Source organism: Pollachius pollachius (genome assembly GCF_949987615.1).
Source record: "Pollachius pollachius genome assembly, chromosome: 2".
NCBI classification, from domain to species: Eukaryota; Metazoa; Chordata; class Actinopteri; order Gadiformes; family Gadidae; genus Pollachius; species Pollachius pollachius.
The window spans coordinates 46,946,940-47,019,028 of record NC_136935.1 but is presented as its reverse complement, the minus strand read 5'-3'; the positions used below and the strand labels follow the sequence as shown (position 1 = coordinate 47,019,028).

At 44.7% G+C, this 72,089-nt stretch overlaps 2 protein-coding genes across 3 annotated transcripts; both read left to right on the top strand.

Moving 5' to 3' along the window:
* Positions 1-42,934: 42,934 nt before the first annotated feature.
* cusr (Copper-only SOD repeat protein) lies at positions 42,935-51,723 on the top strand. Its single transcript, XM_079728968.1, has 10 exons — positions 42,935-43,213; positions 43,700-45,791; positions 46,219-46,318; positions 47,107-47,184; positions 47,493-47,603; positions 48,147-48,279; positions 48,590-48,704; positions 49,735-49,859; positions 50,757-50,837; positions 51,130-51,723. The coding sequence occupies exons 1-10, from the start codon at positions 43,174-43,176 to the stop codon at positions 51,219-51,221; spliced, it is 2,967 nt and encodes a 988-aa protein (XP_079585094.1). The 5' UTR covers positions 42,935-43,173; the 3' UTR covers positions 51,222-51,723.
* Positions 51,724-51,806: 83 nt separating this feature from the next.
* On the top strand, positions 51,807-68,323 carry xpnpep1 (X-prolyl aminopeptidase (aminopeptidase P) 1, soluble). 2 transcript variants are annotated; one of them, XM_079728970.1, is made up of 20 exons: positions 51,807-51,896; positions 52,971-53,095; positions 53,303-53,366; positions 53,885-53,989; positions 54,609-54,701; positions 55,061-55,204; positions 57,238-57,333; positions 58,967-59,048; positions 59,317-59,527; positions 60,325-60,414; positions 60,573-60,623; positions 60,738-60,796; positions 62,678-62,755; positions 62,850-62,921; positions 63,187-63,247; positions 63,414-63,483; positions 64,486-64,659; positions 66,735-66,811; positions 67,141-67,239; positions 68,021-68,323. In XM_079728970.1, exons 2-20 carry the CDS (start codon positions 52,979-52,981, stop codon positions 68,138-68,140), a joined length of 1,863 nt encoding a protein of 620 aa, XP_079585096.1. In that variant the 5' UTR covers positions 51,807-51,896; positions 52,971-52,978; the 3' UTR covers positions 68,141-68,323. The 2 variants fall into 2 exon arrangements, with proteins under 2 accessions (XP_079585096.1, XP_079585095.1); XM_079728969.1 differs by lacking the exon at positions 51,807-51,896 and adding an exon at positions 52,349-52,589.
* Positions 68,324-72,089: the final 3,766 nt, after the last annotated feature.

Sequence of the window (72,089 nt, the reverse complement as noted above, 5' to 3'; positions counted from 1 at the left end):
TGCGGTGGAATATATTTCACAAAAGGGTCCTTCCAATAAAACGATCATCTATTTATGTTTCCCGTTGGGACCACCAGGATCATAGGATAAACAAGACTGGGGGATAATGTTGTCTTAGGAAGAGCCTTGGTGGAACATCGTTCTGACCACCAGTAATGCCACATTGAAAAACGGAGCACACAGTGTGTGTGTGTGTGTGTGCGTGCGCGCGCGTGTGCGTGTGTGTGTGCGTGCGTGCGTGCGTGTGAAAGCAAGAGGACAAGCTTCCTGTCAGGATGTGGGGTCCTACGGGGGGACACAGGCACACAGCCAGATGTCAAGATTTCTGCTGAGGATGGTGTGAGTGTGAGTTAGTTTGTGAGTGTGAGAGAGAGAGAGAGAGACAGAGAGAGAGAGAGAGAGAGACAGACAGACAGACAGACAGACAGACAGACAGACAGACAGACAGACAGACAGAGAGAGAGAGAGAGAGACACAGACAGACAGACAGACAGACAGACAGACAGACAGACAGACAGACAGACAGACAGACAGACAGACAGACAGACAGACAGACAGACAGACAGACAGACAGACAGACAGACAGACAGACAGAGAGAGCGCGTGCATATGCGCGTGTGTGCAGCTTGCATGTGTTTATTTGCACTTTAGTAATCTTCCGAAACTTATATTTGCATGCAAGTTGGTAACTTTGATCTCTAGTAACCAAGTGAACATTATCCATTGATTTAAAGTTACGGACAACAGGATCAGAAACATACAATAACCATAACATATCACAGAGGGATGTATCGACTTTCCACCTACAAAATATCTTGTCAGGAAAAGGTCAAAAAGTGTATTCATATTAAGCTCAATCTTTGGGAGACTCATAGGGGCGTGATCCGATGTCGTTTGCACTCCCTAAAAGCCAGAGACACCAGAGCTTCATTCAGCTGCGAAAGCACCGTAATTTGATAGAGCGATAACTGGTCAGTGCCTCGGCCACGTGAGTGGACAGTAACGGGCCTCTCGCCTGGCAAAGCAAGGCTGGACCTCATAGGAAGTGACAGAAGGGGAGGACCGGGAATGACTGACAAAGTCTGACATGTGCCAGGAGGGGAGATAGACTCCATCCATTAAGTCCGCCTGAAGTCAAAGAAGGAAATCAATAGACTGGAATAACATGAGATTTAATAAGATGAGATAAAAGAAGATAGCACTTTAGCTAACCCACAGCGGGGGAATGTGCAATGTTACAGCAGCAAAACAGGAGAGCACCGGAAAAACACAATTTCCTGATGCACGACTTGAAAACCTCTTATCATGGCAAGGCAAGAGAAGACATTTGTTACAATACTGAGCCCTTCCTGATGAGGGTCAAGCTCCACCTTCATGACCGCAGTATTAGGGCTTGGCAGAACCACACATAAAACCCAACTATTTGCTTCCTCCTTATCCTTCCTGTTCCTAATATCTCATCTGAGGGAGTTAGGAATGAAACGTCATTCATAAGGTGTGTGTGTGTGTGTGTGTGTGTGTGTGTGTGTGTGTGTGTGTGTGTGTGTGTGTGTGTGTGTGTGTGTGTGTGTGTGTGTGTAACAATAGGTACCACACACACACACCATCCATTCCGATCAGGAAGAGCTTAGGAGGATGTCCAAAGGGCAGGAGAGAATCGCCCTGGCAACTCATTGTTCCTGAAGACCAATGTGTCATGTGACTCATTGAGTCACTTAGGGCATGACTGAGCACTTTAGTAAACAAACCCATGGCTGTGGTGACACTACTCTGGGAGGAGACTTCTAGGTTTTTGGGCAAATCATGTAGTACTGAAGACTTCTAGAGCTGTTTCTCGTGTGTTTAAACTTCAACATGTTGCTGTATTCTGCAGCTGAATAATAATGTCCTGCATGGTTTACAGCCATAATTTGCTCGGATAGCCTCCAGCAGATGATCTCCAATGGGAAGAAGACAAAGAAGTTCTAATAGAACATAATACATGAATAGTAAACACAAAAAACAATTGATGTTCCAATATACCCCTATAGACCCCTACTTGGGCTTACGTCCAGGATAAATGTGTAGGATAAGCCTGTATCTTGTTTCGGCCATTATCTCTCCCAAAATAGCTACAGCCCTCTTTCATCTGTCGGCGGCCTTGTCAAGAAGCTATTCTGATGTTGCATACTTGACTCACAGCATACCTTGTGTCACTGTCACACGTGCATTTGTCACCTCAAGGGTCATGGGAGGCACATAACCCAGGCCTTAAGGCCATGCATACCGTAGAACCAGGTTTAGTCAGGTTGAACCAGAGAGGACAGAACTGACAGGGTTGGATCCCAAAGCACAAAAGGATTATCTTTTTACATGAAAGATTATACACCTGATCTTTTGGTGAAATGTAGCTGCCATAAGGCGCTCCAGGATATGGATATGAGAAACTGAGTGTGTCCCCTTGCAATGGTGTGAAAATCCAGTTTGGTGCATTCTAACCTATATCTGGCATAAGAAATGTATAAATATATATAGTAATTAGAAAAAAAGAACAAGGGTATAACAATTTGTTCAAATGTTTGTGGTTATCGTAAGTATTTCATGTCATTGAAGTATTTAATGTGATTAAACTTGATCTAAATGATTGGGGGAAAAAATCCAATTTAAAAAGGATTCCAACTGTTAATCCAGTCCCTCCATGACCGAGTATAATTCATCCTTTGATGTAAACAGTCGGCTCTTAGAAGTGGGCAAACCAGACGAAAGCTAGAGTCACCCGTGGGTTTCCAAGCGTTGAGGTTGCGGGAGTCAATTCACTTCCAAGCAAATCTCCCACTAATGTATCCACCACATTGGTGCAAATCCAAAACCAGTTAATAATATCGCAACGCTTTTTGCAGACATTTAGCAAAATGGCTGGAATTGGCTGCAGAATGGCTTCATCCAATCCTTGGATCTAGGTCAACATCAGTAGGAAAATCATGATTTGGATGTAGAGGAAATCGAAATCCTCGGGTTACATCTCAGCTCACTATGTGTTGGGGAGGAACAGGTGAACAGCTTTTCAGCAATAAGTGCTCAAAATGATCAATCAAACATAGAGAAATGCAGGCATAAAAGTGAAGACAAATATAAGAAGGGTTGACCCCAATAAAGAGGGTAATGGACAAATATCTTTGTCGCTTGTATGTCGGTAGTGTCGAGAGCCTGAAATATCTCCTTAATTGATTTTTCAGCTGTGCAAGTTGATACCTTAACTATTGTGGCAAGCAAATCGAAGACTCTTCTGCATTGTTCCTCTGTGAATCTTTCCATACATTCAGGAAGAGCAGAGAGTGAGAGAGGGAAGATGAGGACTGGGAAGAGAGCTAAAGGTTAAAAGGCCAGCGTATCCCAGAAAACAAATATTACAACCTCTGACAGTTTTAGCATTATAGTGGCGACTGCCTGTGCGTCAAGCTAGAATAGACAGGCACTAGGCAATGCCAAGACAAACACATCGACACACACTATCACACACTCACACACACACGTGTGCTCTCAACTTCTGACTTTTTCATGTCCACTTCTGTTTAACTAATCAACCATAAACGCCCACTATCACGGCATGGATGTCTGGGAACCGGTGTCTTCGAGAGGAGAATGAGGAGATATTTCCACATTTAACTGATTATGAGGACATTGTTTAAGCATTCAGTGGGCGATATAAAGTACAGCCTTGAACGGAGGTGCTCAATCCATCAGAGAAAGTGAGACTCTGTGAGAGAGGATTTCAATAAAAATCCCTCAACCCCTGTATGGCTTTAACAGATGAGACAGGTTCTGAGTGACCAATCCAGGAGCAAGATTGCGACATGGACAAGATCACAGCTGCAGAAGCACCTCCTTCTTCAGGGAATCATGCATCAAAACTGCAGGCCATGTTCTGATTTGTACAAAAGCCTGACACATTTAGATCCCTCATGACCCAATCAAGGTCACTGTGAACCCAGTCTCGCACCGTTTTATCTTCCTGCTTTCCTCTGTCATTTTTTCCCTGACACTCTCATCCTTCTCCCCCTTTGCTCCCCATCAACGTGTTCCTCTGTTCATCGCCCTGCCCCTCCGGCTGGCCCTGGGCCTGTGGGTGTGAACCCAGGCGCCCCTAATCCTGGTGCTGTACGCCTGGCTGCAACCCCAACGCTCATTTGTCCGCCCTCTCGGTGACTCTCGGAGGGTGGCCTGGGATTACCGGCTGTTTTTTGTCGAGAGGTTCCTCTCTCCATGCATGTTTTTCTCTTCCAGGTTAATGGCCTCTTTAACCTTTCCTCTTTATCCACTTTCTCTCTAGTTGTTGTTTAATTTTCTCCAAACTTTCTCCATCACTCCTTATCCATTCCCTCCCCATCCTATCTCAATCTGTCTCTCTCTCTTTATTTGATCCTCTCTCCGTCGGCCCAACGTGGACTCTGCTTTTTCTATTTACTCTGTTGATGCTTTCAGAACTTACTTGACAATCCTTTTCTCTACAATGATGGGGGAACAGCATCATTTCTGGGGAGGTGCCCTTTCCTGTCAAATGTTAGTTCTGTTGTTTCTGCTATCTTGCAGAAACAAGATAGAAATCCCCAGATGTTTGTTGTCTGGCAACTCTCTAACGCCTGGTATCGCTAGAGTAGTCAAGGTTTGGCTTTCACTGTGGAGCAGCGCAACTCTCAAAAGCAGAAGTAGACATGTACATTGTTTCTCGGAAAGAGGTGTAAACCTCAACGCCCACAGAAATCTGGTCGGTGTGAGGTTCATTAGATAATGAAGCAAAGTGTTTAGCCAAATAAAAGGTCAATAGATAGACATGCTGTTTAGTGGACGTAGTACTTCACAAACACCTCTGTTTCATCATGATCATGCGGGGATAGAGAGTCATCATTGTGAGCGCTAGGTTTCTGATGATCCGGCTCCTGATGTACTCGTAGCCTTGTAGTCATGTTGTACAAGCAGGGAAGCCCTCACAAAGTTGACGAGAGAGCCTCTTCAAGCCCTCACCACCACAGGGCCTGCCCATGTGTCCTTCTTGAGGGGATCCATAGGGTTGAGGGAGGTAGTGATTGAATGGAGATATTTTGCAGCCTGCTGGCTCCACCCCCAAGCCTTATATGGACTTCCTCCTTAAACGGGGTAAGCCTCAGGCGCGTTAAGCAGGCAGGGCTTGGGGTTAAAAGGTAGAGCAGGCCACTCCATGGGGGGGCTAGCAACTACAGACAGCATCTGGGTGATCTTCTTGGAGTACTGTACCGCGGGCTAGAGAGAGACCGAATAGCATTGATTACCCGTTGTGCCCTGAACCATCTGATAACCCCCACCACGTACCGACCCGCTTTGGATGAGAACTCTTCCTGCGAGGACCCCCGGATACTGGACTGACGGACTGATTAAGGCTTGTGCTTTGGATGAGGTAGTTGACTTCCCCCCCCCCCCCCCCTGCCTGGATGTAAACACCCCTAATAAATTACCATTGAATTTGAACAGAACTCTGTGTATATGTATATCTGGTTGTTATTCGACTTTTTGGCATGGTAACTCCACGCCCACGAGCTGGCTACAGTACATTTGCATTTTATATCAAACTTAACTTAACTGGACAAAGTAGGAAAAATAGACCCACAAAAAGTGAAGATAAAAGTTTCGGAAGAAAATAAAAGACATGAACATCTGCTCTTGTGCGTCGTGCGCTTGCTGCCCTAGCCTGGCCTTTTTATTTGACTGTCATGCGCCGGGACAGTATAACAATGAGACACTGCGGTGGTATGTGCTGCATTATACAGATGTTCTCAATGGTGGGGAACACCCAGGCCTCTGGCGAAAACGCTGTATAGGTCTCTAAACTCCTTGAACTATACGGTTCATTCCCTCAGAGTTCTCAACCAGCTGCGGAGGAAATTATAAAATACAACAGAAATGAACCACTTTCTCCACAGCATGCCTGCTTCCCCCCCTTGATCCATCTCAAACTGGGCGTTTGTCGTTTACCCTCCTAGTCTCTTACTCTATCTCACTGTCTTTCCGGTGCTCAGTGTCATTTCCTGGCTTATGTTTCCAATTTGACTCGTCCCCGTTTTGTTGACAGGGTCACGACCCTTGACCCTTGACATATCAATAGGCAGCTCACGTGTCACACACACAAGACACAGTTCCACTTTTTCCTCTCTATTTTCCGATAAAGAGCCCCTTATCTCATGCCGATGGAATCCAGTGTTTTCAGAGTCCAAAATGAGAGGCAGACATTGGGGTGTGGGGTTTGTGGAAGTCCCCCAAAATCCCTTCTACACGATGCTTTGATGCTAACGCAGAGAAGGCTCCACCCCATGAAGTGGCACAAAAGCACGAGCACAGCCTGGCTCCGGTCCCGCTCCTTGTCTTGGTCCATTTTTTCTGTTTGTCTTGGTAAATTGTGGCCAAATAATAATAATAATCTAGCAACACTTTGACCTTATCCAAGTTTTTAATTGTCATAATGGTCTAACCCAAGTTGAACTTGTTTTGGTTCATGATGACTACTTCATCGTCATCTCTCTCTGAACCCGACATGATCCAATAGAAAATACTAGAAAATATAACAAGCCATCAGCTGATCCATAAAGTGTTGTCATGTATGTATTTTCAATCCCTGCAATTACAGATTCTGACAGTAGGGCCTACACTTAAGAAACAATACATATTGTTCTGGATAATATTTTTAATATCAATACGAACACCTGGTCTCATATGACATGGTTTAGCTTAATTGCTTGGGTAGAGTATCATGGCCGCACCTCCTTTTCGCTGAATACCATGAAAAGCGAATAACTTCTTACCCATAACCAACCTACCCACCAAATTATCTGGTGGGCAGGTTGAGCTCAACTTCACATGAAAGGTTAATTACTACCTCCTTTGCCAATTACCAAGCTACACAACAAATCTGCTGCAAATCCACAATCAACCTTTGAATATATCCCGCGTATAGACGGTCAGACGGACAGATAGACAGACACTTGTTGAGAACATAACCTCCCTGGGCAGTTGTAGCAAAAAGCTAAGAAATAAAAAGGCATTTCTGCTTCCATGACACAGGGAATTCGGTCATAAAAGAAACCATTTTAGGTTTCCATGGGCTGCATATGATCTCATTGTTAGTGTCATGTACACATACAGGTTCAAGGATGAGAGAGCGAATTTATTTTTGTTCTCCCACTCGTAATACCTTCACTTGCCAACATTTTCCGGGAAAACAAGAATCTGTTTCGCTCAACTTATTCAGGTGTTGGCATATGTGCCGGTTTGGTAAGTCCTTTAACAGTGCAACTCCATTATTGTGAAAAGTCTTGATCAAAAAGCAAAATGGATCACAACAGACTGTCTGGTTAGGCAAGAGACAAAACCTCTGTTCTATAATTACCACAGTATAACAGCAGGCGCATAAATAGCTATTGTTCCTTCACATTTCATCCTTAGGCTTAGGTTTACTAGTTAATCAACTTTTGCGAACGTCAAAGAGAGTCACTTTTCTGTAGACTGTTACAAACAAGTAAAACCAACTCCAGTCCAGTCTAATCTCATTCTACCCGTGTAACCAAACATTCTTACGGAAACAAACTATGACCATCAACAAGACAATAAACAAGGAGCTTAAACAAACGAGATCGGCCAACCTTCATTAATTGCCCAAAGTTATCCATCAAAAGCTTCCATAATCTCCATTTGTGCTGTGCCAGTTAGGGTATCATCCAACCAAAGTAACCTTCATTTCCAGTGCTGAGAGATTTCGTTCCACTTGATCTACATCCTCCTTCCCCAGAGAGCCATTGTTAACACCCACACTTGGAGCAAATGAACATGAACGAACCAATTACAACCGGCTCTTAGCAAGTCAGGAAGGAATAAAGCGAGTGTAGAGGATAGTTAACCTAATCAACCCGACAACTTTAACATTCATCCTCCATCTACCTTCCTGTACATTTAGTATGATAAGATTATATAAGCTGGTGTTATATACGCTACTACAGAAAGACAGCTGAGCATGAAAGCATGTAAACTGATATAGCCACTCGGAGCAGACAGCTTCATTAAATATTTTCCCATGAACTTTGACCTGGCCAGGAGGATCTATAAAAAGGGATGAGGCAGGTGTAAACCTGTGATCCGTTCACAGCACAACAAACCTTGTCACTGCAGTACGGGGAGTTTCTGGTGTCACAACTAAGAGTCAAAGGCCAGGAGGAGGTCGACAGCCTGGGTCGGACCACAACCTGGGCAACCCAGAAACCGACATCTCTGTGCTGAAATGATACACTCTGGTCCCCAGGGGGTGGCAACAATCTGGCATGTTTGAGCAAATACTGAAACCCTATCTGTTATTCCACTGCACCAAGAGCTGACTAAAATCATCTCACTCAGGAGCATGTTCCTCTTCTGCTCCCAACGACGAAGATTCAGGAGTTCCAAGTCTCACGGCACCACAACCTGTTAGGGCAAGACTACCGTCTCCGCCCGGCCACGTAAACGCGGTACTAGATTTCAATCCAAGGCACAAGGAAATTGAGGATTAGTTCCTGTGGCCACTCCGTGGGAATAGCAAACTTTAGAGCGATTCAGCGTTAACCGAAAAGGAAGGAAAAAGCCAACGCTGTACGGTAGGAGAGGTGTTCGACACGTCCGGTGGGTGAGGTGATGAAGAGGCATGTCCTCGTTTCACTTTCCGAGCGCTGCGTTGCTATTCTCCCCCAGATTAAGTGTCAGGTATCCGGCCTGGCTGCTAATCCAGGCCAGCACCTGCACTACAGCTGTGCAGGGTTCAGGCCCATTGTCCTAGCTCACTCTTAAGCTCTTGTTTGGACCCCAGCCCGAACGCATTCAAGACAGCTTAACGTGGAGTGCCCTATTCTATTAGAGAGGACAAAGCATGCAAATCTCGGGTTTACCTGAGATTGGCAGAATTCTGGAGATTTTTTTTATTTATTTAGGATTGCTTCCTCCTTGAGCATTCAAGTCCAAAGATTTCCCTGAAATGTCTTCATTTCATTATCAACAACACGCATAGAGCACCATGTTTAGGGCTCACTTTCCGGGGAGGACTTAATGAAGTGCAGCTGTACAGACAGCTGGAAACCACAGTATATGACATAATCACAAGCAGACTAGCCAAACCAATCAACACACACACACACACTCACCAACAACCCTATTACGTAAGCCCTTGATTTACGCCACAAGCCAGCAAAACAGAGTAACACCCCTCTCTTGGACGGTAAGCCATCACCTTTTCCCTTCCCAAGCTTTCAAAACCATCACAGAGACGCACAGCCCGGTCTCTTGTGGGGTTACTGGCTAAATGAAAAGCAGAAGGCCTGGGACATGGGGAACCATTGGGTCATCGGTGTTGAGGAGCGGTTCAGCAGGATCCGGATCCAGCCTTTTGTTTCACCAGGCAGACTTAAAGAACCCTGCTTTGGGCGGAATGTTATTCAGCCCGGTGCCTTAGAGGGACGATATTGCGCACGCATTCCAATAAGTCTTTTCTGATTTACCACAAAAGACATTTGACCAACAGGTGACCCACGACAGCAGACCAGCAATGTAATTCAGCTGGACACACTGGGTGTCTCCAATACCAGGAGAGGAAATCTTGTCTGGTAAACCCGGCAATCATCTAGACTTAAGGATCAACGTCTCTGTTAAAGCGCCTTCCTCAAGCTTTGACAGCAACTAGGGATGGGGAACTTAGGAACATCAGATATTGCCAGTGAAAGTTTGTCTTTGGTCAACACCGGCCAGGGTAGAAATGGCTGATAACAACACTGCCACACACAACAACCAGGCCTTCGTCTGTACTCATAGTTACAGCAAATCTTATAGCATTTGTTTACACATCAACATCTAAACACAATTTAGAATTATTATAAGGAGTAGACTATTTTCCACTTTATTTTAGGTCTATTAGGTTGAATTGTGCGAGTTTAAAACTGTCAGGCAGTGTTTGGATACGTGGGGATTTAAAAGGATTTTAAATTCCTTTTGGAATATCACCACCGACACCCTGGAATTCCCACAGAACTCTTTGGCCCCTGAAACACCCTTCCTCTCCGCTCTGTAATCCAATCAACTTCCCATTTCAGCATCAGCTTCTGGGGCAACATGCTGCGTCACAAACCAAGTCAATCACTTGTGATTGGTTTAACGGCTTCTATTGGTCTTTGGTCTCCCCATGTGTTCAATCCTAATCAGCATGAATTCGATTTTGCAGCGGTTATAACATTTTCTTGAAAAACTGTGGTGGAACCCAAAGGCCCCGTCATGAGAAAGTCCTCAAGCGCTAACTGATTAGCAGCCCAAAAAAAAGAAAAAGACAAGATGGCACCAGCCCAACCGCAAATTTCCCCATCATCGGTCAGCGATCCAGCCATGAATGAACGCCATTCAAGGTCCAAAAAAACAACACCCAGAAATAGAAACTCACATCACTCTAACCAACAGACTCGAGACCAAAACAGACTGAAACATTGCTCGGGCAACGGTGAGGAAACGGACACCCTTGAAACGGAGTCCGATCCACTTTACAGTACATCTCCCCCTCCTCCTCCTCCTCCTCCTCCTCCTCCTCCTCCTCCCTGACCCCCCAGGGAGGGCACACAGAGTGGGAACAGAGCAACAGGAAATAAAGGAGCCTTTGGAACGGGTTCTTGGAGGGACTTTTCAGGGGAACAGTGTATTAAATGAAACGCATGTGAAGGGTAGAACGCAGGGAGAACTGGCTGCAACCAATTTGGGCCCCCCCTAAATGCAAAAAGGGAAAATGAAAAAAATGAGGAACACTCGAGAGGACGTCCCATTAGCGCCCCCCCCATCACTAGCAGGCTGACACATGAGAAAGCGGCACCTCTGTTAAGCACACACCACAGAGCCATCGCAGACCCATTCACCGCTCCAAGCCCCATTCTTTCCCCTTTAAAGAAGAGCCCCCCCACTGCGAAAGCAGGGAAAGAACAGGGTGATGGGGGGTGGAGGGGGAGAGGGGGAGAGGGTGGCGATGTCATTTCACATAGCATGCAGCAAGACCCACTGAACTAACCAGAAAAGCTTCTAAACTAAAACACAATGACCGTCCGACAATAGAGACACAGAGAGAGCGTGATCAGAACGGGCGAGAAGATCCAAATGCACATTGCACTTTGATTCCGGTAACCGAACACCCGGGCAGTTATCCCCATTCACAGCGCAGCCAGCGTAGTCAGTTGGAGTCCATCTCAAACCCACGATACGCACACACACACACACACACACACACACACACACACACACACACACTCTGTTGCAACAATCGTCTGCCAGCATGCAGCAGCAGCAGCAGCACAACTAACCTGAGCAGGGTCTGAAGAAGAAGTGCGAAATCCGCCGTAGTCTCCCACACACTGCACACACCACCACAGATTCACCTCCGCTACAGAGATTCCACAGGCTCTCTCTCTAGTTCCCTTTCAGCTCGCTCGCTCCCTCTCTCAACACGCCTCTCCCATTGTGGTGAAGCACGGTGCAGTGTGAAGCCCTCCCTCCCTCCCTCCCTTGCTCGCTCTCTCTCCCTCCCCCTCCAACGCCCCTTCCCCTCCAGTGGGTTCCAGGCTCCTCCTCTCTGCCTCCTCCTATCTTAACAGCTCCCTCTGCGCGACCAGCCTCCCCGCTCAATAACCAGAGGCAGCCCCTGCTTCAGACGGCCCGGCGCAGAGGAGCAGACCGGGGCCCGGCGAGACAGCCCTCCACCTATCTGCAGCGGAGGCTGCGGGGAAGGGACGCCATCCCACCCAGGGGGGTTGGAATACTTACCGCGAGGAGAGGGAGGGGTGTCATTGTGAGTGTTTGTGTGTGTGTGTGTGTGTGAGTATCCAGTGGTAGACTAATCAGTGACTCCCCCCACCAAACACTCTCTCACCAACACACACCCACGCATGTCTTTGTGAATATCAGTCTGAGTGCATGTGTATACTTTCCCATCCATCAGCTTTTAAAGATAGGAATGCAAAATGTGGGACAAACTTTCCTCTCTCAACTTGTTATTCCGACTCTCGTCTCTTTAATATGTTCACTTGCATCTTTCACTGACTCCCCGGGTGTCTTCTAAGACCAATATGTGCCTATTTCCCCTCCATCTATAGCGTTACTGCCCCGTTCAAACAATGGGGGTCGCCACAGAGGGCAAAAAGGCCACAGCTGCTTTGCAGCGGGGTCGGACAATCAAGGCAAGGGGCCAAACCCTGGCCCTCTCTTCCCCGTTCCCCCCTCCCTACCCCACAACATACCAGCCCAATGTCCGGCAGCATCTACAAACTCACCCTGAAGAGAGGTCTCCCTCTGGTAGCACCTGACACAACAGGGATTTGACAAAACTTAGGAATGCGCTGAACATCTGGACAACACAAAAACGAGGAAAAAATCAACACTGATTCAAAATTCATCAATTTCCTTAATCAAATGGCACTGGGTCTTAGATATGGGCTGACTGGAATCAGATGGTGGAGGTTGAGAGTCTGTTGGGGTTTGGAGTGCATGGTTGAGGACGATATGGTCGCTAAGGGTGTTTCAGTGTGGTCACATGGTTGTGGTTAGGTCAATTTGTTGTTACAGAGAGGCCAGTGAAATGACTAAATGAGCATGTGGATGTGCCGTTCACTTAAGTCACACTGGGCGACAGGTAATGCAATCTCATCTGTGAAAGCGACTCTTTCAATAATGTTCCATCATTCTACACTTCCACCCCACATCCTCCCTATTTTACGGGTTGGGTGAAGTCTCTGCAGCTGAACGAGGCGCTGGCTTGAGACGTTGTTTGAAATACTTTATCGAAGTCTGCTTCACTCAAGTGATCTTCTGAGGCTATGCATTAAAGATGTAGATGATTCATTCAATCATTTAAAATAAAGTGATAATGGTTCTGCCTAAAGGGAAATGACGAGTATTCCAATGCTTGCATATGTTTAACAATTCATAACTCCTTGAAACCACTCAAGCATAAACAAACACCAAAACAGTTCCAGCCTGTAGTTCAAGGTCTTCCCCATTGTGGACGTCTGTATCGATGGTGAGAGCTCGACTTTGGCACGGCACGGAAGGCAGGCAGACGATGATTACAGGAAGTAGAAATAAATGCGTCGTCTGCGAGCGTCCAACATTAACCGTTTGCTGGGGGAAGGCAGTCGGACCAGGGTCTCTCAGAGAAACGGGCCTTGGGCGAATCAGAATCAATTATTCAGGATATGTACTTAAAGCGCCGCAGAATGCCTCAGGTCTGGCCCGCTGCTGGGCCGAAACGGCAGGGATTCCCTGCGAGCTGCGGCTTTTTAGGTAGCGTCTGGAAGGAGAGGCTTGATCCCTCTTTGAGGCTGACACAGATCTGCTCTCCTACACCACCGTAAACTATTTACCAACGGTGTCCTCAAGATGACCCGGAGTTACAGTCCCCTCTCCGTCTGACGGCGAATAAGGGGGAGGCAGAGGGAGAGGTATGTAGAGGTAGAGAGACAGAGCAAGAGAGAGAGAGGCAGAGGTAGAGAGACAGAGTGTAACAGAGACAGAGTGAGAGAAAGACAGAGAGAGAGAGCTAGAGAGGGAGAATGTGAGAGGTAGAGAGACAGAGCGAGAGAGAGAGACAGAGGTAAAGAGACAGAGGGTAAGAGAGACAGAGTGTGAGAGAGACAAAGAGAGAGAGAGCTAGAGAGGGAGAGAGACAGAGCGAGAGCGAGAAAGAGAGAGAGGTAAAGGTAGAGAGACAGAGCTAGAGAGAGCGAGAGGTAGAGAGACCGAGAGAGAAGTACAAAGAGAGGTAGAGACAGAGATAGACAGAGATCATGTGCCGCATCACTAAATAATCGCTTTACATGTTCACTAAAACCTGTTAGATTCCATTGGTGATACCGCTTTGATTCGCCTTCTCCCTCATACAAAAGACCCACTTCAAATCTGAACACACAGCGTCTTTTTACCACAAACCCCGTCTTCCAGGAATCAGGGAAGCTAGAGTAACCCATTTCCTCGGACAAATTGACATTGATGTATGTGGCTGACCAATGCAGACTCCTGAAGTGGAACCCAACGCCATACCCTCCCTGCACCTCTCACACGCTCACCGAGGCTGGGTTCCCGCATACCGGGCCCCCAGAATAAACTTCTGTTGAGGCTATGTGTCCCTCCACTGCAAGACCAGGGCCTGTGGGGGCCCCAGTTAACATTAGCACATATTTGTGGAGATGCTCCAGGCTCCTGGCATTCTCGCCCAGCTTAAAAACAGACGCACATGTAGAGAATTATTTACGAGGGCCATTTCTACCCAGGGCAGCGCAGCGTCTGTGTAGCTCCCACCAAGTTAACAAGCGACTAATTCTATTCTGTAATAATAGTTTGGTTTAATCAAAGTAGTATAATCCCACATCTGCATGTGGTGCTGTAAATTCCCACTGTCTGCATGCTTGTAAAATGCTTCAGTCACATAGGTTCAACAATTATTATCCTTTCTATCCCTATAAAGATGTCTCATCAAGCTGCTGTAGCTTTATAGACACAATTTGTTGCTGCTGAACTGCGTATTTGGCTGAGACACTTTTGGTCTGTTCAGCAATGACTTAGCCTCTCATTTATCATTTAGTCAATAACATTTGTGACCACACAGGGAAACCAGCACTATAGCCCTTGAGGCTGCCACATAAATATTGTACATCTTTCAAAAGTAGCACAGGTATGAATGTGGGTGTATGTTTGTGTGCATGTTTTATGACATGTGCAATGCATTAAGCCTGAAAGAGGCATGTGATCGTTTACAGAACTGTGAATGATGCAAAAACCTTGCTTAGCTGTCTCCTAACCAAGCCGTATGGGACATTGGGGTTTCTCTGTGCAATCACTTTGACTAAACCAAAGCAAAGGAAGTTATTGTTATTCCACTCGTCTTTTAGCATTGGGAAGAGGTGGCACAAATGTTCACCGGGAAGAGGCTCTTCTGCAAGTCAGACCTTAAACTGCTGCATACTCTGTTTGGAGCATTATGCAGTTTGATTGTTAATGAAGTTTTAGGTTCCTAACAACTGTCTACCTTTGATGAAGAAATGCCTTTAAAACATGGTTGGTGCACCCTCTCATTGCTAGCCCTACCCAGAACCCCCATCACTGCATCACTATGCAGAGATGTTCCACAGGTCGTGTTTCAATTTTTAGCTCCGTACATTGCAGTGAATCGCTGCTACTTCTCAGGACTCATACCGAGATACCGCACTCAGCAAACAAGCAGAACCTACTTATTTGCTGACGAAGACTCAAGTTCCCTGAGGAGCCCTTTCAGGAAGTGTTAGTTTTCACCTGCAGTGGCTTGCACAATCCTGCTGGCCATCATCCAGTGTTGGAAATATGGGTGTGGAGTAGCCTCTGTGTATTTTTTTTGTGCGTCTCTGTGTTAGTATGCACCATAGAGTACCGATACGTCAAAGGATATAAATAATGCACAATGTGTGAGTGCCAGCACCACTGGAGAGAGAGGAAAGTTGAAGTGTCAGAGTGAGTAATGACATTGGGAGCAGCTGGTCCGAACACACCACTAACGGACATTCTACCTGAGCAGGCCACGTCAAAAAACTAAAAACAGTAAGGAGGGATTTCTCTCTGACAAAGGCTTGAATAAATCATCAATCTTTGCACAAACATGTGTTCAGGTTTCGCGGACAATTGTCGTAAATCTGTAAAACATGTACACACAGAAGATGAACAGCTTACTTGTGATGACACATTTGCGATTATTAAAGTCAAGGCTTCTGGGTAACTCAGTCCCGTCTGCCATCCAGGTTGACTTCTCCTGCCTTTTGATTTAACCCCCCACCGCGACCAGTGGCCTGAGGCTATATCTAACCCCTGAGGGGATGGGATGTCATGGTGGGTGTGAAGACGAGGGCCCCAGGAGCTCAGGCCAAGGCGTCTGCCTCGGTCCACTGAGTGTAACATCATGTGACAGACGGTAAATAGCGTTGGAGCTAATGAGAGCATGTCTGGGACAAGGGGACGGAGAGGTGCTCATTATGGAGACATGCTCCGCAGGGCAGATACATTTGCTTAGCTGGATGCTACAGTGTAATGTCACCGCTGGCATGCAGACGGTATCCCACAATAGTGTTAGTCATATCTGGATCAGGCTAAAGAGACAGCGTCGAGAAAGATAATGTGGTACATTATCTGTAATTAACTTAACGATCCACGGCAACCTTATCAGTGACGACAAAACCCTTATCAATGAGGGCCTTGTCTGCACCCACAGCAGGCCCAGGATAGTTCATGGTGTTACAGCAGAGGTCAAGAGAGAGGCTGTTGAAGACATTCCAATCATGAGGAGATGGATTCGAGGCAGATCCTGAGGGAGGGACTAGGATCATCCCAGTATCCACTGGCACAAACAGTGCAGCACATTTCCACTGACAGCTGCCAGATCCCATAATGATATAAGATCACAACATGAACCGGCGCCGCACCCTACAGTGTAAATAAAGTAGACTTGGAACGAGGTACTTGGGAGGGAAGGCTTCAGTTGGATGAGTTGTTGGATGAGTTGTATGTCATGAAGGCTATTTCAGTCAGGTGGCTCACCCTACCCACAGACTAGAACTGTCTAAATAATATATAGATGCACGCTTATTTATAGAAGAAACTTGGCTTTTCGTCCCCATTCACACAGAAAATAAACAACAAATTGAGAGTTGATAAACTAAATTAAATATAACCAATAAAGTGGGTATAGTGTATTGCACTGTACAAATGAGACTGAGACTTACTTCAGAGAACATGAGCACAACTGCAGCCCTAGGAACACATTTAGAGGAACCTCCATATTAAAAACAGGTTCTATTAGCAGTCACATATCAGGATACATACCGCCAGTATAATGTGTTGATTAGTCTGGTTGGTCAGTTCTGTTACAGGGGATCCAGCAGCAGTTACTTAGGTCAAATGACTCAAAATGATGGGAAGAGGTACTGATATCTATTTTGAAGCCTGAGGCAATTTGATCTACCGTGATACTGTGAGACTTTGCCCTGTGCACAGAGCGGGCCCACAAATGTTTTTCAGAGCGTCAGCATTATACAGTCATGGCTGTGTGCCATTCACTCCAACATCACTCACCTATGCTACACATCTCCCAACTACGACAAACCTAACAAAAACGAAACAAACACTCATATCTAAGCTGTGGGCTTGTATCTCTCATGTCGTTGTGATGTTTTAGCATCATGTTAGCTGTCTCATTGTGCAGCATTGGAAGTCTGATCCCCTTCCCTCTAATCTAGGCCACTCTCTGCTCTGGTGTCATGTGGAGGCCCTGATGAATCAGCCCATTGAGCTGAACAGGACCATGGACTGGCCTGGCACTGCAAAAGTGTCTGTATCTATGTGTGTGTGTGTCACACAGTGTGCATATCAAAATGCGTGTGTGCGTGCATGCGTGTGTGTTTACAAGCACGTGCGTGCTTGTGTGTGCCTCAGTGTGTGTTTGTGTGTGCACGTGCATGCACACACGCGCGCGCGCGCGCGCGCGTGCGTGCGTGCGTGCGTGCGTGCGTGTGTGTGTGTGTGTGTGAACCCTAATTTCCCAGCCTCCCCGGAGACAAAGCAGTCATTTGTGATCATTCAATACAGGCCACCGCCACTGAAGAAGACTGGTGCATTTGCACGTATGTGTGTGCAGATGCAGGCATGTGTGTGTGCATGCATGTGTGTTCGCTGAGTGTTTGTGTGGTATGTGCGTTTGTCAGAGCAGATGTTCTGGGGCACAATCTGAGGATTATGTCACCATATTTACAGGCTTTTTGACCGTCACACATGTTTGAGTGCACTGCCCAAATGTAACTAGCAGCTAACCCATTAGCTGGGCGGGGCTTCACAGCTGCATCAGGCATGACAAGGCCTGAGAGACTCCACCACAAAGCCCTATCAAAGAAAAGCGTCCACACGTGCGTGTGCGTGAATGTTTGTGAGAAGCAAGGTGAAAAAACCGCAACAGAAATTATTTTGGTACAGAATTCAGTGCCTGCAATCTCTCTTCATCCTCACCCTCCTAATATACTTCTCATTCATCCATACTGAAATGATATACAGATATCCACATCTCTAAGGTTTTGGACTTGAACTTCTGACCCAGCTTTTCTGAGAGGATTGGAAGGGCCTTTACAGTGGTGAGTTTTAGCTGAGTTCCTCTGGGCCATTTTAACAATAACAATGTCTGCTGGGGAAGCATCAGCATGAAGCACAAGACTGAAACTCTAGACTCATGCTGATGCCTCTTGACAAATTTTGGCCAAGCAAGTTAAAAGGACAAACCCACATGAAGTCGACTCCGGGCATAGGGAGCATTTGTGAATAAACAGTATTTCCTAGAAACAGCAAACAACACCAAACAAACGAAAATTTTACAAAAACGTCCTTTTTTTTCTTAGACCAAACCACTCTTGATAGTTAACCAGATTTAACAACATCATCGTGCAGGAATATCCCGGCCACATTTCTGAAGCATGTCAACCGATGATCTCTCACACTGCACACAATCATATCAAGATGTATCAAAACCATATTGTTGGCCTGCTTCCCACAGTCTTATTTATTTCCCTGCTTCTTCCCCAACAATAGCGGCGTGTTCTCAGAACATTCCTTACAGATTCAACCTCCTAGGTCCGGTTGAGTCAATCTTCCAGATCAATCTTCCTGATCTACTAGGGAAGTAACCTCGAAGCAGCCTTTCTATCCTGCACGTGTAAAACCTAAATCATCACGATCACGGAGGCACATGCACGGGTCAATCTCCGGTCTGGCGCTGGTGAAATCCTCAACCAGTGCTTGCGGACGTGTTACCGCGGTGACAGGCGGAGACCCGCGGCTGGGGAGCATGCCCAGTGAGGGCCGACAGGGAGATACGAACAGCTGACGGCGATATCATGCCCTCGATTAGATTAACAGACACACACCGGTGGCACAGCCGAGTGTTACTCCAGCAGGGACCCTGGGAACGCGGGAGGCACTTACTGCCGTCGATAGACACGGGGTTAGCCTGAGCCGCTGAAGGGCTGGGATAAACCACAAACGGTTATAGGATAAACCGGGCGAAACAGCCAACAGACACACACAGTGAACGACGAAGGGTTGTCACAGCCAAATGCTCCTGGCATATGGGATGGTTTGGTTTGTAAGTAGGTCTAAATGCCGTGAGGTTCAGTGAAATACCTGTGGTGTTTCGACTGTGAAGGCCCCAGATTGAGTTTTGAGTCGTGCTTCCGCTATCCTGGTCGTCTCCATCCCCCTCTACACATCAGTCACATTAGGCTAGCTCGCTGGAATGAAGTGCAGGACGCCCCGGGGAGGAGGGAAAGAGCGGCGCTAATGACAGGGCCCTGCAGCTAATTTGTATTTAATTTTTTATTTATTTTTATTATATATTGCTTTTGTATATTATTATATATTATAGATTCGATAACTATCTATGCACTTTTAAGGAGCTGCTCATTGCATTTTGGTTGTACTTTGTATAATGACAATAAAGCTTTCTATTTTTCTTCTAAATAGAGGAAGGATTGGATTTAAAACAGAGCCCAATGAAAACGCAGGCCAATGGTGTTTCTGGAAATCCATTGAAAAACAAAGCAAAGGAAAACAGTTTTTCGGATTTTATTTGATTTTGACGATGAAAGCCATTCCAGAATCACATGTTCTCTCCATCAGCACAGTGTGTATCTTATCTAATTCTGCATTACATGACATAAAAGGAAATTATTAACTGGATTAGCCAGATGTTAATCCACTTTCCGTTGTGGTGTAATTCATCAATAGAGTATTAAAAGCTTAGCCTAATTCTCTAATCACCATTAAGTCTCAAGCAAATCCTGTCAGAGATTGACGGATACAAAGTGACATGAAATAACAATCGCTGACCAGGCAATAATCAAGGGGGATACTAGACACACGATTCCAAGTAACGAATCATTCCAACAAATGGCAAACAGCAGTACCTAAAACTAACACACAGTAAGGCTGGAGGTTAGATAGACCGTGACAGAAACCATGACAAACTATTTACCTGAAAAAGACAAGGTGTTTATGAAGTCGGTGGAGCGGGCGACCAAACCAGCATGGTTAATGTTCTCTGAATTCCTGCAATGCAAGATGTCTCAGCAGCACTTCACACTTTCAACATCATGTAGGTAATGTTCCCGGGCAGTGCTCTGTCTACACTGGGTAACATCGGTGTAACGAGGCTGACGTTTTACATCTCAATAACTGCAATGCTGCCATTGTTGTGCCAGTTGTGGCACCACACACCCGGGGAGACATGGGAAAAGACAACCCGTGCCTTGTATACATACGACATAAGAAATGTCTAAATACCCAGGCTACAACCCCACCACACCACAACCCACAGCCCTAAATCACCGACACAAACCCGAGTTTGCCTTTCCATCTCTCAGACGCACGACCACAAGTCTAGCCTCGGAGGGAACGCAGGGGCTCCCCATGACAGGGTGGAGCGGAGCGCCCTGTGCAGCTCTCTACAGTACAGCGGGGACACGTCAGCAGCAGGCATGACCGCATTGTTCCAAGTTCCACTCTCCCCCCAACCACACACACACACACACACACACACACACACACACACACACACACACACCCCACAACCACGACAGCCACCAGCCCCCAGACCCCGACCGGCTGCCAAACTAGGTCTGAGATAACGAGAGAGCCGGAGAGAGTGAGTGAGAGAGAGAGACCAGAAGTAGCAGTGAGAGATAGTGAGGGAGAGAGGTACACACAGAGTGACTGTTATAGATTGAGAGTGTGTGGGGGGGTGGGGGCCAAGCGAGGGGAGAGAGAGTAGAGAGAACAAATAAAGATGAGATATGAGGACGGATAAAAGACACAGAAAGGAAAAAGCAACCTGAATCTGCCCTGTGTTGGCCAGAGCTTGTGACAGGTACCACTGAATCACAGGCTGGATTAACCTCCAGAGATAAAACGCTTTTGTTTTCCTCCACAGAAACACCTAGGCTATGGTGTAAAGTCATAAAGTAGAGTGGATGTCATGGCGGCCACGTTCTGTGGTACCCTGCTGTGACAAAGCCGTTAAATTCCCATGTGTTGGACCACGCGCTGACCTTGAAGGAAGTGGGGGGCTTCCTCATCCCAGTATGTAGCATGTACGACGCTAGGACTTGTGCGGTCTCTCGCCTGCTAAAGCTTGGCGTGGATACATCTGTGAGACCGTTAGACAGTGGTTCGAGAACTCAGGACAAAGGAATAATGAAAGCAATGCAATAGGATGTGACCTTAAGCTAGGATGAAGGACTACAATGTTTACTCAAAAGTACAAGGCTAGGTTGTTTAGTTTTTATAGTGCTGGACACCAATACAATTATATTGTCTTTTCTCCCTCTATAATCTTTTAGGAAAACTAGAGTAAATTGAATTAGAAATAAGGATGTCTGGTTAAATGTAGACTAGGATCCTGCTGAACAAAACTGTCTGGTCTGGTCAACTGAAAATGGTCTAAAACGTAGTGTACAATACAATAGCGGCTTATAACATAATAATACAGCATAAGACCAGGCAGTAAATCCAATCCTAGAAAATAGAGTATACTGACAGATTGTTTTTACTATGCTGTACACTCCTGGACGTCTCCATTCTGGTTCCCTCGCCATGAGGAACGTGGACTGAGAGCCGAGAGAGCCGAGAGAACGATGCAGATGTTTAAATCATCAAAGGACATCTGCATCACATGATTCCAGCATCGGCGTCATACAACTTCACCGTCCGCATGACGCAACAGCTTCATCAAATCTGGTGATTTCTCCCGACCAGAAGACGAGATAAAGAGGAGGAACCGGAGAACGAAGAAATAAAGAGGGAAACACAGAGAAATCTGTACATAAACCACATTTCTATTTGTTTCCTTCTGGAATATCTCCTAGCCCTGTTAGCCGTCTAGCCAGTGCAGTCCTGTTAGCGTTCCAACTGCCGGCAGTCTGAGTCATTTGTGGAGGTTCTTCCAGAGAAGTCGTCACCAAGTCTCTCAAATATTTTTTTATGCCCCTGCAGGAGTAGGTGGGCTGCAGGGAGAGGCGTATGGAAGACACAACTCAAACTTTCCACCCTGGATCCAAAGCTCAGGTCCCATACGACAGGCCCGGTGCTTTTGTCGTTGAAATCGATTGCGTCATGAACGAAATAATATGTGAGTTGAGCAATGTGGCGTGACATTCAACAGGTGGTTTAAGACTTAGGAGACACGTCCAAAAGACCCGACGGATATCGTAGATAGTCTTACCTCAAGAGACTTAAGCCGCTTGCTGGTCGGCAGTTGGCCACGTCTGGAAACAAAAAAGGAGAAAGACAGTAAAAACACGGCAACCAACATTGTAAACAATTTCTGCAACGATGTGCATTGTGGTTACAACCGAGTAGACCTGCAGGTCTGTACTACTGTACAGGTCTGAAACAGGCCTTTGAAATCAGTGACTGATCCAAAAACACAACTATACTAAGAAGAGATGTGATGAGGGAAAGAATAGCCTATTTGTTATCCTGGACAAAAGTGGGATTACACAGATTAATCCAGACCCAACTCGAAAAAAAAGGTTAATACAAATGTTGTATTGTGCTATTGTCTAGGGAAGGTTGACTCCATTGTATTTGTGATATTTAGGTGGATTCATCCCGCGCGATGGATTTAGGCTCTTTATGTTATGTGGGCCAAAGCAAACCTACTGATGATGGTTTCCTCACAAAGGACATTTTAAATGCTGTTCTTTCCCTGCTCATTACACCCCTCATTTCCAGGGTTGGAGACTCTACCGGGACCACAGGAAATGTCCATTTTGTTTTCATATTCCATCCTCAAGCGTATCCCCTTACACCCAAGGTCTCCAGTGTACGGGAACATACCATCTCGGGGTGTGTGAGCGGGTGTACACACATGTGTTGAGTGTGTCTGCACATGTGCACAAATGCCCTAGTCTATTTTGTTATCCCGGAGGTGGAGTGTCACATGTGCATTTTTGGCCCCTCGCCTAGATGTGCTAGTTCAACCTGCGTTCAACCCCCACGCCACAGTTTCCACTCTATGGAGAGGGGGTGAAGGGAGGCTGTACTTGGCTGTGGGGTGTGGCCTGTGCTGGACCAGCGGTCAGAGACTGATTGTCGCTTGAGTCATCTGCACAAACACCTACTGTTTCAACAACAGCAAACACAAAGGTGGGAAGAGAGGAACATGATAACTTTGACTTATATCATCATACCATCACCTGTGGTGTTGCCAAGGGCCCCGTTTCTACATTCCACAAGGAGGATAATCGCTTTTTTGGGGGGATTCAAGCCTTGTTTATAGAACATTCAGTATTTTTCTTTTCCATTAATTGCGAAATAATTAGTAGAGACCAAGGGCGTAGGAACCGGGGGGGACGGAGGGGATGTGTCCCCTCCAATATCGGAGACAGGCGCATTTGTCCCACCTAAAAATTATACCGGATCTGTCAGGTTTCCGATATGTGTCCGCCCCAATGTTAAACTCATTCCTACGCCCCTGGTAGAGACACATAATAGCCGTGATTAACCTTTTCTTGGCCTATGGGGTTCATGTTGTGCCTGCCTGGTTGTTGCGTGTTTGAATGTGGCAATGTAGTAGTGTTCATATGGCCAGCACATGTAAGAGTTGGTACCGGCAAATCACCATAAAGAGAAAAACACAAAGTAATTTGTGTTCCACATAAGCCACAGAGACGTTATGGGGAATATTTTAGTGCTGCCCCCCTTCCCCCCACTTCAAACTACTTTCACACAGTTCCCCTCTGGCTTAAGAAAGATATATTATGAAAGTTGTGGTGCAACATTCTTATGAAACAGAAAATAAAGTTTGTGGAAATTTGAAATGACACACAAAGAACATAGAGATGTAGGGCTACAGACATTCAGCTGAGACAATTGGCTGGGTCTAGAAAAAAATAAAAGATAGAGAAAAACAAAAATTGCAGCGAGAATTTGGCTTGAATGTGGACGGGGACAGCTTCAAAACTAATCCAACACCAACATGTTCCCAGTATTTCCATAAAAGTGGAAAGCATCAAGTCGAAAGCCTCCCTGTTATTAGTGCCACATTCAAGATGACCACATTTCCAGTTCATCCAAGGGCAGTCGGTCATGGAGGAAAAGGCCTCAGCAAACCTCACTGTGGTATGGCCCTTATCTCCAGAAAAAAAAAACAGGGGCAACCACTGAGGCAACAACAACTCGTTGGCACGCTGGCCAGGACAGAGAGAGAACGCCAGTGCACGAGTTCCGGTCTGCAGAACAATCCTCTGCTGATTCTTCCAGATCCTTCCCTCGCTTCAGACAGACAAGAGGAACACAGACATCTAAGTGAGAGCTTACGTAACCACTTGTGAAGTGAGTGTAACCAGGCAGATTGATGGGCACGGAGACACAACATGGCACTTCCTCACGGTTGCCTGCTTACATAACTTACATAACCCCACTAGTAACTTTTGAAGCCCTGGAGGGTATATAGGGGTCATGAAATACACAGTCTAGCAGACCACCCCTGAGTTGAAGGTTTGGCCCGAGGATGCATTTTCTTTCCACGAAAAAGGCCAGAGGACGAAGTTACTGAATATTTTGTTGATCTGACTGTGCCCAGGGGTCATGAGCTCTTGTGTCTAGAGGTAGAAAGTCAAGACACGATTTGTGTTGTGGTTCTTCAAGGCTACATTACATTACGGGCCTGTGAAGTAAAATACAGCGGTAAATACAAAAGACACTGATTTGTTGAGCATAATGGGTCCGCTGAGAAGGTAATAGATGTGTGTGGCGGAGCGCATATGCGAGCGTTAGATGACTGTCAAAATAGAATTTCAATGGAAACCCATAGGAGATTTTTTTTCTGGCTTCAAATACGATATCCAAAGTCAAGCCAGCTGGGTGGGTTTTTTGCATTGGACATCGGTGCCAAGCAGAAATGTATTTAAGAAAAACGTATTAAAGAAAAGATACAGCAACAATCATCCCCAGAACAGATGTCTGGTAAATATGTCAGGACCTGTGGTGAATCAACAGCAAACAGTTGGGTCATCATCATTGAAAAAGGCAGGAAAAAATGTTTCCATCATTTCTCATCCTGTAGTGGCTAGCCAGGCCCAGTGATTGCCTGGACACGAGTGAATAATACAAAGTCCTGTTGTCGTGGTAGCAGAACTGTGTGTTTGAGACTGTGTGATTTTGTCTGTTCTGCCGTGTCTTCCGAAATAACCGTAATCTGACTGAAGTCGAGGTTTTATGTTAAAGATTGATTGGATGCATGTGTGTGCGACATGAAGGCTTTAAGTTCTACTTGAATGAAGGCCCCATCATTCTTGATGAACTGATCCAGTTGTACACTTTTGCACCATGCAGAAATGATAAAGAAGTAATTTGTTAAGTAGACTTCGAATTTAGTCAATCGGCTCCAAGAGAACTAATTTGATAACGACTTAAAACGCGTTTATCATTCTTTGCTCTTCTCTTGTTGAGGAGGACCGCTATCTTCTCAGATCATTCATGGAGAAGTCATCCAGAGCACATGATGAGCATGAAGCACATGACGAGCATGGACTTCATCCCATGATTCACTCCACATAAATGTTTCAAGTAAACTCGACACAAATGTTTCAATTTCTTAAATGTTTCCCTGAAGACAAAGTCCCCTTTCCTCCCTCGTCCAGTTATAGAAATGCAAAGGAATGAAATTCACCGAAGCCAACTGTCGTGCTGGCTTTGTTGACCACCAAAACCCACATCTGGGTAACAGCGAGATAATGAGCCTTTGAGCTAGCATTGGTTTCATTAGAGTTGATTTACGAGTGGGTAGTCCTTGTTGTGTCTGGGAGGCATAATTGTACAACAAAATACATTGGTTCTTATTCAGTGAGTAACTGCTGAATTATAACAAATATAGACAAATAATAATCAATAGAATTAATAGGAATTGCATTCTAAATTATACAAATAGAAAAAATGATGATAATTGGTTCTAATCAGATCCCCATGTTCAAATGTCAAGGGTTAAGATTGCCTGAGCCAATATAGCTGTAATATCCCTCCACAGTGGATTGTGAAATCTCTCCTCTTCCCAAGATGTATAGCACCAATCTGTCAGCTGTCATGTGTAATTGTGTATAGGCTATATCGCTACGTTTGTGCCAATAAAAATAGTGGATAACAATTCAAAACATGGATCGCAAGACACCAGCGACGTTGACTGATTGCTGAAACTAAATGCCGAGGGGATGACTGTCAAAAATGAAACAAGAAATAATGGGTTTCGGTTGAGAGGTGATGTTGTGTCAGACAGACCCATCTTCAACAATCTTTATTGGCAGTTATTATTTATCGTTGATAAGTATGATAAAGAGTAGTCTCAGTACTCAATACCACTTTAGATAACTACCGCAAGTCTGATGGAAGACAAGCTCAAATGTTGTTGAACGTGGCCTTTCACTTTCATATCGTATCGGTTTCGACCAATCATGTCGGGGATCTGGAAGCTCTCATTAGTGAACACATACTCTGCCAGCAGTAGTAAACTGATAAAAAGTTTTCTTATCAGACCGTGGACTGGCTCCTGTAGAAATACAATAATTCAAGCAACCTTCTGAAAGCTTTATCTCATGCAAACATGTTTTCAACAACAAAACAGGAAACAAGGTGTAACTCTGCCCAATCGCAGTCACTGGTATCCGGCACAGGCTCTGTGCTGTCTCCCCCCAATACTTCTTATATACTATATAAAATAACTACTGGACCTGAGGATATACACAGAGTAGCATCTGAGGTCAACAGAGAACCAGTGCATCGCTAGTGGAACCGTGGCACTATTTTCCACGTTAATCGTGAGGCCAACATGTCATCCTTTCCAGGCTATTGTCCCATCCCAGAGGCCAGGTCACAGATATTTCCTGGCCAGAGCGACCTCAGAGGGTCCCTGCATTGTGGACTTTGTCCTTGAGGCCTGGCAGGGCCTCCTGGGGCCGCCAGGGGAATGACACAATCGCACCACATCCACAAAAACAGAAATACACTTGAGCTGCAAGCGGATGACATCACAGACAGATAGGCACTGCACTAGGATAGTGCAGGGCGGCTAAGGCTCTTGGACTGGCACCCCAGCTGTAGTGCTGTGGGGTTGAACCTGCAGTGTTTGTCCATGTATATGGAGGCTATATTATAACCATGTCTAGCTAGAGTCTTCCTTGAGTGAGATAAGAGATGAATCTAAAAACAAACTCATGGAGATTGATTTGGATAATACTAAATTGCATTAAATATATGAAGATATAGATCTAACTATTGCCCATTAGGAGATTATGAGTCATTTGTTTTAAAGCAAACTGTTCATTCTATATCTGGGTTCAGGAGCAGTGTGCATCCTGTAAGACCAAACCAGTGATGTCCTTGCTGGTCGCTTCCATCACTGTGGAAAAAGGAAATGCAGCCCCTTTCTTAACTTCCTGTCATGCGACAGAGGTCTTTCACATGTGACGCAACACCAGAAGCAAGATTTACGGTCAGGATAGTTTTCCACCCAGAAACTAGCCTTCCTTGTCGCTGTGTGTGTGTGTGTGTGTGTGTGTGTGTGTGTGTGTGTGTGTGTGTGTGTGTGTGTGTGTGTGTGTGTGTGTGTGTGTGTGTGTGTGTGTGTGTCTGTGTGTGTGTGTGTCTGTGTGTGTGTGTGTATTGGGGAGAGTAGTTGAGCCAACATGTACTTGACTGTAGAGTGTCTCCTGGTTCTTCTAGCATGGCACTCAGAAGACATGCGACAGCATGCTCAGTAATGACTGCAGTTGCTGCCAGTGACATGAAACAGCCCTAGAACAACAGTGCCTGTGTTTCATTTATGTAACCTTTTCATCTCTCAAAGTATATCTGCTTTAAATTACATAAATACACTTAAATACCCCCTTGTCAGAGGTAGATTTATGACAAGAGGAGGCTTTAGATCATATAGTTCCTCAACACGTCTGTGTTTTATAAACATACAGTTTCATCGTAAAGTATCTCTGCCTTAACAAACAAAACATAGTGCTTTCCTTGAGTTTTAAATGCACACAAACTTACAGACACCATTTTGCCAGCAGGTGGATTTATAGCAACTCCGTGATGAAGCACTTTCTATAAGTGCACCTGCGTGAACTTACAGAAAGGTAAACCATGGCAACAGCAGAGGGCTTGGACAAGGATGTGGCAATACTTCTGGTCTAACATAAAAGGAACATAAGAGTTCCTTTCTTCAAACAAACTGGCATTCAAGGCATTTAGCAGAGCTATTACATGATCTGACTTAGTCACATACGTACTTCTGTACATTATATGTGCACTTTACTAAGCCAACAAGGCAAAATGACCAGAGTTCTGCTATAAAAGAGTAGGACTGCTGGTTCTGAACTTATGCCTGGCACAAATTTTCGAATTGGTGCGGCCCGATCAGGTATAGGGGAATAAAATCAAATGTTAACAACCACAGGATAATCAAGCGGAACAATCAATCACGATGTAGGCTTTGCTTACAAGGGTAAGCGAGTACTGAAATCTTGACAAAATCAGCGTAGCAGCTGTAGTGTGGACCCGGCATTAGATGAACACCCAGGGCCGCTGCTGGCCATTTCGGTGCCCTACGCGAGCGGGGTGGGGGGGTGCCTCTTTTTATATATTAGGTAAAAACATATAATTGCCGAAATTGAGTGATGCATGTTGAGTTATGCAATTAAGAAAAAACAACGGTGGGCCTCTTCATCACTAATTTATATATTTTTTTAATTCAATAATGTAATAATTATTATTTTTTTATTTATTTTTTTACAAACCATAATTTTTGGTGCCCCCCAGGTACTTGGTGTCCTACGCACTCTGCGTACTCTGCGTATAGGGAGCGGCGGGCCTGTGAACACCAATGTCACGTCCTGACAACGCACACTGGGTAAATATGGGATCATTACCTGCATTGATAAGGCTGCTTGACTACCAGGGGAGATTCATATCACAAGACAAACTGCTCCATTACACGAATACAAGCGTCATAGAGCTGCCTTGCTCCATTACACGAATACAAGCGTCATAGAGCTGCCTTTGTCTGGGGACCGGAGACACAGTTGTTACCCTCGAATAAGGATAAGATAAGAGAGAGGGTTGACTTGTCTTGTTGAGCCAAACTATGCCCTTAACAACACCAATGGAAAGTTTAAGAAACCTGTCATGATATTTGGGGAGAAAACGGGCAATTTTTAATGTTTTTTTTGTATCCGTTCAGCTCAATCAAAAGCAGGCGGGCAAAGCGTTAGAACCAATCATAACACAGTAAGGGCCTGATCTGTTCCATCTCCATTCACACCAATGATCAAACCACATCCCTGTTTCCTGTTTGGTCCCATCCTGTTTTAATGGACAGTACGCCACATTATGGAAATAACAGACGTGTTTCATGTCGTCTTTAAATGATTTAACCCGAGTCAATGGGGCAACTCTTACAAACCCCACAAACTCTGCCTCAAAAAAAAAAAAAACACCATGGGGATCATTGGGTCAACGTTCGTTTTCGGCGCTGCAATTAGAAGGATGTGGTCCATTTGTGCCGTCACTATCCATCAGGACTGAGTTTCAGACCTGTGGAAATGGCGGAGGAATCTGATTCGAGGCTAGGCCTCTGAAACAGCATACCTATCATTGCCTTGAACCCGAGCCAAACCCTTCATCTGTACATGTGCAACACATTACCGGCTGCCAGTTACAGTAACTCAACCAACGGCGCTTTCCATACTCTTACTGGTTCAACATACAAGTTTCATTGGAGCAATGTGTCCATTTTAAAAAGAAATACAATGAGGAACACTTCAAAGTCCTCCTTGTGGGATCCCACCTGACGAGGTATGTTATTACCACTGGCCCCGTTGAAGCCAGTTGAATAAATGCAACTTGGGTGGCCAATTTATTTGAAGCTTTAATTTGCGGACCGCCTCTGGTGACTTCATTTGGAGACAATTGTCTTCCAGGACCCTCTTAGGAAAACTGGTGGCCAACAGTCAGTGATTTATTATACATTGCCATGGTAACAAACATCCTGTAAATTTGGTTTGAGGAAGGCGTCCTGCAGAAGGATGTGAGGAGTATTCTTAGGCCAAAAAGTAGGCATATGAATAGCACACACAAGGTTGTCACGCAGAAATATTAAACAACGGAAGGTCTTTATGCATCAATAAGTGTACTAATGCTTTACTGTTATGGGCTGACTTGCAGTACAAGCGGGCATGAAGGTGTTAAGGATTCATGGCGGCCCAAGAGAGCCACAAAACGTCCTTGATTAACAACTTCCTGATGGTTTTTATGACCGTTTCACACCTGTCAAGCCCCCCAGATTCCTCCACCGCAGCCTCGGCACACAGGGAGATAAAAGGCCACAGGTGGACCACAGCCGGCCTTTTACGACGCAGTTTACAACACGATGGTAATCTGCATCATCACCGTCGTGTTATCATAACTGACTGTGAAAAAAAGAAGGTTATATAGTAGACAATCTGTAAAACGCCCTGATGGGTTGCATCATAACAATAGGAATAGTCTGGAACATAAACAATTCTGTAAATATTTTCGACAACTATGACATCTTATCATAATATTTAATAATATTCTCATGCATATTTTCTTAATAAATGTCTTTGTTATAATTGCAGAAGTCATTGGGCTGTATATTCTATTCTTACTTTTTTCTTAGTTACCATAGTTCAGTAGCTTCACTAGTTTTTAATATTTTGGGGTAGCCTACTCTTTGACCCATAATTACCAAACTCCAACCCATCAAACCAAATTATGAAACTCACACAAAACCATAACATACATTTTGATGGTGGAGGTAACTCAGCGGTCACACATGGATTTAGGCAGGCTCTTCCTATTAACGTTGAGTATTATTTTTTCGCACAGCACCAGTCCTCCTCACCAAACATGAATTTCTTGCTTCAATCCTGCTCTGCAATCATAAAGCCCTCCATCAGCCCTCAGCTATACCCATCAGCGCCTGGTTGCCAAGGCTCACTGTGTCAACAGGCCCAAACAATCGACATACAAGAAACCCCAAAGCAAGTCACTCAACTATATCCAACCACACAAACCTCAGAACTGCTCAGGTTAATTTGGTTTCTGTCTGTCCCTTTGGGGGGAAGGTTGCAGTTTGAAGAATTGTCTAACCTACATTGTCCTACCAAGGAAATATTGTCTCAATTTCAAAAATTCTGCCTGAAATCCAGCCTTCACTCAGCCAACTGAAACCACTTTAAAATCTGAATAAGCTCAATTTCGAAGTGCGTCGACCAACACTCAACACTACTAACCCTAATAATAAACGTGATTACAATGCCAGGCCAAAACGACATCAGTGATGCAGGGTTCTGCCTTTCAAATAAGTCGGCCTATTTAACAGACAAAGGGTAAGACACAAAGGAACACACACCATCGGTACGTACCACGGCACACCTCACTCTTTGGCAGCCGTCAGGGACGACTACCGCAGCTGGCAGACCGTCACCGGTGGATGTGATCAATCACGATGCACAAGTTGAAGTTGCAGGGGTTTTGTGTGTGTGTCTGCGCACGCGTGTGTGTGGATGCGTGTGTGTGAGCGAGTGCGTGTCAGCACTAGTGCTGCACAATTAACCGAATCGCAAAATCAGCCTTTGCAATTGTATAACTGCAAAAGGCTGCGTTTACTTTTTCTTTTCAAACGCGAAAAATTTAAATTTGTATTTTCTTATTTATTCCATTTATTTTATTTTGTTGTACTATTGAGAAAACCTAACACATTTCTGGACTGCAGAAATGCCTTTATTATGAAAAAGATATTTTTTAAAGATTTATTTCATTTTGTAAATTATAGTTATTTTGAAAACTAATGTACACATTTTTTAGTTTTTGTATTTTTTCATGCTAGTTTAAGTTTGTATGTTTGAGTTGAGAAATAAACATTCAAAATTATCTGTGTGCATTTTCCGTGATAACCAAGCAAGTAGACTCATGGCACCATTTGTTTATTCTATCGCAATCGCAATATTGTCCACAATAATCGCAATAGGACTTTTTCACCAAATCGTGCAGCACTAGTCAGCACGTGCGTGGGGGTAAAGGGGATAGTAACGGGAACCAAAAGAAGGGTGTGCCGCTTAAAGCAGATGATGTGCTCATTTTTAGTTGTTTGGTAACAAGAGGCAACAGAGCATGTTTCCTGGACCGGTGTGAAGCAACCCCAGAGTTCAGCCAGCGTCCAGGCTGGCTAACACACACACACACACACACACACACACACACACACACACACACACACACACACACACACACACACACACACACACACACACACACACACACACACACACACACACACACACGCGCGCACACGCACACGCACACACACACACACTAATTGCTTTTGCAGGATTATCATTAGATCAGTTCTTATCATTGAATAAATATTGCCAAGGCGGCCAGCAGATTTGCTAAACGGAGTGTGAACAGTACTGAACCCGACCGATGTGCATGATTGAATATGATCATATTGAACAGCTGTTGAGGAATATACGAAGATCAGCCACACCCTGACTGCTTGAAGTATCAGAGCTTATTTTCATCCACCTCATTTGTATTTCTGTGGTATTTCTCCTTATAGAGAAAGGTGCAATTATTTGATGCGCTTGGTAAAAAAGGTTCAAAAGTTGAATTATTAAATACCTACTAATTGCTACTGTCGCACCAAGGAATCCATTTTATACCAAATTCCCTTGGTGTAGACAGTAATTTTGAAGCAAATTGATCTTCAAAAGGCTTTCTCCAAGACCACTCAATAAAACCGACCGCACGACCACACATTAAGCAAACTCAAGAGTTTTATAGTGTTGAAATGTAGCAAGGAAAGTAAATAAATTCAAAAAAAAATGTTCTGGAAAACATGACACGATGCTTTAGTGGTGTTCACCAACCACATTGTTATTTGTGTGAACAACACATCATGTTACAGTATTACAGCCCCATCACTCTGGTGCAATGATATGACTTCTAACCGAGCAGAACATCTTCCTTTGTGTTTCCATCCATAGAAGCACAATGGCTGACAGGGATGTTCATTAAGTGGAAGGTCAGTCAGGGGGCTGATGTATCTCTGCGCTGCGTGTCGCACAAGTGAATATAACGGCATTGGCCTGCAGACATCAGCGTGCTCTCAAAAGGGCGTGAAGACCGGTGCTGTGTCTATTTAAGGAAGAGTTATGTCCCACAGAGAGGGGGGCCTTTATAGCATGAACATAGCGATCATCTCTTCTGCATTAGGTTGAATAGACATCCCCGGTTTCCAGTCCCAGTTTCTGGTGGCCTGTTCCCGGCAGAAGCTGTCCACGGAAATGGCACCGATTAATTTTTTAATATCTTTTTGATTCAACTATTCAAGCGATACATGACACTGGTGCTTCTGCGTGTGTGTGGGGTGATGGCTTGTTTAACCTGTGCACATTGATTGCTCAATGCACAACAGGTGTGCAGCCTCACCCCCCCCCCATGACCATAGATCTGATGCAGCACGGGAAGGTGTGGCTGAGCAGGCCGGGGGCAAACAATCCATATTTTTCTTGATTCATCATTTAGTCCACAGCATAGTCCTCACTAATCCCATGCGGGCCCATTACGGGTGTGAAAAAAAAGTGATAGCTCTTAAATGTGATGGCTTTGCAGAAAGGCGTGTCCCTGGACCCGAGTCATACCTCTCTCCCAGTTCTCACATCCAAAAAGTGCCAGTGTCAGCAGCACCATTCTCCACTCACGTTACAAGCTACAAATACATAACATGTACGTATTCATTATAACTAAATATGTACTATACTTTTTTCAAAAATTATATTTTAATTACAAAATCTTGCAATTCGTCAACATTCAAACAATGCAATCGGACTACTCAAATGATGCGGTGGGTCCAGCAGCTGAAGTGATGCTGGATCCTCGAGAGGATTCACCGTGCATCAGAGGGACGATGCAGACATTCCCATGCAACCCTGGGGAATTTCAGGGTCAGGGTCTTCAGTCTGACCCCCGACATAGATGCTTTAATAAGCCCGGGACCCGACCCTGGACATCAGACGGGCCGCCCGCTGCATCCCCAAGACTTGTTTGGCCCCAAACATGGCACCATGCCCTCTCCCATGGCCAGCGGCCGACCCTCGCCGTCGCTATGGTGACAGAACTCCAATATATATGCAAAGCCGGGGTTTTTTTCCCCCCGGATGGAGGACAGGGTGCCGGCATGCGAGGCTTCCATGCTCTCACACTCTCAGACGATGCGGACAGACGCCGGCTGTGTCCCACTGGACGAGGCTGGCTCCTCTCTGGAGCGAATCCGGCCCCATCACGGAGCTCGTATAATGAGGTTATTCTAACCCCACCCTACTGGGCCCTCCAGGCCTGGCAACCAAACAACACTGGACTTTAAACCCCCCATCCACACACACACACACACACACACATCCAATGACACCCGTCACCGTGGATACAGGGCGCAAGAGAGAGGAGGGCTAGTTCATTGTAGTCTACTTAACCAAGAGAGATAGGGACACTAAATCCTTGAGCGATGTTCGCCCTAAGGGGATCCGTAACGAGAAGGAATTTAAATAGCATTAACTTTGTATGTTATGCTATACATGTACAGCCCAATGGAACAAGGAGACATATTGTACCTTGCACTCTCAAACATACAAAGACATTGAGGAATAGAAGCTCAGCTCACTTTTCCAGACATAGCCCAATAGCTTACCCTTGGCAGAATGTGCAACAAGCAGGCAATATGAATGAGTTAAATAGGACAGGGATTTAGCATATATTCTTTTAATACATTCCTTCCAGCCTGCCGAATACAGGTAAATCATTGGACACAAGTCTAACACTTCATGAAACTCTACAGATCAGTTTTCTACCTTCTTGAGCGTTTTAACATTCTTTGATAAAAAACAATGACGCTGAGCCAAAACATAGATGGGTTCTTAAGCTCACCCTATTACCTTAAAAATACTCTTGCTTTAATTGAGTATATACAAAACAAACCAAAAAAACTGAAACACAAAAACGGCCAGATGGTGAAAGTCCAAATCCCAGAGGCATGAAAAGCCAACAAATAAACGTAAATCAGGCATGCAGACCAATGTGTTGTTACACCAAAGGAAAAGAAACGTTCCCAACCCAAGACCCAATCAATGCGTCAGTGGAAGGGGAGGGGGCCATGTGGTTCTGATAAGTGGAGCCGGGTGAGGTAATTGTGAAGTCATCGCTGTCCTCTGGACAGGTTCAAATGAGCTGCAGCAGCCACCCCGGGTTCCATGGCCTCAAGCACAGAGCCATGTGTGAACATGTGCATAAACATGTGCAATGAAAGCAAGTGTGCATGCTTTGTTGTGCAAGTGCACACAGCAACATGTGCATTGCTTATCGGGGTGATGGCCTGCCCAAGACACGGTCATTGCCGACTCGATGGAGGCTGCAAGAGACGTTCTTATATTATGTTTCAAACTGTTTAAGACCTACACACACCTCCTTCTTAATCAAGACCTACACACTTCTCATGTGATCGATGTATCTTAAGACAAACCCTTAAGGAATTATGGATTTTGTGCGCATATTAACGTCTCCCCCTGCAGAAAAGGCCTCCCTGAAAAGGCTAAACCTCATGAGAAGACAGGACTGGGCGGATTGGAGCCTCCATGACGGCTCCATCCTTCCTTTGTGTTTTCCTACCCCAGGAACTACAGAGCCATCTGCGAGAAGGCCATCTTTCTTTTGCATTAACACAAAGGGGTGGACAGGGAACTTTGCATCTCTGTGCAAGAAAGTGAGGATCCAGGCCAAAGTCAACAGCGCCTTCGGAGTTCATTCAGCAAATTATTAGGAGAGAACAACCCCAAGAGTCTGCTTCAGTTCATTGGCTGCACATGTGAGGAGGACAACAGAACAGAAGATTTACATTTAGGGCATTTAGCAAGATTTGCACTCGCTCCGCTCTGACCTCATGTTATCGTGCAGGCGTTACGAGTGAAAACAATATAATACTATTACATTTAAAATCCAATACAGACTCGTATTTGTATAGGCCAAACATTGATGTATTAATGCATTATTTATGTTTACACTCGATTGAACTTTTATCCAAAGCGACTTATTACTAGTAAGTGCATTCAACCATGAAGATGCACGCAGAAAGTGCCAGACCCAGAAGAATCATTTAGTACATCAAATGTATCAAAATTATGGAAAACAACGTCATTAAAGTTAGTATATACGGTAAATGGGCCTGATTTAATGATATGCTATGGAGCTTTAATAAACTTTGGTATTAATCCAATTTTTATGGTTTAATTAATGTACAGTGTTCTGTTTTGTAAGTCTAGCAGCTGACAATATTGCATAATAGGTTTTCAGTTTGGTTTCAACAGCAGGGTTAAAGGAAACCTTTCCTCCCTTGCTTAGAAACCAAGCCGTACCAACACCAGCAGTGAATAGCCATAATAACAAGTGGACACAAGTCAACGTAACCAAAGTCAGCCCCCAGTAAGTGAATATTCATGAGAATCCTACAAAATCTAGATCAACACAGGAAAAGCAAAGCCTGCATCAAAGAGAAAGGGGGATCATTTGTTTGCATTCTCTCTCCATTGCTTCATCAATTGGAGGCGAAGAACATTCTCCTGCATCCCTCGAGAGGCTGGCTTTGGACCCCATCCGAACAAAGTACTGAGACAGAGAGAGGGAGAGAGAGAGAGAAAAAAAAAACAATTGAGGGTAAAAAAAGAGAGAGACAGATCCAGAGAATGAGTGTGAGAGAGAAAGAGCCAGAGACAAAGAGTGTAAGAGAAAGAGCCAGAAAGAGAAAGAGAGAGAGAGAAAGAGCCAGAGAAAGAAAGAAAGAGCCAGAGAAAAACAGCCAGAGAGAGAGAAAGAGTCAGAGAGAGAGAGAGAGAGAGAGAAAGAGCCAGAGAAAGAAAGAAAGAGTCAGCGAGAGAGAAAGAGAAAGAGAGGGAGAACCAAGAGTGACAGACCCTGGCTTTGGATTTCATTTCCATATTGCGACCACTCCCTTATCCTTAGCGTTGAGGACTTCTTAAAAGCACCCATTGGAAATAAAAGCCAGAAAGTGGCAACAAAGAGTCATTTTTTACCACAAAAAAAGGGGGGAGGGGGAATCAAACGGCTCAGATCACAGGCGTCTCAGAAACAATTATTCCATTTGTCAAGGTTCCCTTACGGTCCAACAGCCAAGTTCTAGTGTGGAAAATTGATACAGGTTGCTCAATGTCCCAGCAGTGAGAGGACTGGAGGCGGCCGGGGGCTAGGGAGAAACATCTGGTACTGGAGGTAGAGGGGAGGGGACACTGACCAGCCCAAGGAGCTGTGATACAGACTTTAGAACCATCACGGCTGGGAGTAGGGTGGTTGAGGCGAGGGCGAGAGGAAGAGAAACCTTGATGTGTCAGAGTCCACAAGAGAGAGTGTGGTGGGGGAAGTGAGGTGGCGGGAAAAGTGAGCGTGGAGAAATGTTTTGGTGTTGTACTTCATGCATGTGTGTCAACCTGGTTATGCGTGTCAGTCACTGTTTACTCTGCTGCTTTTAAAAGCCACACACGATCCAACTATGGTGCGTTTGCTAAATGGACACCCCCTTTGGAATTAAGGACGCAAGAAAATAATGAAAGCCCTTATTTGAACGTAGCCATTTAGACAAGACAATTGCTGCAACCAGCTCTGTTGTTGAGTCTAAAACCTAAACTCTTTTTTTTTTTTTTAGCATTGCGCCACTTTACTGCAAGGTTGCAGAGAGCAGTTGAACTCTTTATCTAGCAATGCATTCTACGAATGAGTAACGAGCATGCACTCTGCTTAGATGATGACAGACGGCACACATAAACGCTTAAACCATCGATCCAGAACCGTATTATCTACAGCAGACGCCCGCACGTATGTATTATTGTTCAAGACAAGAACAATGTGTATTACTTAGCATGCCATCCATCCCTTCAGAATGCATTCATGACATAAGACCTTGATGAAAATAGCAACAAACTGTCCACACAAACACGTGTTCCCACATAAACAGTGACGTTACCATACAAAAATATGTAAATACCTGCTGTTAAGTTGGGGCAGGATTACAGTCGAGGCAGTTTGTCTGAAACTACCGGCACATATCAATCTATCAAACGGGTCAGAACGTTCAGAATCTTGATTCAGGGTTTTTATTCAATGGACTCATTCAAACACGTTGTGCCGGGGCGTAACGTTTCTGCGCTGCTTTGCGACCATGCGGATGGTCTAACGCAACCGTCAACGCACGATGGAACCGAGCGGACACGATTAAAGATCTAGTATTGTGGGTTTGCGGAAATCGTTGCTGACAATATGGCAGGAAGTGACGTCATTTTTCTGGTCAGCGAAAAACATGGACCTGCATTTTAAAATGGTTTATGTATTTAATGTGTTTAGATAAAATACTGTACACAATTGTTAAATAGATGTTTCTCAAAACATTTTTTTTCTTTTTTTTTTCCCAATATCCAAACTAATTGCTAGGGCGGCCGAATGTGCACATTCAATACACATGGTCTTATTGAACACATTCCGGTTAACTAGTGCTTTTATTTGTATTTTCAGTACTATCATTTGACTAAATTCAGTAAACAAAGTGCCATAGGTTTAGTGTATTTGCCTGTATTGGTATCATGGACGCTGATGTTGACAGCATGGAAATAAATATGGCAGGGATAGAGCTGAACTCCGCGCTGCACTGGCTCCATCTAGTGGCTGCTGTTGCACATGACTTTAGAGTGAATCACACTTCTCGAAAAACATGTCTATCCTCCTTACAAGAAAGTCGGTGAATATTACCTGTGATCTGTTGTGAATATAGACAAACCCAATCAAAGTTTAATTGAAGTCACTTCCATTCTATCCCACTCGATAACACACACAGTAAATACTTTGAACATAATTGATTCAACAATTAACCTTGAAGGATTAATAAAATAATAGAAGAAACGACTTAGATGTAAATGATTAAGATATGATTAATAATTGGCCAATGAGCAAACACTCAGCCAAGTCATGATGTGTTGTACTATGAGCAAGGCAGGTTTCCAACCCCTGGTCGAAGGGATGAAACGGTAACTGTATTTACATTTTTATATTATTTTCATTTTGTACCTTGATACGTAGATGTTGATGGTTCCATCTTATTTTGATAGTTGTGTTCTATAATTTAATTAAGTACCTTATTGCTGTTTGTTTAGTTGGTGCTTCAAAAAATGTTTTAATAAAGCATGGGAACGCGGAAGGCACCGTTTAATTTGTTGTGACTTTGAGAGAGCGTTTTGTTTTCGGTTTAATTGACCCTTAAAATATGCGCGCATGAATGTATAAAGTTGACCAACAACTCTACAAAGTGCATACTGGACAATGACATTATTACATTATTACCTTGTGGTGGAGCGTCATGGCAAACTGCCAAACATTTACTCAGAACTCGAAAACAAGTTTTGTGATACCTAAATCAATATGCAAATAAGTCATTTTTTAATGTTCTATAATGTGCAAAAATGACCTTACATTTTACAACAGTTTTTTAAAAGCTAATTAAAAAACGATTATTATTGTCACTGTTTTGTATTTGTTTATATTTTATGTTTCTATTTGTTTAGAGATGATGTTCCGGATAGGCACACACTTCTGCAATCCAGATATGACAAGTTTGAGTGCTGTTGTGACTCAGCTCAATTAAGTCCTTTGCTTCAGTTTGCACATCTAAATTTAGCCCTGCACATCGTCTTTGGTGCTTTTGTGTGGCTTTTGGAGTCATTTTAACCATCTTCTTTTCCAGTACCGACTGAATCATGAGTTAAAATAAACTTGTATTATTGTACTTAGTAACAAAATAGTACATTTTTGCAGAAGAAGGATGCGCAGTAGGTCTGAAAATAATAAGTGTACACCCAGAGAAACTTTGGCTGTCATAGTTACCAGGATGTAGATGGACTTGTTCTTTACAAACTGAAAGGTTTTTCTGTTGCGTTTTTGCTCGTACCCATTAGGAATCAATCACAGCAACACCCTCCCGCGTCAGCAGATTAAACACATGGCGGACACAAAGTAACAAGTCAAACCTGAATGAAGCATGCATTTAATGAAAAGATTCCAATTTTATTGTTGGCTCATAAGAGTGACCGAGGTCACTCTTAGGGAATGGAAAGGGTGCTGGATTGGAGAACGCTCTTTGTCCTTCTGATGAACCTTTAGTATTGAAGGAAGGCCAGTTCCCGAAGACCTGAGGGGCCGAGAAGGACTATATGGTAAGGTCCCTCAGGTAGGAGGGCGCTAATCCATGCAAGGCTTTATAGGTAAGCAGTTTCGCACCTTCAAATCCAATCCGCATTTATTGGGAGCCAGTGTAGAGAAGCGAGAATCTGAGTGATACGCAAAACAATTCTCATTCTAGTCAGTAGCTCTGCACAAGCATTCTGCTTTTCGTAGTGGGGAGGATAAACCAGAGAACAGTGAATCACAGTAATCCAACATGTGGTACATTTTTGTTCGGAATGCGTTTGCTTACGACCTATGGCCATTATTTCATTTTCTGTAACATGCATGCATTTATCCTGTATGTTATACATGAACATGTTATATGAACACAATATTCTGACCCAACCCCGAAATGTTTGATTCTTGGTTCCTGTGCCCCCCCCCCCCCCATCTGTGAGAGGTTATTCTTCATGCTCACTGTGATTGGACTATTTCTGATTAGGACAATAAAAAACAAATTTCTCGATAGAAATGTTATCAAAACCCACTTTAATACCGAAAAATAAATCAAAGTACTGCATTTTCCACTGAGAATAAAATAATTCTGAGCCATCTTGCTGGTTTTTCACAGACAGAAACTTGACAATCACGTGACGTGGATGCAGGCCTAGAAAAGAATAAGCCAAAAAAACATTGACATCTCAATTTGAGATGCCAAACTACTCTGTTTTCCACGCTAGTCCCACACAGCTAAACTACATTTTGGTGTGAGACTGGGTTGCTTCAGGGAGAGTGTCCTCATTGAACCAGGTTGCTGGTCTTTGTGTACCTATAGCTACACAGGGAAGTGAATGGGGTAACTTATCTGCCATAGCTCTGTTGCAGGGGTGATACCACAACAGCTGTAAGTAGCCTGGCGGTCATCACAGGGGCGTGGTACCAGCACCTTGAAAGTGAGCAGAAAGTGGGCAGATAAAGCTGAGGTTTAGGGTTAGACAACACTGCGGGCCAAGACAAGGTCCAGGGTGTTTCCACCACTGTGAGTAGGGTGATGGACGAGCTGTTGGGAGCTAAACGTATCAGTGATAAATGTGAATTTTGAAATCCCAAATAAGCAGACATTTTTCAGAATATGTATGTAACAAGACCAGCAGAAAATTTGGAGAGCTCATCTAAAGAAATTGTATTTGGGCCGGTGGGTGGTACACTTGTGTACCACCCATGTGTTTTGTTTCCTCAATAGTGAATGAGGAAAAGAGAACAAGCACCTCAAACAATATGAAGGAATAGCTTTAAGTTTGAGCTTCGAGTTAAATATTAGATTACAACAGATAATACCATTGTAGTACACACAATGTGTTTGTATATGTGTGTGTGTGTGTTTGTGTGTGTGTGTGTGTCTCTCTCTCTTTGTGTTTGTGTGTGTGTGTGTGTGTGTGGGTGTGTGAAGGTGTATGCGTACGTCTTGTGGGGTGTTTGTGTGTGTGTGTGTGTGGGTGTGCGTGCCTCTATGTGTGTCCATCTTTGCGCGTCTGTGTGCGGGGATGCATGAATGCATGTATACGCGCAGACAGGCAGACAACAGACCACACCCCGATTCCTGCCTCCACTACAATCAGCGCTCCGCGCAGAGCCTCTCAGGCTCTTGGGCTCTCCTCATGCCCTCTACTATGTGAGAATATCAAGCTAAAGCAGGACCTCTCCCCAAGACACACACACAGCTCTCCACAAATCCCCAGGTGACTAGATAAACAGGCTATGCTTTTTCAATCTCTGGTTTCCTCTGTATTCGAAAAAACCATGAAGCCGTGACCATGAAAAGTGATCTGAAACCAGTGGGAAGGATGTAAGACCAAATGGCACTAGTTTCATGGTTTAGGCTAAGGACAACAGGTTTGTTAATTTACACCGCTGCTCTTGAAACAGATCGGTGATAGTGATCAAATATTTGACCTCTTGTGTACGATGTGGTGAAATAAGATAACTTCTGGAACCAACACTGCCACACACACACATCCACATCCACACCTACACACACACACACACACACACACACACACACACACACACACACACACACACACACACACACACATACCCACATACACGCATACACCCACACCCACACATACACATACACACATGCACACATATACACACACATGCACACACACACACACACACAACCACACAGACACCTACACCCACAACCACACACACATCTACACCCACACACACACACACGCACACACACAAACACACACACACACACACACACGCGCACACGCACGCATACACACACACACTACCCGTAAAACAAGAAACCGGTCACACCCACCCATTATCCCGCCCTTCCTCCATCAGCTCCGTCTGATGATCCGTACTGTCCATCCCGTCGACCAATCAGAGTGGCTCACCCACCGCGCTGAGAGAGAGCTGCCTCTGTGGTGGAGTGGACAGGGAGAGGAACAGCAGTTCACAGGGCTTTTTACCTCACTGAGCACACCCCCCCCCCCCCCCCCAACCCTGCCCACAGGCTATAAACAGCCTAAGGGAGCATGCAGAAGCAGCACACTGTCAATGAATGTTGGGCTGTCAGTGACTCGCTTCTTGCAGCCTTTATTCATTGATTTTAGACATCATTGACATCCTGATTGTTGGATTTTCAAACCTTCCATGCAGTGATCATACAGGTGGGATTTAGAGGACTTTGTGGGTTCTTATTCGTCGGCTTCAGACAGCAATCCAAATTGTTTTTGTTTCCCGGGGCTGTTTCTGGTGGTACCATCTGAAGGGATGGGTCTTCTGGGCTGTGTCCTGTTGTGTGCCCTGCTGGGTAAGTGATTGGCAAGAGCTTTTTGTGTTTTTATTTATTACTTTTCCTTCACAATGTTAAAATGTGTAAAAAAAATGTGGAACCCTGGCCTGCTACTGTTGATAGTATATATGTACGTTTATATTTGTGAATACAAAGTTAATTTAGCATGAATACTATAAAAGAACACAAAAATAGAACAAAACTAGGATCAGAATAATCTTGCAGCAATCATAAAGCACCGATTGGTTGGAGAAAACACACACACACTCACACACACACATCAATTTCATCAATTTCTGAATCAGGTTTATGTCTTTGTTTGAAATTAAAAAAAAAAAAAACATACCTTTAAGATACCTACAACACCTATAACAGCAAAGCAAGCATGTTATTAAAAACCTAATAATTACATGTGATTAGCACATCTTACACACCTGGCTGACTCCTGACAACACTTAAATAACAAACAAACCTTTTTGATTTTTGTTCTGTGTCCTTTCTTAGGTACCATTTCCTGTGTTCAGTATAGTGCAGATCTAAACATGGGTGGTGTCAAAGGGAAGGTGTGGTTTGACTCCGACTCACAGATTGTCAATGTGAACGTGACAGGTGCTGGAAACTGCGACAATATAAGCCTATCCCTGAGTGAGTTCCCGGTCATGTATGGCCATTTTGACAAACCTTGTTCGCCGGCTAATATCGGTCCAAAGATCTTCTCCTTCACAGTGCCCTCATCCTTAGATTCAATGGTCAATCTGTCAAGCCTTTTGAGCACTTTTCAGCAAAGGTCAAACCTGGATGACCTCTCACTGACCCTGGAGACCTGTGCAGGGGTTAAAGTGTGTGCTGTTGTGAGCCGGGCTGAAACATATATGACGCGTCAGGCCAGGTTCACAGGCCCAGTGTCGGGAAACGTTTACATCCGCCTGAACACTGGAATCACCAATGTTAGGTTTCTTTCAGACCTGTTTACCATAGGGCAGGTCAACGCCACGCCAACCGTCATGACCCTCTTTGGATCCACCAGCACGGTTGGGAACTGCACCGCTCTCCTTGGGAGCCTAGACGCCTCGACTCTCACCGAGCTCGGGAACCTGACAGTAGGTACCCCACTGCAACCTGCAAAGTCCCGCTTCGACCCTGCCACTTTCCGCAATGACACGTCATATCTTCTGTACAAAATGGGCTCCGGCTACAAGTGTGCTAAAATCTACGTGCTTCAGAAGAAGGCGGTTAGTGCCAGGGTGAACATGAGGGGGATCCGAGGCTATTTCAGCTTCCGCCAGCCATCCCCGTTTGACGTGACTGAGCTGGGCGTGAACCTCAACAACTTGGATGCCAGAGTGGTGCACTACCACGTCCACATGTTCCCCACGCCCCCCTTCGGTTCTCCCCCGCAGAGCGGGTGCTCCAACGACAACGTGGGCGGCCATTTTAATCCCTTTGGCCTGAACACAAGTGCCCCCACGTACCCCCAGGGGCCCGGCTTCACGCACGACAGTTACGAGCTCGGGGACCTGAGCACCAGGCACATGTCCCTGAAGGGCAAAAACACCATCAACATGCTCTTCACAGACTTCAACCTGCCTCTGTTTGGCAGGAACAGCATTGTGGGTCGCTCTATGGTCATCCACCAGCCCGGTGGACCCAGATTTGTGTGCGCACCCATTGGTTACCCGGGAGAGGTGGTGAGGGCCAAGGCTGAGTTTCAGACCCCAGTGGTGGGACAGGTTTACCTCACGCAGCTGAAGGACGAGCCGTTGTCCGACGTGTCCATCTTCGTGGATCTGGCGTACGGGAGGCCCTCCACCGCCGCCACCTATGACCACAACTGGCACGTCCACACGTACCCCATCAGCTCTGAGCGAGACGACGACACACAGCGCTGCACGACAACGGGGGGCCACTGGAACCCCTTCAACGTCAACACCACCGACATCAGCTACGACAAGCACTGCAGTCCCTCCCGTCCGCTGTCCTGCGAAGTGGGAGACCTCTCCTCGAAGCACAACACCCTCAACCTGAGCACCAGGGTGGGAAGCGTGGAGGCGAAACAGTTCTTCACCGATACCACCTCTTGGCTGCAAGGAGATGGCGTGCTCGGGCGCTCCGTGGTCATCCACCGGGCGAACCGAGGCGGCCCCAGGATCGCTTGCGCTAACGTCACGCTGGTGCAGCTCATCCGAGGAAGCACGGGCTCCTGGTTCGGCCCCGGGGCCACGACGGGCGGAGTGCGGTTCTACCAGGCTTCCTCTCGGGGGAAAACGGCGGTGAGCGTCTCTTTGGCGGGCCTCAACGGCCTGGCGGCGGGCTACCACGTCCACATTCTGCCCATCAAGAGCGGCACCGCTAACCCCTGCTCCGACGCCAACATCAGGGGCCACTACAACCCATTCGCCGTCAATGTGTCCACGTCCCCCGACCCCGGGATTGGCACCGTGGACCAGTACGAGATAGGAGACATCAGCGGCAAGTTTGGAACGCTTGCGGATCGCAATGCAATCCAAGCTGTCTACGAGGACAGTAACATGCCACTCTCTGGGCCCCTCAGCATACTGGGGCGGTCCCTGGTCATTCACTATACCAACGGATCCAGGTAAAGAAGGATGTGTGTGTGTGTGTGTGTGTGTGTGTGTGTGTGTGTGTGTGTGTGTGTGTGTGTGTGTGTTGCATATCTCTGTGTGTTATCTGTTACTGTTCTTAGTAAATTAGGTAGGACTAATGACTCAGTATATAACTTTTATGTCCCAATATACCCAAGAAATCCATGTTGACTAAAGGAGCAAAGAACAACAAGCAGTTAGAGGCAGTTACGACGTCTTAGATAAAGAACAATGTCTTCCCAGGGTTATGTGTAACAAAACACCTATTACATGCATGATTCAGCAAAATGTGGAGTTGCACTCAGATTGAATCCCTTGAGAAATATCACCAACTCAAGTGTTTTGTTTGTGTGTGTGTGTGTGTGTGTGTGTGTGCGTGTGTGTGTGTGTGTGTGTGTGTGTGTGTGTGTGTTTTTTTAGAATGCAGTGTGCGGACATCGAAGCTGAGAACACAACAGACCGGCATTGGGTATTTGCCAAGGTGGTATTCAGCTCCAACATATCTGGAACCGTTATGTTGGTAAGACCGAATATATCACTCCTACTACTACAACTACTTATACTACCTATAGTAGGCTATTAATAATAATTATAATTATAATAATAAAAATAACAACAATACATTAAAATACAAATGTACTGCATTGTTATGACAAAAGTGATTCTCGTTGACTCGTTTGTGAAAGATCCAGATTTGCTAAATAAATTGAGAATCTGGGCTGAAAATGTCCCCACTGAAAGTCTTGACCTCTTGTGTACGATGTGGTGAAATACGATAACTTCTGGAACCAACACTGCCACCTCACTCACCCCCTCAAAACCCCAGCTGCCACAAAAATATGCCAGCGTATTTTGGAGCGAGGGGGAGCGTGAATTCATTATCGCTCTGGTGCGTAGGGGGGAACCGTTGGGACGGCACCACGACTAAGCCTAGCATGCTACGGCCAGCTAACCGCGCTCAACTGCCCCAAATGCACCAGGTAGCTCATCAAGGGAACAGCTGTGCTTGTCAGACCCACCCCTCCCCCTCCAGAAGCCCAATAGCGAGCCACGGTGATGAGCTACATCCATGTATTAAAGCAAACATTAGGCTCTCACCAAACGCCTTACAATCAAAGGCAAAATGGTGTGGGGTGAATACGACGTCTTTATCCACTCAACCTGCTGTGCCTCGACAAATGGGTCCAAAGTCTGCCATGAGAACGACATACAGTGACCAACTGATCGTATTCTTCATTGTATTGAGTTTGATATGTGTATTATTCATGTGCGATTCAACTATATTTGAACTGGTTTTTTTTGGCACAGTCTCAACAAACATTTCCTGATGGGACAAACGGAGATCTTATAGTGGAGGCTGATCTCAGATCTGTTTCGACGCGAAACGTGAGCACAGAAATATACACAACAGATACATTGTTATCAATATTTATATTTTATCACACCAAAAAACACCATCTGCACCGTACACAAACAAACACAAATCCACAAACTCAATATAACAAAGCTTAAATAAATGTGTGTGATTTTTCTATTTGCAACATGCAGAATTCAGGATTCATCATGGAAGCCTGAATGGCGTAAACAGACAAATCCCACACACATTTGTTTTGGCTTTGTTATATTGAGTTTGTTGATGTGTACGGTAGTGACCAATTGTTGCGTTTCTGTGTGTGTGTGTTTTGTCCATTTAGAACATGCAGGCTTACTGGTTCATCATGGAACAACGCATCGATGCCAACAACAGAAGGAGGGAGTGTGAGAATCTAGGCAATACCTACAATCCCTTCAACATGACGTCAATGGTGAGACAAGGCTTTGCATGTCACATTGTTTAATTTGTTTCAAAATTTGTGCCAGGCAGCTAAATAATTACCCAACGTACAGGAAATAAAGTTTGCCTTTAAAAGAGCAAAACATATTTGCATGAAGCTCAAGATGTTTGTACTTCTAGCCAAAAGCCGAACCCGATAACTTAACATCTGTTTTAGGAATATTCCACATCAAGGAAGCTATCGATAAATAATAAAAATTCCGTAACAGAAATCCACCTGACCTGTTATTGTACCTATAAGTGAATCTTGAAGGGCAACATAACTTTTCATTGACAGATGATGTGCACCCTGTCTTAAACGTGCATATGTGGCTTTGGAAGTGAAATTGAAACCACCTAACCACCACCTATATTTGTGTGGTGTGTTTGTCTGTGTGTGCGTGTGTATGCCTGCGTGTGTGTGTGTGTGTGTGTGTGTGTGTGTGTGTGTGTGTGTGTGTGTGTGTGTGTGTGTGTGTGTGTGTGTGTGTGTGTGTGTGTGTGCTTGCACGCTTGTGTCTTGCTTCTTTCTCAGAGCTCCAGTTGCTCCAGAGACACTCCTCTGAGCTGCGTGGTGGGTGAAATGAGCGGCAGACATGGCCTGCTCAGTCTGCGAGAAAGACAGGTGTACACCGACACCCTCCTCCAGCTGACCGGAGACACCACAGGTACATGCAGCTAGAGCTAGAGATGGAGAGACTGGGGGTCTAGAGTAATAACCACATGACAAACAGATTGCAGACCCACCTCCTTCTAACCAATGACTGATGGGGTGTACTCTTCAGCAGCTCTGAGGAGGATTATAACGTGGCCAATAGCAGGAGGTTTACTGCCAAACTTATGGATCAAGCTGTTGAACATAGACCCGATAATAAACCAAAAATAAACCGATTCAATGCAACCAGAATGCCTTTCAACGGCCCTCTGCAGCCTTTAGCAAATGATAGCCTGGCGTTTAAGGTGTTCCTGTGGCTTCAGTCGCCTACAGGTCCCTGCTGTTGATGGACGGCCAGAACATATTGGCATGCGCTGACATCCTCCCAGAATCCCCCTCTGCCGAACAAACCTTCCCCAACGTGGATGGCTTCAGCCGGTAAATAACAACCTATTAGGGCACGAGACTTCGTAACATTACCGTAATGTACTGATATGGACCGTGGCAAATGGAAAACCCTTCTGCTTATAAACCTGCCTAAACCTGCTTATAAATCGGTGCTGTTTACCCTTTTTTAAACAAGGTTATCAAACGCATGTCGTGTGACACGGCAAATTTGGCTTTTTTACCTAGTAAGTTAATTGCTACTATGCTATTATTTAGCTATTTATAGAGTATAAAATAAATAAGTAACATAATCGTATATTTCAACCATAATGAACAGTATTTAACCATAATCCTTATGCTGACACATAGTGAAGAGTATTGCTAAAGTCACCATAACAAACACAAATAAACTGCGGCATGTCCTTAATTTCCCTTGACCTCACCTTGTTTCAATACCTATCAGACTTGACCCTATCAAACTATGCACAATGGTTAGGTGTTGTGGAATAGTTACCAAAATAATTATCTAAATAATCAAAATAATTTAGTGTCTGAACCAAAACCACATCACATGGATTTTATTTGTAGGACTGTCAGTCTTCATAGAGGGATTCAAGTCAGTGTGTGTTATGGAAGTAATCTTATACAAAATAGTTAACAGTGGAAGCACATGATCTGCTGAGGAGAGCAACAGGCTTTATTGTAAATGGTGTGTTTGTTGATTTTGTATATGAGAGATGAACAACGAAGGGAAGGGAAATCATAACAAATAGGTGTGAGTCATTGAAAAACTTATTGCCACTGTAAACATATCTACAATTACGCAGGATTATGAATGATGATTGACTATTGTTAACTATTTGGATGAACTAGTTGAACTAGTTAATCCTCCTAAGATATTTTTTATAACTGTGTCATGGGTGTGATTGCAACCGTCTATCATCTTAACTCAAAACAGTACCGAATTATAATGCTATTTCCAAAAAATGATCTGATTATTAATTAAGTAAAACATCTTCTATAAATAAAAATAACATGAACCTTAATGCAATCTATACAATATTTGCGGCCTCCTCTCTAGATATGACTTCCGCAAGAGGGTGTCTGAGGTCCTGGACGTGGCCATGCCGAGAGTCACCATCCTCTCCAAGTCTCCTGCCTCGGCCTCTGAGGGAAGGTGCCAGCAAGTGGACTTCCTAGTATCAGGTTAGTTTCTTTTTAACAAACCCTGGTCAGTTACGTCAGACTAAATTTAATGTGCTGAAATCTGTTTGAGTATAACGTATTTTGGTACCAGTGTATCCTTTTTGTAAAAAACTTAAAGATTTGTGTGTATTTTTGGTTTGACCCTTAAAACAAGTCACACATTAGAATGAACCAAAGAGAAGCAAATGGTGTAAATTGTTTTGGCGGGCTCAGACGATTGGATAGCTTGGGTAATATAGCCAGTATTATAGCCAGGATTGGCATAGCGAGTCCTTTAATCAAAAAACATTGTTTGGCCTGTAAGTCTATACCCCTGGCTTGGATAAATCAAACTATTGCCGAGAAAATGATAGAGCAAACCTGATACTGCCAGTGAGGAGTCTCTATCTCTTCCTCATTGTGTATGTTCCTCTGCCTGGCATGAAAACAAAGGGTTATGTGTGCTGGGATTGTACCACACACAATGCCTTTATCGTCCACCCAAAATCAACAGCGTTGTTGTCATTTCTGAATATTGAGGATTGACGACGAACAATCCCACAATTTGATAGCTACGGTATTTTAGAGATTTGTTATTGTGTTTTTAAATGAGCCATAAGCTGTCAGTAAAACATGTGTGACTCATATATTTTTTTAAAGGTGGAATGAATCATGCAAGTGGATTGTCATTTAAGCCGATGGTTTAATCTCAGAGACACTCTGTGGTGTCACCGGAATAGAAGGAGGGTTTTTCTTGAGGTGGCATTTAATACACATCAAATCAAACAGAGTTTTTCTGTTCATAATGGCCTGAAGTGGCACTTAATAAACATCAAATCAAAAAGGGTTTTTTATTTATGATTATCTTTGGTTGTTTTGTGCTTGTATGTTTGTCTAAGCATTTTGTATTTCTTCTAGGAGACGTTAGTCAGGCGAGTCTGGAAACTGTTAAAAACAGTCCAAGAATGGGTCCATTCAGAGAATCCTCAACATGCATGAGTAAGTACACTCTCATGGTGTCCAAATAAAGAATGTATATTCTAAATGGACTCACTATACACACTAGTTTAAATTTTAAAGCAACTACTAATTAAATATAATGCCTAATATTTACTGCCTAATTTTGCAAAGCCACAGTATGTTAAGCTAAATATTATATAGTAGTTCGGTTTCAGAATACAGAATACACAACTACATAAAACCAAAAATACATTTACATTTGTAAATGCTATTTCTTTATTTGTTTGTCATTAATTCATGTTTTATAACTGATGAAATGTCCCTCATTTAGGTGACCCTACATCTGCAGGCCTGTTGCTGGTCCCAGGAAGCAATGCACTTATCTTGCTGTTTGCTGTGCTCCTTCTACAATCCTGGGTTTAGATTCAAGAATTTCAATCTAAACTAGCTTCTTGCCTATTATGGATTCTCCCAGTACGGTGGACGTTGGATCTGTTTCATTTTCGAGATATGATTTTTTATTATACCTGTGTTTTGCAATTTTGTCATGTAAAAAAATCAATTCTTGTTTTTACAGTTACTATCATGACTCATGTAAAAACCTATAAATCCATGGTAATTTAGAATATTGTGGCTTGAATCAGCAAATAAGTTTCAGTATTTGAGGTGTTGTCTTGGTGGATATTGTTATTTTTATTATGTGGTTCCTCTGTCCTTTATGCACCTAAACTGCAATAGTCTACTCATACTTCCAAGTCAATTGAAGTCCTTTTAGTAAATGTGTGGAAAAATCGTGAATAAAATACCAAATTATATTTTTTTAAATTTCTATAAACAAAAATTATAATAAAGTTGTCGATTTGCGTTTTATATATATAACCTGATTTATGTACAGTATTATGACAAATAAACGATGACGATAATACGAACGTAATATTTTTTTGCCATGAATTAAATGAAAGGAGGCGAGCCGCTGAAAAAATGGGCTGTCACGTGAGCGGCTACGTCATCAATGAAATGGCAGCCTCCTGTTTTGTAAATTGACACAAGGCACAGCTGGTATAAAAAGTCATTTAAACAGAAGAATCAAACCGCACGGTAAATAATTATGTGTGTTTAATTGGATTATCGGCTGCATGCTATGCTGCTTTTTAGTTTTACACAACAGCGATTTAATATGACGTTGATTGGGTATTGAACATGTTAAAAACATGGTAGCGTTTGTCGTTCCCAAGCCTGTTTACACAACGCAGTCTGCATTGTGCCATAACATCGCAGATCACTCGCACTGAGAGGCACGGAATGGGGATTACCCGTGCTAACAGTTAAAAGGCTCGCTACCACTCCCACTAACGCACTTCACAATAAATTAACAAATGCATGCAATTATGCCTGTGGGCCTAGATAAAACATGTACATTTAAAAGATTGGCAATCGACAATAGCATAAGCCAAATGCATATTTCCCCTTGCATATTGTAACTTTTGAGGTTACATGTACTGTGGTTATTAAATATGTACTGTGGTTATTAAATATGTACTGTAACTAATAATATGTAAACAAACATCTCAGGCGCGGTGTAGCCAATAGGAGAGATCGTTGTTGAGGAGATTGAAACCACCGTTTACTGACTGGACCTTTAGACTCTTATAATATTTAACCCGGGATTTTATTCTCCTTGCTTAATCATTATGAGCTAAAAGATTATATATACACAGGTGTTGAGGGTACATTTGAGTTTCTGGAGTCTACTTAAGGCATTTGAAGGTAAAATGAGCTCCCTGGAATCAGGTAATGTTCAATGAGTTTCCTTGCTGGGGCGATTTGGGTTGGTTTTTCAATTAAGGGTTTAATAGGAGGTTAGGAAGCTGGAGAGGGGTTGCACGAACCAGGCAAGGGCAGAAAAATAATTGCAACAGTTGAAAATCAGTCTGATTTAGGCCCGTTTAGAAGCTGGATAACTTCATCGGTGTTGTAATATCTGGGCATGGTGTTATTGCATTTAACACGCATGTGTATTAAATGTGTAATATTTATTTACAAAACAAAATATTGATTATTGGGTTTACCTTTTCTATGGCTTAAGTTCAGAACCAGGAAGTTATTTGTTGTCCTTATTCATTTAAAAGTCTTATTTGTGAGACTAATCTCTCCTTCGTTTTATTTACTCAGACAAGGTCATGTCTCCTAAGCTAACGGTGGAGTTGCTCCGGCAGCTTCGCCTCGCGATGAAGAACTGTAAATACTTTTCCGAGCCCATACAGGCTTACATCATCCCCTCTGGAGACGCACATCAGGTAGGGAAAAGGAACCGGAAATGTTTATTCATACCAACATTTCTTGAGAAACTTGAGCAGTTGGTTATTTCTGTCTTTTATTATTCACATGTTAAGTTAGAGATTTCCATATGTTGACGATCCCTAAAATATATTTTAATTAAATTTAATTCTTTGCTTTATCGTTTTCAAACTGTTCTGTAAATGTGTACCCTGTTCCTCTTCCAGAGTGAATATATCGCACCATGCGACTGCAGACGTGAATTCATCTGTGGATTCAACGGCTCCGCAGGTGTGTTCCTTCTATGTGTGTATCTGTATCTCCAGCCCGTCTGTATCTGTGTCTCCAGCCCGTCTGTATCTGTATCTCCAGCCCGTCTGTATCTGTGTCTCCAGCCCCTCTGTATCTGTGCATCTGTGTCTCTGGCCTATCTGTGTGTATCCCTTTCTCACTGTAGATAGCTATACTGATTGAGATTCAAGAAAAAAGGTGTGTGCATGTGTGTCAGAGATGACCTCAGTCAAATGTTAAAATTGCAATACCTGCAAAAGAATTGCAAGATAGTGTGTGTGTGTGCGGGTGTGTGTGTGAATGAGGGCGAGCGCACTTGATGATGTGGCACTGGCATGGCGCGTTCCTGGCCGAGGCCCAAAGATGTGTATCAAATCAGACTTGAGTAAGGATTGTTTAATTGAAGTTCAACTTGATTCTCAGAAATGTACACATTTCCTGGGAAATTGATAACTTTATAGAATCCCCGATCTAAATCAATTGTGTCTGTGTGCGCTTGTGTCTATGATGATCTTCAGGTACGGCCATAGTGACGGAGCAGCATGCGGCCATGTGGACCGACGGTCGCTACTTCCTGCAGGCCAGCCAGCAAATGGACAACAACTGGACCCTCATGAAGATGGGTGAGCTGTCTGCACACTTAGTCGCTTAAGAGCCGCCTCAGGTGTTTCCATGCGTGTTGGTCTCAAGTCACGCCCGGACGAGCCGTGAGTGGACGAGTCCAAAGGGCAAGTAGAGGCTGGAGCATCCGTACGCATCACTCGACCTCACAACGCTGACCTTGTGACGGAGAGGAGACATTCCCCAGAGTGTGTGTGTGTGTGCGTGTGCGTGTGTGTGTGTGTTCAATGGAGCCCTATAAATCATAATGCATCTTAAAGGTGACTTAGTATACCACCAGGTGTGAGTGTGATTAGCCGTTACAAGTCGTTTTGAAAATGTGCCTCTTCGGACACCACAAGTGGGCGTACCCTCCTAGATGTGTGCTGGATAGATCAGTCTACCAGCCTACCCAGTGGACTGCAGCAAACGTTGATCATCTATCCGCCATACATCTAGGTGGACACGCCCACTTGGGATTTCAGAAGAGGCCGATTTTCAAAAACGGCTTTGTAAAGGCTAATGACACTCACACCTGGTGGTATAATATGTCACCTTTAAATACAACAGATTATAGGTATGCTTTTTAGGCATCGCTTTACAAAAATAACTGATTCGAAAACCAAAGTGTGTGGTGCGCAGGGCTGAAGGAGACCCCCTCACAGGAGGACTGGCTGATCAGCGTTCTGCCAGAGAACTCCAAGGTGGGAGTGGACCCCTGGATCTTCGCTGCAGGTGGGTAGCGGTGTGGAAGCGTCCCCCCCCCCCCTTTAGGAAGCTCTTCTGTACTGACGTAGACCTAGTAATAATAATAGGTTTAGCCAGATGCTATGGTCACATAAACTGAAAGAATAATGCATTATTGAAATTCAGGAATTGTGTTTACAGTGATTGCAATGGATGTACATACTCCGGGTGTGAATTGTGTTATTGAATCGCTTTGTAGTTTATTTGTGCAAAGTAAAAAAAAATCCAAAATGGTCGCTGTAGCCATTGGCACCATCCAGAACCCATAGCTTCTCTCTGGCCTGTATCGGGTTCTAGCTTCTTATCTGACATGTCCTTTGTGTGTCCCGGGGCGACGGCCTCTCCAGACCAGTGGAAGAACATGTCCAAGGCCCTGGCTGGTGCCGGCCACTCCTTGGTGGCTGTGCAGGACAACCTGATAGATGCTGTGTGGCAGGACCGCCCCCCAAGACCCAGCACCCAGCTCATGACCCTGGGCTTGGAGCGCACCGGTGAGTGCCTGGGGGCTCTACGCCTGCCAGATTATAAATGATCTGGTTTTAAACACCTCAAAGCACATGACAGCCAATGTCAACAATGCATGTATGATGGAAAAGTGAAGGGACTAATTGTGCACATAAAAACCCTAATTCTCATACAAACAGGCATAGGAGTGAAAAAAGAGAATAGAGTTTGTCTGTAACCTCTGATTCAAGCTTGCTTTTTCATAGAATCCATGAAAAAAGGTTCGGTAAAGTTAGTATCTGATGTCTGGCTTTCACCCCAAAAACAAGAACACAAACAATAAGTAAGTCTTGCAGGCTGCATTGTAAAATACAGCCTGTATTTATACTCTGGCTGCATGGTGATGTGTGTCCAACACAACAATATCAAACACTTATTTTATTACATTTTATAGCCACGCCTACTGTAAAATGTGATTGATTTAGTTTAAAACACTTTTAATATATTTTGATGTTTCGGACAGACTGCGCACACTTATATCCGAGATGATGAATTCAGTTTGACGTTCAATTTCCTTACCTTTTGCTTCCTAATCTCAATCGCTCATTGAGAGAAAATTTACTTTAGATTGCCTTATTTACACATTTGCAAAGTTCAACATATATTTCCCGCAATGCCAAATTGATTTCCAAACAAATGACAAGGAGGGGGACTCATCTCTGCGCATATGCCTATGTGTGTCCTTCACAAAGACACACAACCTAATTATTTTGATGATATTACAGGCTATTGTCAAATTTGATTGATTCGTTTAAGAGACATAGTGTGTATATATAGATTGATATCTATATCTCTTTCTTGTTTCAGACAGACTGAACCCACACAATTATATCGGGATGATGAATAAATGTGATTCAATATTCCAATTGAGAGACATACTCGTCAGAGACATCTTCCACGTTTGGTTTGAACTACCTAATATACTATCGGCTATGTAATGTAAACAGACCGAACACAGTTATAGTTCACATTGGTGCTATCATCACTGATCTCCTTCCCTTCCACCAAAGCGCTTCTCTCGTCATTAAGAAGAATGAAGCTCGGACTGAGCGACCAAGCCGCAAGCTCACAGGCGCGTTTGGCAGAAACTAAAGCGAGTGCAGGCGCCGTCTTAAAAGACGGGTCACCCGAAGGGGCTTGAGGCAGAGGCTCCAAAGGGTCCCTGGATGACCCACACAGGGAAGATCCCGGCACGGTTCGGTGGCAGTAAGCGGTTAACCGGTATCAAAAGCCTAGGACCTCACCAGGGGGTTGACTGAAAACGGGTTTACCGTCGCAGCCTGCCCGACAAGCCGAAAGTGCTGCCACTTTCACAGTGGAAAAGGCCAAGCCCTTCGGTAGAAGGCACTGTAGGAAGCAAAGCATGCTACGCTTCTCAAAGTGGGTTGGGATGACGTGACAGATGTCCCACCACTTAGGGGAAGTGGTTCACTTGTGTCGAGAGATGGTCTCAAATTTGCAGAAGCCAAAGTGTTAAGAAGACATTGTTGCGTCTGGGGAAAGACCTACTATTCGCGACCACCTGAGAACAGGGAAGTGGAGATCTTTTCTCTCAATGAGTGACAAAGCAAAGAGAGGCAGAGGTTATCCATCGCTACCATGGTGTCTTTTCTCACCGATTCCTCTGAGTGGCTCGAAATCAGTTAATCCTTGAGATAAAATATAATAAATGTTCAGCAATTGTCAGGAAACATCACATAAATAACCAACAAATGTATGCAAAGATGTCCGCATACGTTACATTTTTGGTCTTGATAGGGCTTGATAAAATCATGCAGCATATGTTTTTCAGCTGTATGTATTAGTATGATTATTATTGTCTCATTTGGATCATCATTTCCTATTTGGTTGTCCCCCCCCCCCCTCGCACACAGCCTGAAACGGCTTACTTGTCCTTATAAATCAACCTTGTAATCTCGAGACAAGGTTATGCTAGGTTAAGAAAGTCCCATGTCTGTAGCAAAACAGAAATGTGGCAGGCTAAGCTCTGATGATCAGTAACAATGCTCTCTTCCGTCAGGTATGTCCTGGCAGGACAAAATTACAGCACTGCGCGCCAAGATGCGGGAGAGGAAGATCAACTGGTTTGTTGCCACGGCGCTGGACGAGATTGCATGTAGGTTTTTTTTTTTAATTAAGGCTTATAAAATGATATAAACATAAACATCGGCCTAAAACAGTTAGAAATTGATAGGATTTGTCCCGCGGCGATGTGTAGCGGACCCACGGCCCTATTGGACTGTTCCGTGTGGTATTTCACTTTGCTGTGGATAAACTCATTATCTGTAGACGCTCCTATGCCACACAGAGACATTGCTGCAGTAATTAGGTTTAATAGGGGAGTGTGTCTTCAGACTACCGTAGTAGAAATCAACAGTATCGTATATCAGTTAAATTCCAATATGACAACAACTCAGGGGTTCTGTCTAAGAATCCGTAAATATAAATCGTTTGCAATGTTCCTGTGGCGAGAAATCAGCCATTTAGCAAGGGGACACACATTCTGCCAGGCCAGCAGCCCGTACGTGCCGAACGCACTTTGGCTCTGCAGGCTTTGGGTGTGGCTGATCAACACGCAGCTATGGCATGGCCTCATTGGTAGAATAAACAGCCAGGTAGTCACCCACCAGATTTGATCTGCTATCTAATGAATTGCTGCCCAACTGGTCCGGGCACATGGGCAAGGATTTATTAGATGTCTCTTTATTTGTCTTGGAGGATTAACCTGTTAGCCTCAATGACAGCTGTAAACCGATCGCTATAAGACTTTTGATTTATTTATCCCATGTATGAATGCACAATTTACATAATGTTGTGAGGGGGGGTCAGGGAAAGTCGTTCTGGGTAAAGTAGGAATATAGCCATCTGGAGCAGATTGCTTCAGTTCAGAATGCCTGACACAAAAAGCCACTGACAAATTGAAAACAACGATAAAGTACAGCACAAGACATGGTGGAATAGGATATGGATGTCGGATGTTTTATCATAAGGTCCAGCTGTTTGAGGCTGTATCCTCTAACCATTTTAAGGACTGTTCCAGGTTAGCTAGAGTCTACTAGCGTGTCTATATTCACAACCATCCCAAAGCCGCCGCGCCCTGGTCATCTCCACGGTTACCTAATTCCTGTCACGATTCCCGATCACGATACACGGGTGTCACCCGGGCACAGAGGGTGTTCACCCTGGTCCAAGGGCTCTCCAACCTGATTGGTCGACTCGAGTATTTCAGCCCTAATTTGAATCTTTTTTTTCTCTTCTCTTTTTTTAAGACTTTGATTGCCCTCACATTGAGACCAGAGGTTTCCAATTGGTTCCAAGAGCATAGGTTGAGGGGGGGAGGGGGGTTTGGTTAGTTTGGGTATCCACGGTGGATGAGCACAAGGTTTTCTAATAATAGTCACAGACAAGTAAGAGCCAAGGATGAATAAAAATAGACCCAAAGGTCTATTTTTATTTAATTTTGACCGTTTTCTGAGGCACGAAGGTTAAAACGACCCCAGAATCTGCGTCGTCGTGGGAGGACATTTAGGTCAAGGGCTGTTTAGTGGATGCTGTCGTCCAAAGGGACCTGCAGTCACTGCGTGACATGAGTGCAGATAAGATGCAGCAAATGTATCTTACAAATCTAGAGCCTAGCCGAGGTCAACGTCCCAGATGGAAGCGGAGGCTTTCCTTTGGACGCACACACAATAAAAAAAGAAAACGCGACTAAAAAAACAGAATATTTAGTTTTGCATCGTTCTCTCCAGGGCTGTACAACCTGCGCGGATCAGACATCGAGTACAACCCGGTGTTCTTTGCCTACTCCATCGTGGGCATGAAAACAATCAGGTACATGTGTTCTATAATAACGTCTGAAACGTGTGTGCGTGCGTGTGTGTGTGTGTGTGTGTCACATCTGCCAAAAGCAATGGCATATGATGTAAACAAGCTCCAAGACGGCAACACCCTATATGCCAAATAAATAATGCTAAATAAATAACTATATTTTTAATAAAATGAATTTTAAAATAATAATACTGAGAAGACGTTCCACTCATCCAAGCCTTGCCCCATTCCCACCATCCCCCCCCCCCCCCCCCCATGCCCTCTCCTGCAGGCTGTTTGTGGACCTGAAGCGTCTGGAGGACCCGGCGGCCAGGCAGCACTTGCAGCTGGACGCCCCCAGCAGGCCCGAGCTGAGCATCCAGGTGTCCCCCTACGAGGCGGTCCACACGGAGCTCCAGGCCGTGTGCGCCGCGCTGGGCCCCAAGGACAAAGTGTGGATCTGTGACAAGGCGGGCTGCGCCCTCACACAGGTCATCCCCAAGGTGGGTGTCCACAGAGGGGCCTTCGTGGAGCGGCAGTACCTCAGGAAATAGAGCGGGTCGGCTGGTAACCTGAAGGTTGCTGGTTCGATCCCCGGCTGCCCCCGAGCAAGGGACCTCCCCCCAACTGCTCCCGACGAGCTGGCTGTCGCCTTGCGTGGCTGACTCCGCCATCGGTGTGTCGGAATGGTGAATGGTGAATTAGAGGCAATATTGTAAAGCGCTTTGAGTTGCCAATAGGTTAGAAAACCGCTATATAAATGCAGTCCCTTTACATTTTATTTACATTCACCGTGGGGGGTCGGGGTCTGCTAGGGGGCTGCTGCTTGATCTTCCCTTGAGAACTTGCGGATGTTAAGAGTTAAGGCTTCACTATGTACCATTTGGTTACCACGGCACGATGCATCCTGCTACTCAATCAGTCTGTCTAATAATGCTTTCCCTGAATGGAACACAACATAAATACACAAAAACCCAACCCTCACTCATGATTTCACTGCACACCGCATCACTACCCCCATGAGGCATTTTCTTTAACCTTTTTGTTTTATTTATTTTTTATTTTATTATCAGTAGTCTTATTATATACAGTTGGATTGAACATTTGGAAGAACTGCTTGCAACAATCATATTTAAGAACCGGGAAGAATGAAGTCATTGCCTATCTACAGATGAAAGACACCATAAGCCAAAGCCAAACCTCTTTGATGTGCCCTTGACCTATGGACTCAGCTGGTGTCCTGTGAAACTAAAGGCTGACCCTCTGCCCTTTTGGGTTCCCTCTACCTTTGTCTCCCCAGACCCACAGATCCCAGATCTCCTACACCCCACTCTGCCTGGCCAAGGCCGTCAAGAACGCCACCGAGATCCAGGGAATGAAAACGGCCCACGTAAGCCCCCCTCCCCCTTTTTACAACACCCAATTTAACGAGCCTTTATCGGGTCACTGTGATAATGATCCTCCGTTTCCTCACCAGACAGGCTGTTTTTTTCCCCTCTACATCTAACAACAAGTGATTCATTGTTTTTCATTGACACCTGCTCATAGATCAAGGATGCTGTCGCCCTTTGTGAGCTCTTTGCCTGGCTGGAAAAAGAGGTATTTACCTTTTTGATATTTTCCTCAAGCCGTTTGATTCACCATAATGAAAGCTGTGTGTGAGCCGGCCGTGTCCTAACGTTAACTCCTGCGGTCGATCTGATCTGTTTCTAGATTCCAAAGGGCACCGTGACGGAAATCTCCTCCGCTGATAAGGCTGAAGAGTTTCGCAGGTAAGTCATGCCAAATATAACAAAATTCTCCACAGGCTATGGCCGGTTGTGTTTTTCTTTCACACAGGATTGTGAGCGAGAATTGAGTTGTAGTGCCCCCTACAAATAAAAAAAGGTTATACACAATAGGTGATGAGTTAAAGGCACTTATAAAGTCGTTTGGTATGATTAGATATATATATAGAGAGAAGTATATACAATATTTAAAAATCAAACAATGTTTTTACAAAAGGAAGTGTACCGTTCATATTAGAGATAGACCAATATGGTTTTATCAGGGCCGATACGATACCGATTATTAGTAGTCAAGGGGGGCGATAACCGATATTTGGAGCCGATATTAATTTACAGAAAAAGGGAAAAGATTGGCGTCAAAATTTTGAATAATACAAACTCCAACACTTAACTTCATTTAAATGCCTTTAAGCATATGTTTAATAAACACAACAGCTTAACAGATTTGCAACATAACACAATTTAAACAAATAAATGGCTCACTAAAATTTTCCGGTACAGGGTGTTCTAATGAAGTTAACTGAACATTTAAATAAATAAATAGTTCTCTAGTTAAACAGTCATTATTGCCCGACAGCTTTCTCTCAGACAGACGGTCTGAGATGTGGCTTACACAAACACACACACACACACACACACACACACACACACACACACACACACACACACACACACACACACACACACACACTATTCTCTAGTCATCCCCTCATCGTGCTTCCCTGCAATAAAACTAACTGAATTTTACTCTCTCTCTCTCACACACGCACACACACACTTCTTACTTTTATCACTGACTATTTCCCTATCAATATTATCAGCAACCTTGTTTCAAGTGATTAAGCCGTTAAAAAACACTAAATAGCTTACAGCATCTTCACTTTAATAATCAGTGTTTATCATAGGAACGGACAGCTGCTGCTAACGTATTGGGCCTCACAGTAACGTTAGTAGTCGTGAGTTGTAGTTTCGTTACAGTCTGCTGAGCGTCTAGAGCCAGAGAAGGAGAAAGCGGACCGCTGGGCTAACGTTACGCTAAAAGCTAATCAGCCTTCACCTTAAAGCCTAAGGGCTCGAGGGGCTCCGTGGTTACGCAGTTGGATAGCGCATTACGCAGTTGTAGAAGTATAACCACCGCTTAACGTGCTTCCCTGCAACAAAACTGGACTGAATTGAGTTTATTAGGTTTTTACTCTCACTCACACTTCTACTACTAATCACCTGACTTCTACTATCACAGACGATTTCCATATCGATATTATCAACAAACCTTGTTTCGAGTGATTAACAGGCATGCCTGGACGCCGGACTGTGAGCAGAGCTGCCGCTTATGTTTATATAACGTTAATGGGCTCACAGTAATGTTACTTGTAGTTGTGAGTTGTAGAGGACTGGGATGTTTATTACAATTTCGGGAGAGTCTGCTGCCTTGACTTACCTCGAAACCAAACCAGACATAACCTTTTCTCCTCTCCGCCGTGTGTGTGAGCACTGTGCATGCACAGCTTTCACTGCTGATTGGCTGTTACCCGTCGTGGCTCTGCGTGTAACCAGAGCGTGTAACCAATCAGATGGTGCTGTGGGTGGGACAATGCTGGAGACAGCGTAGTGACAGCAGACAGAGAGGCGCGGCTGCATCAGAGCCAAAATAACCCAGTTTTAAATTGATCTCTTATCGGCCGTCGGATCAAAAAAAAGGCCGATGCCGATATGCGTCAAAATGCCGAATATCGGCGCCGATAATCGGCCCGGCCGATAATCGGTCGATCCCTAGTTCATATGTTGCAGGAACATATTTCTTACAGTCAATTCAGATTGGTGATCTTGACTATTATATTTTTTATATTTATTGTGTTTCTATTTCAGCCAACAAAAAGATTTTGTCGGCCTGAGTTTCCCCTCCATATCCAGTGTGGGTCCCAATGGAGCCATTATACATTACAGGTATGGTTTCTGTAAAACAATGAAACGGGTATGACTTATAAAAGGTACACAAAACATATACAGCCAAAGAAACCTCTGGTCTCTGTCTCTGTAGACCCCTGCCGGAAACCAACAGAACTCTCTCGCTAAACGAGGTCTACCTGCTCGACTCTGGGGCGCAGTACAAGTAGGTTCAGTTACATCGCATGACTTTTACAGAGCAGAGCATAAAGTCTAACAAACAAATCAATAATTGCATCCGTAAAACCAAAAGTAATTCCAGGGTCTTTTAAATAATATTTCTATAATATATTTATAAAATGTTAAGTATAATATGATATTACATTTGTGATTGTAATGAAAAAGTGCACATCTTTTTTGTTCATTTGATGGAACAGTTTTAAATCACTGTATTTGCTTATCTTTTCATATTTGCTATTTGCTTTGCCCAGGGATGGAACCACAGACGTCACGCGTACCGTGCACTTTGGAACCCCCTCTGCCTACGAAAAGGTTTTTATTTAACACTCGCTCTGGGGCCTGTGCAACAACATATTCCCTTTCGTTTTGAGTGGGAGAAAATAATAATTCCTCATTCTTCAGCAATATGTAAATATTGTTACTGCAGCTGTCAATGTAGCGATGTAAACTAGCTTGCTTTACCTGCTGCTCCTCCCAGGAGTGCTTCACCTACGTGCTGAAGGGACACATCGCTGTCAGTGCCGCGATCTTCCCCAATGGAACCAAAGGTAACATCCGCATGTCACAGCTGATGGGCTGTCACCGGCTCAGACCGGATCACGCATCTGTGCGTGTTTACCTTTAATGGTAATCACGCATTGATGCGCAATCCGGTCTTAAACTGAAAGCTACTGCATGCAATATCCATTACCCTTGTTAGAGAGCTTTCATTACGGTTGAAGTAGGGTCGATGAAAAACATGTTAGTATCACGCTTTATACTTCATATTTTACCTTGCACTGTATTTTGATATACATATTTTGTCGTATTCATTTCTACAACTTATTTGTAACTTTTTTTCTAGCCTTGCACGACATACTCCATCATACTTTCATATCAACATTATTTTCTAATATATAAAAAAATGTTTTCTGTGATGAAAAAGCCATGAACGTCTATACTATATGAGAAAATAATAATGGACCGCGCAAACTTCATGACCTCTCCACCCTGTCCCTCCATGACCCCTGCCCTCCTCCCTCCATGACCCCTGCCCTCCTCCCTCCATGACCTCTGCCCTCCTCCATGACCTCTGCTCTCCTCCATGACCCCTGTCCCTCCATGACCTCTGCTCTCCTCCATGACCTCTCCTCCCTCCATGACCTCTGCTCTCCTCCATGACCTCTCCTCCCTCCATGACCCCTGCCCTCCTCCCTCCATGACCTCTGCTCTCCTCCATGACCTCTCCTCCCTCCATGACCTCTGCTCTCCTCCATGACCTCTCCTCCCTCCATGACCCCTGCCCTCCTCCCTCCATGACCTCTGCCCTCCTCCATGACCTCTGCTCTCCTCCATGACCTCTCCTCCCTCCATGACCCCTGCTCTCCCCCCTGTCTCTCCATGACCTCTGCTCTCCTCCATGACCTCTCCTCCCTCCATGACCCCTGCTCTCCCCCCTGTCTCTCCATGACCTCTGCTCTCCTCCATGACCTCTGCTCTCCTCCATGACCCCTGCCCTCCTCCATGCCCTCTGCTGTCCCTCCATGACCTCTGCCCTCTCCCCCTCCCAGGCCACCTGCTGGACTCGTTTGCCCGTGCGGCGCTGTGGGAGGCGGGGCTGGACTACCTGCACGGGACGGGGCACGGCGTGGGCTGCTTCCTCAACGTCCACGAGGGGCCCTGCGGCATCAGCTACAAGACCTTCGCCGACGAACCGCTGGAGGCCGGCATGATCGTCAGCGACGGTGCGGCCGGGCGCCTGCTTATTGGTTGTTTGTTGGTTGCTTATTGGTTCTTTAATGGTTATTTTTTGGTTCTTTGTTGGTTCTTTGTTGGTTCTTTTAATGGTTCTTTTAATGGTTAGTTTGTGGTTCTTTAATGGTTCTTTAATGGTTTGTTAATGGTTTGTTAATGGTTTGTTAATGGTTCTTTAATGGTTCTTTAATGGTTCTTTGTTGGTTCTTTTAATGGTTCTATGTTGGATCTTTATTGGTTGTTTATTGGTTCTTTAATGGCTCTTTAATGGTTCTTTGTTGGTTCTTTGAGGGATCTTTACTGTTTCTTTATTGGTTCTTTAATGGTTCGTTAATGGTTCTTTAAGCCACTGGGATGGTATGGTTAAGGACAGGGAAGAGGTACAGTGGAGAGCACCGGATAGGTGTTTGGCCTCTTGACTCATCCGTTGGCTCTTGAGGTCAGTTTCTGATCGGTCTGGCATCGAGCCCGTTCCAACACCTTTATGAAAAATGTTTAAAAAAACAGAACTTGGGCGAAGGAGTGTCAGTTCATGAGGAACAAGGAGAGAATGCGGTTCCACCGAATATCAATTGAAACCAGTTGAATCAGTCATCGCTTAACATCGCCAAGCCCTAGCTCTATCCATCCTCGAGCAAGATGTTTAACCCAGCTGACCTGCTCCTTGATGACATGCATCAGAAATCATTGTCGCTACGGGTTGAAAGCAGCTGTTTACCGATTAGATAGTCCTGCTAATGTTGGTGCACTATGTTGTCATATTATATAGCAATGCTAATTTGATCTCCTCTTCTGATAGCTAGGAGGATTTTAAATCCTTGGCCTAGTTACTACACGCTACAAACTAGTTGGCACTTCTTTGACACAAGTACTTAATACAGTTGACAGTTTCTACCCCTTTGTTGTTATAGTCAGAGGAATAGGATTCAGGCCCGGTGAAGTTCTTTTTTGGTTCTTTGTTGGTCTTTTGTGGGTTCTTTTAATGGTTCTTTGTTGAATCTTTAGTGGTTCTTTATTGGTTCTTTACTGGTTCTTTAATGTTTTTTAATGATTCTTTTTGGTTCTTTGTTGGTTCTTTTAATGGTTATTTGAATGGTTCTTTAATGGTTCTTTAATGGTTTGTTAATGGTTTGTTAATGGTTCTTTAATGGCTCTTTAATGGTTCTTTAATGGTTCTTCTTTGGTTCTTTGTTGGTTCTTTTAATGGTTCTATGTTCGATCTTTAATAGTTGTTTATTGGTTCTTTAATGGCTCTTAAATGTTTTTTAATGTTTATTTTTGGTTCTTTGTTGGTTCTTTTAATGGTTCTTTGTTGGTTCTTTATTGGTTCTTTATTGGTTCTTTAATGGTTCGTTAATGGTTCTTTAAGCCACTAGGATGGTATGGTTAAGGACAGGGAAGAGGTACAGTGGAGAGCACCGGATAGGTGTTTGGCCTCTTGACTCATCCGTTGGCTCTTGAGTTCAGTTTCAGATCGGTCTGGCATCGAGCCCGTTCCAACACCATTATGAAAAATGTTTAAAAAAACAGAACTTGGGCGAAGGAGTGTCAGTTCATGAGGAACAAGGAGAGAATGCGGTTCCACCGAATATTAATTGAAACCAGTTGAATCAGTCATCGCTTAACATCGCCAAGCCCTAGCTCTATCCATCCTCGAGCAAGATGTTTAACCCAGCTGACCTGCTCCTTAATGACATGCATCAGAAATCATTGTCGCTACGGGTTAATAGCAGCTGTTTACCGATTAGATAGTCCCGCTAATGTTGGTGCACTATGTTGTCATATTATATAGCAATGCTAATTTGATCTCCTCTTCTGATAGCTAGGAGGATTTTAAATCCTTGGCCTAGTTACTACACGCTACAAACTAGTTGGCACTTCTTTGACACAAGTACTTAATACAGTTGACAGTTTCTACCCCTTTGTTGGTGTAGTCAGAGGAATAGGATTCAGGCCTGGTGAAGTTCTGCTGTTCAGGCTAGCCAACTGAACATGTTTTGGTGTGGTTGTGTTTTACATCGTCCCCTGCTCACATTCTGCACCCACTCATCCTTTTCATCACCAGAACCTGGCTACTATGAAGACGGATCTTTCGGCGTCAGAATTGAAAATGTGGTGCTGGTCGTGCCATCCAAACCCAAGGTACAACCTCTCACCCAGAAGGGAATATAAGCCTTTGTATCTGAGATATAATGTGTGGCACACTATTTTTACGTATTTTTATTTGTATAAGTTAAAACTTATCTGATGTGTCCTCCACCTGCCTCTTGCTTGTGTTGAGCATAATTGCTTCAATATATGAAAAGTTTCACATTTGAATGTAGCAATTGTATGATTTTCTTTCCCTCTGCCATTTCATAATTTTAGAATGTGTGATATACCTTCATCAATAACTATAATCCTATAGTTAGGCTCAATGGGGAAAAAAGGAGCAGGCTCATATCTTTTTCCTTGTCAATGTGTGTCTCCAGTACAACTATATGAACAGGGGCAGCCTGACCTTTGAACCTCTCACCCTGGTGCCCATGCAAGTGAAGATGATGAACGCAGACATGCTGACTCAGAAAGAGGTAAAGTGTTGCCACCACAGCTGCCCAATGGCTTTTATTATATAATATGTCCAATATCGACTTGGCAGAGAGGGCTGAAACATCAATAATACTGATAGTGGATATCCCATAAAACTACTTCCCCTAAGCCAACTCCCCACTGTCTGTTCACACACCACATCGTCCAGTCACACAGGGCTATGCGAGCTAAAGCTCTACTGATGAAAGATACACAAATTGCCCATGGGATGAATAAACAACGCAACACAATTCGAACAAGCTCAAAAACAGTTCAATTTTACAGATTTGTTTCAAACCATCGTATCAGTGTTCACACAGCATCACAGGCTGTTCAGCTTCGGCCGGGGAGTATATTCAGTTTTAGCGGAATTTCACCTGTGTTACGGACGGCTCTTTCTGATTGGCTTGAATGAATGACAATACGTGAATGTTTAAAGGTGACATATTAAACCACCAGGTGGGAGTGTGATTAGCTGTTACAAGCCGTTTTGAAAATCTGCCTCTTCTGACAAGTGGGCGTGTCCACCTAGATGTGTGCTGCATAGATCAGTCTACCAGCCTATCCAGCGGACTGTAGCAACCGTTGCTCATCTCTCCGTCATACAACTAGGGGGACACGCCAACTTGTGTGTCCACAAGAAGAGGCAGATTTTCAAAAACGGCTTGTTACGGCTAATCACACTCACTCCTGGTGGTACAATATGTCACCTTCAACGTGAAGAGGGTCTGAGGTGTCTGATGTTCCCAACCTTCCCACCCCCCGCCCCTTCCTCTCCTGCAGCGAGACTGGGTGAACGACTACCACAGGCAGTGTATCGAGACGGTGGGGGCGGAGCTCCGAAGACAGGGCAGGAAGGAGGCCCTGGATTGGCTGATCCGGGAGACCCAGCCCATCGCCTGAGGCTCCTCCCCTCACTCCCTTGCACTCGCAGAATCCCGACCCCGCCCAGCACCGATCCTTTTGATAATGACGCAGGATTCGGTGTTTCCAATAGCTCTGCAGTGATTGTCGTGGTACTCTGTGCCGTCTTCATCTGTCCCGCTCTGCTTCTTTTGTAATGCGCAGCATGTACGCTGTTTTAACGTAAACATATTAAAATGGTAATGAAATCAACGATGGTCGTAACGACGGAGCTTCTCTGGTCATTTCGCTACAACATGTATACAAAGCGCTTCCCCGTCGACTCGGCTTGGGTCGTGACCGGGGTCAGTCTGAAGTTCCTGGAAACGATGCTCTGAGATTAACATTTCACGTTTCAAATCTGTGTATTTTACACGGTGTCAGGCCTCTCGGGGGGGGGGGGGGGGGGGGGGGGTCCGATGTACCCCCGGTGTCTCTAGAGCTGCATATAAAACATGGGCGGGTCCAGGGTGACCCCACTGTTCGGGTCCTGGGCATACTCCCGGATCAGCAGCGACTGAGACAGGGCAGTCTGCTCCTCTAAGCCGCAGGGCGCCCGGCACAGCCTCCTCCGGTCCGCCTCCTCGTCCTCCTGCCTCTTCTCCTCCTCCTGCCTCTCCTCCTCCTGCCTCTTCTCCTCCTGCTCTCTCTTCTTCTGCTCTCTCTTCTCCTGTTCCCTCGTCTCCTCCTGCTGTCTCTTCTTCTGCTCTCTCTCCTCCCGCCTCTTCTCCTCCTGCTCTCTCTTCTTCTGCTCTCTCTTCTCCTGCTCCCTCGTCTCCTCCTGCTGTCTCTTCTTCTGCTCTCTCTCCTCCCGCCTCTTCTCCTCCTGCTCTCTCTTCTTCTGCTCTCTCTTCTCCTGCTCCCTCGTCTCCTCCTGCTGTCTCTTCTTCTGCTCTCTCTCCTCCCGCCTCTTCTCCTCCTGCTCTCTCTTCTTCTGCTCTCTCTTCTCCTGCTCCCTCTCCCCCACCCTCGTCTCCTCCAGCCTCTTCTCCTGCTCCCTCTCCTCCTCCTCCTCCTCCAGCCCGACCGGCAGCGGGTTGCTGTAGATGTAGTAGATGCGGGCCCTGTCGCGCTCCGCCTCGGGCCTCCTGAAGAGGGCGAAGGGGTTGATGAAGCTGGTGGACCTCTTCACGGCCTGCACCGCCACAGGGTCCCCCTGCTCCCCTCGGGTCACCGCGCTCTCGTACGCGTGGGCGCGCTTCCACTGCCTGGTGGGGGGTGGGGGGGGGGTCTTGTTTATTACACTAACGAGCTGAAGGGACTAACGGGCAGACTGCACTCAGTTAGGGGATAATTGCCTCTGAACTTGGCAACGTCAATGTTTATGAAGGCTGTGATTGAATCGCGTTGCTTTAATTATGTTGTCGTGGCTACGCTAAAACATGAAGATCATCAGCCGGTCTTATCTCGTACATGGGTCAGATGACAAGAGGGGGGAGGATATGGGGGTTAGGGGGTGGGGTTACCTGTTGCGGTTGAAGCAGACGGTGATGCAGTACAGACCGGTGAACACCAGGACGCACAAGGCCAGAACGGCGACGGTGATGTTGAACACTCGAAACTCTGAGGAACGGAATATGGGGATGTGACTCCAGCTGCTCCAAATATGGTCTGTTTGTATCCCAAAATATGACAATCCATACGCGTTAACGCAATTGACGAATTATTAACGTTATCATTGCATCATACTGTCAAAACAAAGTTAGCAAAATTGACCATTCGATTTTCATACAACAAAAACAGATAATTCGAGTATTTGTTCAAATGGAAGTTAAAGCGAACTAACCAAAGAGGGCCGTCTGGGTTCTGTCCTGCAGACCCAGGGCGGCGCTGCTGGCGTCCAGCGAGGAGGTCTGTGTAGCAGTAGCGGCAGCCATCTCCTCCTGGGCTCCACTCATGGTGCTGTCATTGGCATCCAAGACACAGACTGAGGCTCACGGAGCCTCTGGCTCCGTCGCCTCATTTCAATTAAAACTTAGGGGGGGGGGGTTGCCTAACTCAGTTGCCGTGGAAACCAACATCTCTTTTGTCGCCACTTAGTTCAAGTTGGATGCCTCCCATTCTGTGTCTTTCTGTTGGCGGGCTCCCCGTATGTAGGGGGCCACTCAGGGAGAGCGGGTGGATCCCACTGTGAATTTAGGGGAAAATAGCCTAAAGCTAGCTCTGAGAAATTATCATTATTTACAAGTTTAAAGGTGCATTTCATACTGAGCAACTGCGAGAAAGCACCAACGGTGACGATCCCTCGATACATTACAAGTCTTTCCCTAATTCGAAATGAACAGCTCTAAAAAATCAGTGTTTTAATAAATCTGTTCAGATTGATGCACCAAACAATGGAAAATGTTAAAAACGTAAACGTTCACGAATCCATAAATAGTTAATTCATGACCCGAATTGAAACCCAACCAAGTTAATTAAGAGCCTGATTATAGGTCTGCAAAAGTGTCCGGGGTCTGCCTGTATCCATGGTTTCACCGACCTGGGAGAGCCGAATCAAGGGAGAAACAACACAAAGGGCGCATTCATCCCCTCCCAATGCCTCAGCCCGCACGTAGAGTGGCTCGTTACGCAATTATCAGTGAATAATAATAGTCCTGACGGTATGAAAACAAAACAGCATATGGAGTGACAGACAAATGCATAATAAGATGATAAAATATCAGGATAAATTATCCATAAATATATTTATTATATAAATATATGTAGGTCTACAAATTATAGAAAAAAGTATAGATTCTAAATTTACGGTAGGCTTCTTCTAGCAAACCTATAAATGAGTGAACTACCTTTATAGATAACATTTAGCACTAGGGCTGCATCATTGATCGGCCTAGCCTACGTATCTAAATGGTATTTACATTAACGATAACCATGGTGCAATCATGATAATGACAGTAGTACAGAGAGTGTAAAACAGGTCGGGACATATGAGTGAGAGGTAAAAAAGCATGTTCATGTGATGCACCAATCACACGTTTCTTAAGCAGCAGATACATAGATCCTCCACGAGGTGGCGACCTTTCCTATTTTATTCGTTGTCCGTTTGAGAGACAGGCAGCAAACAAGGCCTGCTGTTAAAAAAAACACGACGGGAGATCCTACTGATTAATGAGGAACTCAACTACAATTCTCGCCTTCACGTATTTTGTTAATGTTTGTTAACCTCGTGGATATCTTTAGAGCACATTGTTTAGTGTTCACATTCACAGTGGTCCACTGTGTAGGAGTTAGGCCTAATTTGTTTGGGTTCGAGGATCCTAGGGTGGGCAATAGCATTAGGCAGTTGTAGTTTATTTGAGCAAACCACAGTTATTTATAAAACAACCCAGCTGTGGCAAATATCCTGGGAGTAAAACCAGGCTTATTACCATTTGTCGTTATTCTGGTGGCGAAACATCAATGCGGAGCTACGATTCGTTCAGTGCTGTTATTGCTCATTCAGCCATATGGTTTAGTAATTAGGCTGAATCAATAAAATTTAAGATCAATCTTGAAATAGCTCTTAACTCTGCAGACCATCTCCAGACTAAAACAAAGTCTGAGTCTAGAAACATCTCGGCACCCCTTCACCACACACATACCCCTACACAGAATGGCTGACGCACACACACACACACACACACACACACACACACACACACACACACACACACACACACACACACACACACACACACACACACACTAAAACCTACCTCTGTGTGTGCACGGGTATACTTACAACCTAGCTAAGTCCTGCTTTCCAAACAAAATAACTTCCAACCAAAACTAATTCGGTGCTAACTCTGTGTTCATCCTTCCAGGCTGCTAGTTTGCAATCTCTTCATGTCTCGAGGCCATTCTGGCCTTAATACTTAATAAGATCCAAATGCAAAGGATTCAACTAAAAGCCTGTAGCCAGAATGTGTTGGAAGTGATTAGGACTTATGGGAGACGAGAGTAAACA

Excerpts from the sequence above, each read along its gene's own strand:
- cusr (XM_079728968.1), top strand. The coding sequence starts at position 43,174 with ATGGGTCTTCTGGGCTGTGTCCTGTTGTGTGCCCTGCTGG. Across the intron at positions 43,214-43,699 it reads CCTGTTGTGTGCCCTGCTGG|GTACCATTTCCTGTGTTCAG; the intron begins GTAAGTGATTGG and ends GTCCTTTCTTAG. Across the intron at positions 48,705-49,734 it reads AACGTGGATGGCTTCAGCCG|ATATGACTTCCGCAAGAGGG; the intron begins GTAAATAACAAC and ends CCTCCTCTCTAG.
- xpnpep1 (XM_079728969.1), top strand. Across the intron at positions 54,702-55,060 it reads CCCCTGGATCTTCGCTGCAG|ACCAGTGGAAGAACATGTCC; the intron begins GTGGGTAGCGGT and ends CGGCCTCTCCAG. Across the intron at positions 59,049-59,316 it reads GTGGGCATGAAAACAATCAG|GCTGTTTGTGGACCTGAAGC; the intron begins GTACATGTGTTC and ends CCTCTCCTGCAG.